General features: G+C 31.2%; 5 protein-coding genes across 7 annotated transcripts; 3 read left to right on the top strand and 2 right to left on the bottom strand.

Annotated features, from left to right (window-relative positions):
• Positions 1-19,832: 19,832 nt before the first annotated feature.
• On the top strand, positions 19,833-23,399 carry LOC114189162 (uncharacterized). Its single transcript, XM_028077868.2, has 6 exons — positions 19,833-20,005; positions 20,168-20,269; positions 20,539-20,787; positions 20,872-21,810; positions 22,160-22,913; positions 23,202-23,399. The coding sequence occupies exons 2-5, from the start codon at positions 20,177-20,179 to the stop codon at positions 22,676-22,678; spliced, it is 1,800 nt and encodes a 599-aa protein (XP_027933669.1). The 5' UTR covers positions 19,833-20,005; positions 20,168-20,176; the 3' UTR covers positions 22,679-22,913; positions 23,202-23,399.
• Positions 23,400-26,103: 2,704 nt separating this feature from the next.
• Positions 26,104-40,783, top strand: LOC114189134 (uncharacterized). 3 transcript variants are annotated; one of them, XR_014995696.1, is made up of 8 exons: positions 26,105-26,344; positions 27,109-27,216; positions 33,669-33,917; positions 35,498-36,781; positions 37,483-38,236; positions 38,495-38,556; positions 38,709-38,777; positions 40,572-40,783. XR_014995696.1 is itself a non-coding variant. In XM_085674480.1 (7 exons), exons 1-6 carry the CDS (start codon positions 26,240-26,242, stop codon positions 38,527-38,529), a joined length of 2,535 nt encoding a protein of 844 aa, XP_085530606.1. In that variant the 5' UTR covers positions 26,104-26,239; the 3' UTR covers positions 38,530-38,556; positions 38,709-40,783. The 3 variants fall into 3 exon arrangements, 1 of the variants encoding a protein (XP_085530606.1); XR_014995697.1 differs by having other exon boundaries at positions 26,107-26,344; positions 27,101-27,216; XM_085674480.1 differs by having other exon boundaries at positions 26,104-26,344; positions 38,709-40,783.
• A 530-nt stretch (positions 40,784-41,313) lies between these two features.
• MYB97 (myb domain protein 97) lies at positions 41,314-44,055 on the top strand. The gene is made up of 3 exons (XM_085675301.1): positions 41,314-42,701; positions 42,857-43,676; positions 43,774-44,055. Exons 1-3 carry the CDS (start codon positions 42,324-42,326, stop codon positions 44,046-44,048), a joined length of 1,473 nt encoding a protein of 490 aa, XP_085531427.1. The 5' UTR covers positions 41,314-42,323; the 3' UTR covers positions 44,049-44,055.
• Positions 44,056-53,011: 8,956 nt separating this feature from the next.
• Positions 53,012-54,530, bottom strand: LOC114188714 (protein S40-6-like). Its single transcript, XM_028077335.2, has 3 exons — positions 54,242-54,530; positions 54,085-54,129; positions 53,012-53,872 (listed from the first exon to the last, which is right to left on the bottom strand). The coding sequence occupies exon 3, from the start codon at positions 53,860-53,862 to the stop codon at positions 53,242-53,244; it is 621 nt and encodes a 206-aa protein (XP_027933136.1). The 5' UTR covers positions 53,863-53,872; positions 54,085-54,129; positions 54,242-54,530; the 3' UTR covers positions 53,012-53,241.
• Positions 54,531-59,817: 5,287 nt separating this feature from the next.
• On the bottom strand, positions 59,818-61,949 carry LOC114188966 (ATP synthase gamma chain, chloroplastic-like). The gene has a single exon (XM_028077651.2). The coding sequence runs from the start codon at positions 61,765-61,767 to the stop codon at positions 60,718-60,720; it is 1,050 nt and encodes a 349-aa protein (XP_027933452.1). The 5' UTR covers positions 61,768-61,949; the 3' UTR covers positions 59,818-60,717.
• Positions 61,950-72,089: the final 10,140 nt, after the last annotated feature.

The raw sequence follows: 72,089 nt of genomic DNA, 5'->3' as shown, positions 1-72,089 counted from the left end.
ATAGGCCATACGGTACAATTCTAAATAGGACTAATTACATCTTTTTTACTTCTTGATCTACAAATGTTAGTTCTTGTTAACGAAAAAAGTTTTTAAATCATTTGCAGCCTTAAAGGAAAATAAAAAAACCTTGATACATCTTTGGGCCACACTCACCAGCTTGCGAAGTAGAATCATGCAGCACCTAAATTCATAATGACAAAACTGTTAGGAATCCAAGTGTGAGTCTAACCGATGATCGTCCGCTTGTAACGAGTGGCTTTCGGCCACTTATCCTTAGACCGCCTGACCGATGATCTGGCCGGAGATGTCGATAGGCCATACGGTACAATTCTAAATAGGACTAATTACATCTTTTTTACTTCTTGATCCACAAATGTTAGTTCTTGTTAACGAAAAAAGTTTTTAAATCATTTGCAGCCTTAAAGGAAAATAAAAAAACCTTGCTACATCTTTGGGCCACACTCACCAGCTTGCTTAGTAGAATCATCCAGCACCTAAATTCATAATGACAAAACTGTTAGGAATCCAAGTGTGAATCTAAGTCCCACATTGATCAGAGATGAGTAAGTAGAACACTATATAAGAATCAAGACCCATAAACCCATTGCCTTAAGGTTTTGGGTTGAGAGTGGTGTCAATGTCTTATGTGGTTAGGCTCAGATCTCATTGGTGTTGTTCTCCCCAGTGAAACCCCCTCTGTAAAACCTGACAAGTGATATTAGAGTCAATGGTTAACAAAAACATATGAATGCAATGCGAATAAAAAAAAGATGGAAAAATGAAGAACAGGATGTAGAGTCTTCCACTCTCCTTACTAAACCAACAAAACCAACCTTTCCCTTCTAAATTAAATTGTTAACAACATGATCAAACCCACAACCTTTTTCTCTCTTCCCTTCTATTTAACCACTAAACCTCTTAACCTCTTAACTGTAGTTACAACTTTCAGAAACTAAACAAAAAACTTACACTTTAAGCCGTGATTTTGAGAAAAAAAGAAAGGTGATGATGTTTTTGGCTTAATTTGTGATTTAATCCGCTACTTTGGTTCATTTTCGTGTTTTTATTATTTTTTGATTTAATTTAATTCTTCAATTTTTAAAATATATTTAATTTGATCCTCTTATAATATTTTATTTAATTTAGTCATTTATTTTCTAAAAAATCTAATGTCTTTTAATTTGAGATCGAAATAGTAATTAAGCTCAATTAAAACTCATATATACATGTTAAAATAATTTTTTATAATTTATATATCAAATCACTTCGCTTAACTATTCAACTTATTTAATTTTTTACAACTCACCAAAATACTCAAGTTTTTTATATTTAGGTAGAGTGATTTGATGTATAAATTCTAAAAAATTATTTTAAGATTTACATACAAGTTGTAATTAAGCTTAATTACTAACTTTGTCTCAAATTGCAAAAGATAAAATTGGATCGTTTAAAAAAAAAAGGACTCAATTGAATCAAAAATAATAAGGAACTAAATTGAACCTTTTTAAGAAATTAAAAATCTAAATTGAACAAAAAAATAATAAAAAGATCAAAATGAACCAAAACAAAAATTATAAGACTAAATCAATAAGGAAAACCAATTTTTTTTATCATATGTTATGTAAAAAATATTCTAATGTATTTTTATTTTTATTATTATTATATTTTGATTTAAATATATTTTAAGCGCTAATAGGTAATCGAATTTTGTTATTTTATTTTGTTTCAAAATACATTTAAATTGCTTTATCTAATGGTTCAAAGTCTTATCTAACCTGGTTTTAAATCAGAAAACATATTAAAAAAATATTAGGAAAAGAAAAGCCATTGTTTTTTAAGGGAAAAACAGTTATTTGTGATTAAAAACGTATTTAAGCCTTAATTTATATAAAAAATATTTTAAATGATCGTGAATGAATTACTTAGATGAAAAAAGATATATTAGGTACATGAAATTTCAACTATAGGAATAATTTTGAAAAAAAAAAGTTATACAACATGTTAATAAATTAATATCACTAACTGAATTATTTTTCTTTTAATTCTTATGAAATAGTTAAATAGATCTGATATGTCAGCCCCCTTACTACTTAACTTAGAAATGGAAAAGATGGAAAATAACTTTTATAACAATATTCTCTTCATTAATAAAATCTATTTAAGTTTCAACTTTTCTCATATGAATTTACATATTTTTCATAGAATAATGTTATTTGTGCAATACATTCTTAACAATTCTTACACATATATCTCGTATAAATTACTTATCTTATATTTTTCTCTTAACCAAGTAGTTGGACTCCCATTACTTTCATGGAGTATGAAGAAAATCTGGTTGTGATGATTAACATTTGTATTCTTCTAAAATCATATACATTCTCTACTAATAGGTGGATATATTATCTACATACATGAATATTTTTGTTATAATTTCTTTTATCTGACATAAGTTTGATGTGTGGAAGAAAAAAAAAAACCTTGCTTTCTTCGATCAGTGAGACAAAAAATGAACAAGGATAAAAATAATGAGAAGGAAGAAATTAACATGCACATTATTCTCACAAGAAAACTTTATTTTTCAAGAAATTTCATGAAGTAGCTATCAACAGACTTTCTCAGCCATGTCCTACACAGACATGAAAATTCTAAAGAAAGGAGAGAAGTGGAACAAAAAATTCTTTCTCCAATCTCCTTCAAGATTTTACCATAGTACCATTGATAACATGCACAAAAACAAACATCATAGTTGCATAAAACCTTCTTCGCTATTGCTTGGTCTTGGATCTCTTGGTTTGATACTTCTTCCTGTCTCTGAGCATGCAAACATCACCATGGCATATGAACTCTTTGGAATGTGAGGAATCTGATGAGAAACGGCAACAGCAGAAGAAAGACAAAGCCATGAACTGATATGGAAGAAGCTTGAATTGAAGCCACAAGAAAGAGAAGAAGAAGAGGTAAGTGGCTTAGTTATTTTTGATTCTTGGTGGTATTAATATATAAGATGAGATGAACACACATTTTTTGAGGTAGCTAGTGGGAGACAAGTAGCATATGAAAAGCATTATAATAAGGGTCAAAGATTGCACAATCTGTCGGTGTCAGCAATGAGAACACGTCGTGTTTTGTTGACAACTTGTCACGGACAGACAAGAGTGGTAGAAGCTTCGGCACTACATCGTTCCCTTCCCTTTATTTTCTGAAAATTTGAGTTTCAAAATGACAACACCTTCTTAAATGTCATTTTCTCAAGCAAGATCATAAGATTTTTATGGAATGTTGCGGGTTAAATTGTTTTGTGGTGGAAGTTAAGTAGTACAAGTCCCAATAGAATTTTTATTAGGACATTGTTGAGGGAGATATTGTTACATGTGGTATCAATAGTCCTGTAACGGAGACTAAGTGAGCTGGATCACAATCGAATCGTGACGGTCGGGCTGTTACATTACTAAATACAAATAGTTACGTTCTGACTATTAACTATAATTTTTAATTTAATAGTAAGCGCTCGATCATGAAAAAAAATTATTTATTTACTTATGAGACCTACGTATACATGAAGATGGACAAGATGTATTTATGATTTTTAAAATTTATTATCAAATATTTAAAAAAAAAATCATTTTGTCCTCCTTATTTTATATATTTGTTCTTCCTAATTTTATCCTTCCTATTTTTATTTTTACTTTAAAAGATCGTTGGACTGAAATTCAAATAATTTCTAACATCGCTGACGGACACTTACACTTGTATGGTTGGTTTCATCTCTCATTAACCTATTCATTGTACTCCAAATAATTTTTCAGAAAAGAGGAACTATTTTAAAGTTGAATATCTGATTTAGAAAATGTTGTTATCAAAAAAATGGTTGATTTTGGGCTTTGAAATAGTTGAATTGATATTGATTGTATTTTTATTATTATTGATTTAAGGCTTGAAATTGAGGTTTGCGTGTTCATGTCGAGAAATATTAGTTATAAAATGCAATTTATGTTTTGTCTGTGATATCGTTACTTTCACTACTAAAAAAACTCATATTTTCTGACAATTTTGTTTTAAAAATTTTTCTGTAGGAAATACCTACAAATTTTGTTGTGAAAAAAACTTTTGCAAAAAATTGTAACAAATTTTCTTGCAAAATAGTATTAAACACTTTTCGCAACAAATTTTGTAGAAAATACTTGCAAATTTTATAATTTTGTAGGAAATGATTACCTACGAAAGAATTACCTGCCAATTAAAATTCTTAGAAAAAATGGCAAAAAAATATCTTTTCTTGTAATTTTTTTTAACAAATTTACAAGAAAAATCTTATGTAATATGAGAATTTCTAGTAGTGTTTTTAAACTTGTTAGAACAAATAACTTGGTTAGTCTGGAATTGATCTTGGTTTTCGAAAAATGATGTAGAATTTCTAGTTTTACATAGTTGACGCAATGAATTTCTAGTATTAAGAGAGAATTAAAGTTAATTCTAAACTTCTTTTGTTCAACGAATTTTCATTCATTTAAGAAATTTGACAAATTTAAAATAACAAACTAAGTCATTAAGAAATTTGAAAAGTTTAAAATAGAAAACTGATCTTAGGAGAAGAGATTGAAAAGATTTACAAAATTTTTCTCTAAAAAATTGATAGAGTATTGGATAAAGAAAATTAAATAAAAGTTTATACCACTTTATCCACACCTTTTATCTTTGATTGGATATAGTGTTTTAAGATAATAATTCATTTTTTTTTCATAGAATTTGAATTGCATTACGATAAAATATGTTGTTTAAGTACATAGTTTTTGAAAGAAATTGAATTTTGAAAATTTCATTAGAATAATTGGATTACTGAAGTTCAAATTCAACCAAAATGTAAGAATTTGAGACATTCCTATTTTTTAAATTTATATTTTGGTCTTTGTTGATTGGATCGTTTCGGACAATTTGGTTTGACCAAAGTCCAGGTAGAGTCAGTACAACAAGAAGATTCTTATATAATAACCAATTTTAGTTACCAAAAATTGTAAAATTGGTTAGTTACTACATTGACCAATTTACAAAATAAAATATTATTGGTTACTGTCAACACCCAATTTCGTCCGGGTAAAAAATAAAAATTTTAATTTAAAAAATAAAAAAAATACAAAAGAAGGTGAACCTTGACTTGAGTATAAATAAATATTTTTATTTTACTTTTAATTTTATTTTATTATTTGTATTTCTTATATATATATATATATATATATATATATATATATATATATACACGTACATATTTATTTTTTTATTTATCTATTTTATTTACTTTTATTTATTTATTATTATTATTATTATTATTATTATTATCTCGTTTTACTTTACATTTATTTTATCTTATTTTGAATTTTTATCCTATTTTATTTCTTTTTTATTATTATTTTTGTTTTTTTTTATTTTTTTTATTTATTTTTTTTTAAAGGAAAAAATAATAATAATATAAAAAAAAATGAAATGATGAAAGTTGACTTATTATTGAACTGTCCGGTCATTCCTTCATGATGGTCAACTCTTGACCTTTAGGTCTTAACGTGAGAGAGGAAATTTTGGGTATTGGCTGCAGCAGCAGCCATGACAGGCATAGCAATGCAGCTATGGCTATGGCTAGATGGCAGCAGGAAGTGACTTTTCTTTAAAGAAAGAGAGCAACGGAAAAAAGGGAGAGAGTCGTTTGAAAGGAAGAACTTCCTAGCACATGAAAAGGGGGAGAAGAGAGTTTCATTATACTTGAAAAAACAAGGAGGCAAGCGGCTCGAGCAAGGAAAGATTTGGGGCCACAACACAAGTTAAGGAACTCCGAGGTAAACCTGCGCCCATACTTGATTGAGCATGATGTAAGCCGGCGTGTTGGGTATGATATGTTTCGTTCTAGTTCTAATCCTTGAATGCCATGAACAAAGATGATATTGTTGTGTTTGCTGCATTTTATTTGTTGGATTTGAGTCACACGATTTTGCTACTCCCCATTCTTTTCCTCGTCACGATCCTCATTCGTCTATGCTCACCAATCTTCTCACACACGTTCGTGCATACCAATATGTCCATTCTCTTGTATGACAATCAAGACTACGAGACCAAACCCAACACGCACGTAAAATCTCATCCATTCATGTCCTCACTTCAACTTCAACCTCAAACACATTCCCCATTCTTCCAATCTGCACAAAACAACCAAAGGCAGAGAACCTCTATTCACTCATCCTCACCATCTTCCATATCCAACCAAATAGCCAAAGTTGTAAACATTCCTAGGACCTGTTTTCACCATTATCTCGTCCACATTCTCACGCACGAATGAGCCCAAATCTGTCTCGGCTTTCATCTCCAGATTCTAACAACAATCTTTTCTTCCTCAATTTTCACATTCACCTGCATAGAAAACAAAAAAAAAAAAAAAAAACAAAGAACAGACCCCCAATTCCAGTGCCAGACAGCCACATCCAATCGGAACAGAGAGATAAAAAAACGAATTGAAGCAGTCGCCGGCGGCTTCGTCGCCGGCGATTCAGGGTTTCTCGCAGAGGACTCGTGTGCAAACTGGTGCTAGGGTTGAGCCGCGTTGACGCGAGGAGAAGGGAACTGAACTAGAATCCCCAGCGGTGTTCCTAGTTCCCAACAGCGGCGCTGCGACGGCGGTCTGGGTCGCGGTGAGCTAAGCATTGTCGGCAGTGGCTTTGGGCGCCGGAGCAGCGGCCGTTCGAGTCGTGCTTGGGAGGAGGGAGAGTGAAGGTCGCGTATCCTGGGCTCTCGTCGAGGTCTGTGGTGGCGTCGCTGTCGTCGTCTTTGGGTGGTTGCAGCGGGGAGACGATATCTCGGGTTGGATGCGTGCGCGAAAGAGTCGTTGAGCCGCCGAGAACGAGGGCGACGTCTCCGGCGTCAATAGGCGCCGCGGTGGCGTGGTGATGCAACGATGAAGGTGGTCGTTGATGGTGGTCGGCGTCGTCTCCGGCGTCCCTGGCCCGCCGGAGTGGGTGCGGCACTGTTGAAGTTTGGTGATGTTTGTGGTTCCAGGCGTGAGAGAAGAAGAGAGTCTCGTTTTTCGATTTTGAGAAGGAGGGAGATTAGGGTTGAATGATCATCTTCCGTGCTGCCACTTTGCGTTTGATTTGGGGGCTGTTTCCATTTCATTTGATTTGCTTGTGCAACACCTTCTTTTACTGAGTCCACACCCCCAGCGCGCGTTATTACCTTTTTGGCCCCCTCCGTTTCCTCCTTGTTTCCTGCACCTTCAACTATTTCTTCGCACCCCCCCATTATCACATGTACTCCTGTATTTTATCTCATACACCTCTATGCTTCTTATCTCTTTTCTTCTCGCACCCCCAATTTCTGATAGCTTTACACCCACTATGTTTACTTGCATGTTCCATTGCATCTTTGGACATGTTTTATATTTCACTTGTCACACCCCTTTTTTTTACTGTACACTCCTGATTAACTTCATGCACCTCCCATGTTATTCATGCACCATCTTTTTTAAAATAATTTCATCATTTTATTTATTTATCTTCTTTTATTTATTAAAAAAAAAACAAATATATTTGAAAATTATTAAAAATTACAAAAAAATAGGAAAAATCTAAAAAACCAAAAATAGTTTTCTTTCTCTTTATTGTGTCTGTCCGGTCGCTCGCACCGCATGACACTCATTTTCAAATACCAAAAAAAAAGTTTTATTTTCCCTTTTTTAGTGTTTGTCCGACCGTTCGCGTCGTGTGACACAAATCTTCAACTAATCCAAAAATATCAAAAAAAAAAAAAATACAAAATTTTCAAAATACACAAATATCAACATTTTCAAATAACGTCTTTTTAAAGAACTACGTAACCCTGATTTCTCATTTTCATGAGAATACGTAGGACCAAGGTCAATCCTTGTCGGGCTCAAAAAATTAAAAAAATATTTTTGTTTCTTTTTAGCATTTTACTCTCATTATTTTTGGGGAAAATTAACATTTTGAAAATCACATCAACTTGGCATATTTGATTAAAGGTACCGCCCTCGGGCGGGCGTTGTAGGGTGGTGATATCTTTCCTACGCGTAATCGACTCCCGGATCCAAAATCTTGTTTTTCGCAGACTTGTCTTATCTTTATGGTTTTCCATAGTTTTCCGGAATAACTATGGTGGCGACTCCCAAATCTCTTTTTTTAAAACCCGTTTTCTTTTTTTGGTTCGTCGTCCCGTCGCGATTACGGTTGCGACAGTTACTAAATAATTACTATTATGAATAAAAAAATTATATTTGGTTGCTCAATTGGTCACTAATTAATTAGCGGCTAATTTAAAAACTAATTTCTTTGGTAGCCAAAACCTTGATAGCTAATATTTAGTAACCAATTTATAAACTAATTCTCTTAATAGCGAACATCTTGGTAGGCAAATTTTAGAAAGCAATTTAGAGACTAATTAAATTTTTTTATTCATAATAGTGACTATTTTAGAAACCAATAATTTTTTTTTATAAATTAGTATTTAAATTGGTCATTATAGTGAATAAAAATTTTGGGTCACAAAAATTGGTTGTTAATGTGAGATTTTCTTGTAGTGACTCAATTTGACGAGACCTAACTTAGTTTGACATGGTCCACACTAGATGTATCAATTCAACATAGTCCAACTCGACTTGGCTAAATCTGACTTTATTTGTCTTGGTCTCACTTGAGCCCAATCCCACTTAGACCCAGCCCAAGTGAAACCCAGGTCGACTTAGCTCGACATGACTCACTCAAGCTAACATGACTTGATCGAGCTCAAGTTGACTCAACTCGATTAGACTTGCACATATTCAACTCGATCAAACCTGAGTTAACTTAGCTCCATTAGGGACAAACTAACTTAGTTCAACCTGGTCTTGACCGGATTAGGATTGACTTGGGCCTAGCCCAACTCGGCTAAACGTGGGTGTTAACACTTTGGCAACCGTACCAAATCGTGCAAGTAATAACTAGTAAGACCGGAATATCGTTTCCCAAAAGAGTCGTGCAATACCAAATAGTTGTGCAATTAATAACTAATCTAGACTAAAGAATAATTCCATAACTGGAGGTTTTTGTGCTAGAAAATAAATTCAACATAGATGAGAAAAGATGAACTTGGGAAATCCAAAGCATTTAGCGAGCGGAAAAGACTAGAAATGAAATGGATTGATATTGTTGGGGTTAGATTTCACCGACTTCACTCTCATGTGTTTAAAACACTCAAACTCTTTATTAATATACTAATGTCAACCCATAAGTTTACTTAAACCCTACTCCCTTAGTTGAATGAGCCTATGTTTCCTCATTAAGAGTTAATCCATTGAATCCCAAATAAGTGAACCCGCTTTATGAACTAGGGTTTAAGACAACTAATAGGTCAAGCTTCATTCCTAAAATCAAGTTCCATTAGGTATCTTGTTCCAAATCTAGGTTTCAAAAGACATTTTCCCATACTCAATAAACCAAGTATCATGCAATGAGTGGCCAAATCAAAGCAAGCATTAAGTAAAGAAACAAAGATCCTAGCATTTAATGGAAGAAACATGTATATATTCAAAACATTCGAAGAAACAAGAGAGTTTAGTGGCTATATCTGCCTCCAAAAAAATGGGTTTATCTCTCTATTGTCATGGAGAGCACAAGCTTACAAAATGAAATGCGGAAGAAGATGAAGATACAAGGAGGAAGAAAAGATTGCTCTGACAAGCCCTAATAGACCTCCAAGCTCTCCAAAGAGTGTTTTTCGTGCTCAAAACATTTCAAGATATATAACTTTCCCTTGAGAAATCAAAAAAGATATAAAACCAACTTGCCACATCAACAAAAGTGGTTCCCGATGCAAGTTGTCCACCATCAGGGACGAGCATCTAAAGAAGAGAAAAGATGGCTTTGTTCATCTGGCCCCTAACGCCCTTTAGGTGGCGCACGATGCACCCTTCAGGAATGAAGCTGGCGCCCGACATTGGTATTGGCGGCCCGACACTGGCTTTTTGCAGAATTGGAAAAGCTCTCTGACTTTGTATCGCCTAACCTTTGTGTGGCGCCCAACGAGCTCTGTCTCCTCTATTATTTGACATTTTTTTTATCTTTTTCTTGTTACTCAGGATTGCTAACTTGTCTAGGTTTTGGAACAAAGGTTAAATTAGACACAAAAAAGCGAGATTAATGGTATAATTAGATTAGTGCAACCCAAAATATATTTCTCTAGGAAAGTAGGATAAAATTGAAGATTAAGAACGTTAAAAGCTATGGAAGAGTTAATTTTGTTAATAAAATATAACTCAAACAATGACAAGAAATAACATTATCAATGGGTTAGTCCTGACTTAGACAATGTAAACTCATCTCGACTATGTTGACTTGCCTTAAGTCTGTTTAACCCAACTAATCAACTCATCTCGTCCTTGGCCTGAGCCACTCGCCCCGATCTAGCATTTAATAATTTGAACTTGATTAACATAAATTCAAAAAAATTGCAAATATAAAATAAAAGAATCTTACAAAACTTTGATAAAAAAAATGAATCAATATTAATTACAAAATATTATTAATACTGATATTTTAAAATTTTAACGATTTTGTTATATTTAAATAGTTTTTGTTTTGAATTTGGTTAATTTATCAAAAAAAAAAAAAAATTCACTAAATTTAAATTACTTTATTCAAATAAAACATTTAAAAAATAAAACAATTTGAAATGAGATCTATTCAAATTCATGAATCCCATATAAATTACGAAATTTTGATCCAAACAAGATTATTTTATATGTATTTCTAAGAAACTTTTAAAATAATGTACTATGATTTCTGGGCTAGCACACAAATTATTACCGGTTATTCCTTCTCGGTCTCTCTCCAAGATTGAAAACTTGATCAATATTAGGGGTGGACATGAATTGAATTTTTAATGATCCAATCCACATCCATTTTAGATCCAAATAATTGAATTAGATTTTCAACCCAAATTCATTTTTTTAGCAAAACTAGTTTGAATTTTTTTAAAATTCAGATCCAAATATTTGGATCAAGATTTAAATCCAGTCCAAATATTTGGATCAAGTTCAAAATCCAGAATCCATTCTTTATAAAAGAAATTTAAATTGAATTTTCTAAAACTTGTGTTCTTAAGGCCAACATGACTCAGCCCGTAAGGTTGTCGGGCACGACTCGTCTGAGTCGTCAAGCCGACCCATCCTAGTCCATTTGAGTCTTCGGGCCCGTAGGCCCGTTCGGGTCATCGGGCCTCCCGGCCCGTTCAATTCTTCGGGCCCGTCTGACCCATTCTATTCTTCAGGACTGCTTGGCCTATTCAATTTTTCGGGTCCGCTTAGCCAGTTCGGTTCTTTGGGCCGATTTGGCCCGTTCGGGTCTTCGGGCGTGCCTGACCTGTTCGGGTCATCGGGTCCGCTTGACCCGTTCGGGTCATCGGACCCCCTTGACTTGTTCGGGTCTTCGGTCTGAGTTTGAATTTAGCCTAGTCCATCTCAACCTTTAGCCTAACCCAACTAAAAATTTAAACTGAAAATTTGGATTGGATTTTTTGGATTATCCATATTTGAAAATCTTGATTTATAGAATGGATATCTAATCCATAAAATATATAAAATGTAGATTAAATTGAAATCCAGATCCATTTAATGGATTTTAGATGGATTGGATTTTTAATAAAATAAATTTTAAATGGATTAGATCAAAACAAAAATGGATTAAATCAAGAAAATTAGATTTTTTGTCCGCCCCTAATCAATATTCTTAACTACTAGTATTACTATTTCTCTAGTAAGTAACTTCAAAGTGGAAAATACATATATTGTAACATTTCAACAAATCACATATTACAATAAAGGCAAAAACATTTTCTTATTATTCAATTTGTGGTTAGAAATATGAATATTACTTGTATAATATTTAAAAATGATATGATAACATAATTATTTATTCTTTACACAAATGTGAACTTTATATATATATATTCAATCCATGTGCAGAAGATTGTACTGTACTACTTTGTAAACAAAGAAACATACAATAATATTTGACAAAATATGTTTATTGATTGTATACAAATATAAATTGCTAATTAATTCTTTACAGAAAGATTTGAATGTCTTCAAATCACTTTGTTTCAATATATTTAACGCTTTGAATGCTAAGTGTAATGTTTAAGTGGATTTGAGAAAATTTTAAACTTGTACACATAATTAATTTATGTATAAAAGACATAAGAGAAGGTTTATAAACATTATATAAGAATATATGTTCATATTTATTATCATCAAACTTTTTTACATGATAGTCCAACAATTGACAAGTCTAGACCGTCTAGGTCTTAACAAGATTCGTCCAAAGAATCTCAATCTAAGAGTAATTAGAATTCCGTTAAGAGTAAACTCTATGTTAATTAGATATAATACAACTACTTGCTCTTATAAATTCTATGTTCAATATTAGGGGTGGATAAAAAATCTAATTTTCTTGATCTAATCCACTTTTGCTTTGATCTGATCCATTTAAAATCCGTTTTATTAAAAATCCAATCCATTTAAAATCCACTTAATGGATCTGGATTTCAATTTAGTCTACATTTTATATATTTTATGGATTAGATATCCATTCTATAAATCAAGATTTTCAAACATGGATAATCCAAAAAATCCAATCCAAATTTTCAGTTTAAATTTTTAATTGGGTTAGGCTAAAGGTTGAGATGGACTAGGCTAAATTTAGACTCAGACCGAAGACCCGAACAAGTCAGGGGGGCCCGATGACCTGACCCGAACTGGCCAAATCGGCCCAAAGAACCGAACTGGCCAAGCGGACCCGAAGAATCGAACGGGCCAGGCAGTCCCGAAGAATAGAATGGGTCAGACGGGCCCGAAGAACCGAACGAGCTGGGAGGCCCGACACTACAAAAAAAATAGATATTACCGATGGCCGAGATCCGTCGATAACAACATATATCCGTCGGTAAACGAATTTTTCCGACGGATTTCTGACGGGCCAAAATCCGTCGGTAAAAGGGTCGTAGCTAACACTTACTGACGGATACTGTCCGTCGGTAATTACTGACTGCAAGATCCGTCTGTAATTACCTACGACGGGATCCGTCGGTAATTACCGACCGAAGGATCCATCGGTAATTACTGACGACGTAATCCGTCGGTATATACATGAGTTTGACGCAACATTTTCGATGGATTGTCGACGGAATAATCTGTCGGTAATTTCAAAATAGTTTTCCAGTGCAATTTGTATTCGCACAGTCCACAAAATTTATCAAACCTGCAATCTCACAAATACAATCAGACCTGCCCAGCTTATAATTATTCGTAGCTAATCCAGACATATATCTTATACATACATCACACGTATACGCATAAATATTTTAAGAGTTTGCATATAAAAGTGAAATAAAGATAAACATATTTCAATCACAATCTCATAGGTTATGTTTAACTAATGTAAAAGCAGACATAAGTAACAAACTCAGTATAGAAAAAAGTCCTAATAATCTACATAATCATCTGAATGATTTTCTTTTGCAGGCTCTTCTTGTTGCTCAATCTGTGGCTGGATTGGAGTGGGCTGGGCTGGTGTGGATTGGACTGGTGTGGGTTGGACTGATGTGGGTTGGACTGGAGTGGGATGTTGTTGGGGCGGTGTTGGGTTGGACTGCTGTTGTTGAAGACGGGTCTGATCATCAACAGGTAGAAAGGCCATGACTAGATTTTGGAAGTTCTGAAACTGACTTCTCAAATTTTCATAAGCTTGATCACGTTCTTCTAGTCGTTGCGTGAGTCGATTCACGGCCTCCTCAGCATTGCTGGAAGAAGATGCTTGTTGTTTGTGGATACCTCTTCCAGTAGTGTAACCTTTGCCAAGTTCTCTAGTGCCATAAAGTCTTCCTTTATTTTTTCCGCCGACAACGTCAACCCAACACTGTGTCCTAATGACTTCTTCCTCATCATTATGCTCTGACGCCTCAGCACATGACCCTTGCTCATATCTGACTTGTGAGAGTCTAGTTGAAAATTCTTCCTGTTAAAGAAAACAATGACAAATTAGTTAAATAAGGTACAACATTTAAGTTTAAAGGAAATAATAATTAGTAAAAGGATTTCCATCTCAGAGGTGTGTGCAACAGTACTTAAACTATGAAGGCAATTTTCTTGTGCAGTCAAATCAACAGAGGGCATTTCTTCACCATGAAATGTCCAAATCTTGTAATTTGGCATGAATCCTTTTTGGTATAGATGAACTTTAACCACCTCGTCTTTCAAAATTTTAGTGCATTGGCACTTTAAGCATGGACATCTAATCCCTCCATCAAGAGCATAATATTTATATTGTCGAGCCGTCCAAACAAAGTCTTCAACTCCTATGATAAAATCTTCCTTCAAACCTCTTCTTCCAGGATAACAACGGTCATACATCCAACCACGGTGGATGGGAACTTCGGCCATGTCCTGGGACAAGCCAAAGGAGGAAAATGTTATGTTACACTATGCTAGTGCAACAAAGTACAATTATCAAACATGGGACTTAAGTAATAAACCTATTATCACTTAAGCCCATGCATGTAGAAGGCAAAGATAGAGGGTGCACGAATAATTTCTTCATTCTAACACACCTCTAGTTAACTTGATTTCAATTTTTGCACCAATTTTATAGTATTATTTTAGTCCAATAGCAATTCACATATACAATTGGATGAGAAATTCGGCCATATCCTAGGACAAACCAAAGGAGGAAAATGTTATGTTACACACTGCATAAGTGCAACAAAGGACAATTATCAAACATTGGACTTAAGTAATAAACCTATTATTACTTAAGCCCATGCATGTAGAAGGCATTTGATTTCAAGGTAGTATACTTGATTTCAAGGTAGCAATTATATAAAGCAATTAGTATTTTCTATAATCATACTTCAATCATATATATTCAAACAACAACAAAAAGTTACAATGAAAGCTACATACCAAAAACACCAGAGAAGGGTTGAGGTTGAGTCAAAGAAGAAGGAACTACAAAAGAAGATAGTCAATGTACCTACAAAAGAAGAAGCCATTTAGAAAGTTGACTAAACTTTGACTTTTTTATTTGAACCAATAAATGCAAGTGTAAATTGATGGAGAATGTTTAGGATGCTTCAATACACAGTTCTAATTAACAGAAGAAAGGTGGAGAAAAGATCACAACTCAGAATTAACAAGGTAATTCGAGTTTGGCTAGTCAAAACTCAAAAAATGAACTAGAAATTGGCCAAAATGAGCTAAGGCTACCAAATTAGTAAGGGAATTCTTAAGCAATGATGCAAACACAATCTAATTTGTATAAGAATGATGAAAACTTAGGCCAATGTAAGGAATAAAATGGAACATGAAAATTCATATGTGGAGGCTAACTTTATGCATAAGTAGTCTACCACTCACAACTTAGTTAATGTTTTTCTCATTGAATTAGAGTGACTAACTTTGTGGCTTAGTTTGATGCAGAAACAGTGATCCCATGGCAGAAAATGCAGCTGAAACAGTGGCCAAAATAAGCACTAAATTGGATGAAAAGTTGGTAAGTTGACCATGGGTTGACTTTTTGCATTTTTGCTCTAATATGATAACTATGAAAATTGGTAAAAATAGCACCAAGAACCTACTCAACAAACTTAAAATGACAAAAGGAACCTAAGAAATAACTCAAAACTGAAATCCTACCTAAAACTCAAATTTTCACAACCTAAAACCACTAAAAAGACACTAAAACTAGGCTAAAAACTATGGTTATGCTAAATCATGGGTAGAAGTGGATACAAACTACCTAGACAAGTTTAAAATGACTTAAGAAAACTTAATCCTAACACACAAACTACCTCCGAAGAGATTTACACAAAATCACTACCTAAAACCAAGATTAGTCTACTAAATTAAGTATTTTCTATGTGCATGTACTACCCTAACCTATGCAACTTTAATCTAACTATCCACACAAGTTTCTAATGCCAAAATATGACTACAAACAACAAACACGACTAAAATCAACAACAACTCGAAATCTAGGTCCTTAACGCCTAAAACTACCACTAAACTATGCTAAAACTACAAAAAATTAGAAATTAAGTACACTAGTGCATATACCTATTATAAAACTAATTGGACAAGTTCTAATTAACAGAAGAAAGGTGGAGAAAAGATCACAACTCAGAATTAACAATGTAATTCGAGTTTGGCTAGTCAAAACCCTAATGGCCAATGGACAGGACCAAAAACAAAACCAAAAAAATATGATACGAATGAAGATGCTAGCTAGCTAAATCAGATCATTAATTCCAATCACAAACATATCAAAATTCACTACCTTTCACGTTCAAGTCTTCCATTCACCAAAACAATGCAGTCCAAAATACATGCATCTATATACATTGGTTAGTTAAAATGAAGTCTATCTAAACAATTATATAAGATTGGTGATGATAATTATCATAAAATGAAGCTTCAAATCAGCAGCACATGCTCTATCATTCAATTCGGATGCACTACAGTAGGAAGAAAAATGAAAGGAAAATGGGTGTTACCTCTACGACAACCCAGCAGCACCAAAGCCAGTGGTTCCCCCCACGGTCAGAGCACCTCGACGGCCGGAATGCCTCCACGGCTGGAGCAGCACCAAACAGAGCACCTTCACTCACGCGGAAGCCCAATTCGAATTCCTTTCACCACAAAAATGGAAGCAACTATCAGAAAAAAAATAATTGGTAAGGATGAATTAAAAGCTTGGATTATTGCTCGAGCAACAAAAACCTTACCCTGCTTCTCTATCAACGTCAGAGCGGATCCCCAAAGTCGAACTCAAGCCACCGAAAGCGTTACTGGAAGGAGGCCGTCACGGCGGCAATTGGGAGTGGCTTGGCAGCGGCAGTGGTAGCAGCAATGGGCGGCAACAGTAGCGGCGACTTCAATGATGCGTTTGGAGAAGAAGAACCAAGTTTTGCAGTGGGGGGAAGGCAGCGACATCGGAAGAAGGCCGTTATGGCGAAGATTGGAAGTGGCACGGCGGCGGTTAAGAGTGACAGTAACGACGGCAACACGAGCGGCGCGTTCTCAATGATGCGCTTTGGAGGAGACGAGTTTTACGAAATGGGGGAAAGGGTTTCTGATTTTTTTTAAGTTTAATCCACGAACTTACCGACAGACTAATCCGTCGGTATTTTTCCCGCTTAACATCCGTCGCTAAATCCGTCAGAAAATTAATTTTACAGACGGATAAATATCCGTTGGTATTTGTCCGTCAGTAATTAACATATTTCTTGTAGTGCGATGACCCGAACGGGCCTGTGGGCCCGAAGACTCAGATGGACTAGGATGGGTCGGCTTGACGACTCAGACGAGTCGTGCCCGACGACCTTACGGACTGAGTCATGTTGGCCTTAAGAACACAAGTTTTAGAAAATTCAATTTAAATTTCTTTTATAAAGAATGGATTCTGGATTTTGAACTTGATCCAAATATTTGGACTGGATTTAAATCTTGATCCAAATATTTGGATCTGGATTTTAAAAAAATCCAAACTAGTTTTGCTAAAAAAATGAATTTGGGTTGAAAATCTAATTCAATTATTTGGATCTAAAATGGATGTGGATTGGATCATTAAAAATTCAATCCATGCCCACCCCTATTAAATATAATAGGACCCACTCTATTTATATTATATATATAAATGAGATCTAAGCTCAATCACATAAGGCATTTGACACTAGGAATGACAACGGGACGGGGCGAGAACGAGTTTCGCTGTCCCATACCCATCCCCGTAGAAAAAATTCATCCTCATCCCCATACTTAAATCCAACAAGTATCAAACTTTTGTCTCATCCCCATTCCCACCGGATAACGGGTATAATCTCGTACCCGTACTCATACCCGTTTTCTTATTACTTAAATATTAATTTTAATTAATTTTTATAAAATAATAAAAAATTACGATAAAGGATACATAATATTATCAAATCTTCAATAGGAGTATAATTGTTTCTTCGATATCGAATACTTTGAAATAAATTATAATTATTTATATTTTAGATTACAATACTAAATAAAATTTGATGAGAATAAAAACATTTATTAAATTTTCAAACATTAATGAAACCTAGTTGATAAAATTTAAAAATACTTTTAAAAAAATATAAAAAGAAAACAAATATTCAAATTAAATATATTTTAAATATTTGTTTACTTCAATTTTTTAATTTCTAATGAATCTATTGTTTATAAACTAATGAAAGTTATAATACATCACTTCATCAAAATGACGCAAAGAACAAATAATAACATAATAATAACATTTTTGACATAGATCTTGTATCTTTTGAACTTTAATATATCTTGGACGGTGATAAAAATATTCATGGCAATTACATTCAATTTTTATATTGTAGTAAATAAAAGTTATTTATACAACTATAGTAAAAAATTACAGTATGATTGATAATGAATTAGAAAATAAAAAATAATTAGATAAAATATATTGAAATAGTATTCTACGTGATGAAAATAAACAAAAAATAAAAATATTAAAAAATTAAAAAATACCTTAGAGATCTAAACAAACTTTTCAAATATCAACATATATATTCAATGGTTGAGAAATAATGAAAATTGTTTTAGCAAAACAAAAGAGTTCTTCAAATGAAATAAAAATGAATAATAATAAATATATAATATATTTTTCTATATTACCTAGTAAATGAAAGATTTATGCTATTAAACAATTAAATTGAGAGTATTAAACATTCTCACATTAAAGGAAAATATATAATAAATAAAAATATGAAAAAAATAATAGAAATATTCAAATGTGAGACATACAATTTTTTTAATTGACATACATCATTTTAACATAATTCCATAAAGTTTATGATAAGATGAAAAATATCCAATATATGCAGATGATTTTCATGACAAACCAAATAATTAGAAGAAATTTTATATATATATATGGTTACTTAATTAATTGTGAATGTTTTAATAATTTAAATGGGGACGGAGATATGACAGAGACGAGTATTATGGCGGGGATATGTATATTCCCATACCCATATCCATCCCCATACTTAATTGAAAAAGTCAGGGATTCCCCATACCCATACCCATACCCAATCAATGTGGGGATTCCCTGTCAAAACGGGGACGGGTTCGGGCAATACCCAGGGGCGAGTTTATTTGTCATCTCTAATTGACACCACTCTCAACCCAAAACCTTAAGGTTGTGGCTTTGATACCACTTGTTAGGACTATCGAGGGAGAGGTTCAGAGGGGAGATACAACATCAATGAGACCTGAGCTAATGTGGGACTTAGACTCACACTTGAATTTTTAACAGTTATAATAATTGAAATATATAGATGACATATAGTGTAAATAATTGTCTTTAATTTTGTATGGACTTAATCTTCGTACGATATCCGGTCTTAGGATTTCTTTGTCTATAATTAGTCATCTTAATCCTTCATTAGTTATCCTAAGTTATGTTTCTTAGACTAATGTTACTGGCATAAAAATTTGAGGTTATCTTGTCCTAATATGTTAGTTGATGTGTCCTCTTCTTCCATCAATTTTAACCGGTTCTTCTCTTTACAAACCAAATGATAATTTCTAAAGAATTTTGAATATTTTTCTTACAAATAAGCATACAGAAATTTGATTAATAAGGAAAACCTCGAAATATAAAGTATAGGTTTAAAGCAAAGAATTAATACGTCAACCAAAACAAAAAGCAAAGATTTGGTTGTTGATGGTGAGGAAAGAATTTAGAAAACTTGCAGAACCTATTTTGGAGGAAAACGAAGTGAAAAAGCAAAAGCTTTGATTATTGTAATTGGAGATGTATATATAAAAGCTTTCATTTTGTTGTGCAAACTATAGAGGTAAAGGTTGTTGAGTGGCATTATCTTTCTTCCACAATTCCAATATCAGCATAATATATACAACCTAAGTCTCAACCAGGTAATATTTCATATTTCATGAATATTTTTTTCCCTCTCACTGATGTGCTATTAGGATTACGATTTGTTTGGAATTATTTAAAAGGATTTTTAGAAGAGGAAAAAAAAAAGCATTTTACTTTAAGTTATAAAAAAAAATTGATGCATAAAAGTAGTATTTCAGGTTGGTGACATGCATTCGCGTAAAATAGTCTGGAATGAAGACGAGAGTGAATTGCTACAACAAAAGTTTGGGTTCAAGGAGTCGGCAGCATTCGATATACTAGTGAGAATATATGTATATAGTTTTTATGGATTTAACTTTCAATCAAAATAATGAATTTAAAAAAAATAATAACTCAATTAAAAGTTACTTATGCATTAGAAAAAGAAGAACTTCTCAACAATTTGCAATAAAATCTACATTTTTCCTGAACCAATGCTTTAAAAGTATCAATATTATTCTTTTATTCTTTATTTTAGTAATGCTTTGAAAATAATTATTATTTACATGTTTTTATTCCTTATTTGTTTACATATACTTGAATGGTGCAGTGGTTACATTCAGAACTTATTGGAGTTAAAGAATCCACGATTGTAATAGAATATCCAGAAGCAAACCAAATACAGTTTGAAAGCTTACCAAGTTTAAAGAAATTTTGTTGTGGAGATATCGTTGAGTGGCCATCTTTAAAAAAGGTGATCGTGAACCATTGTCCCAACATAAGAAAGTTTGGTTTGGGAAAAACAAAATCTGTGATATTGGAAAATCAAGAGTCTCTAGCAAATATTTTTGAATCATGGGTTAGTTCTCTCTGTTGTTATATCAGTTAATATAGCTTCTGTTACATGCAAAATAATAACAAGAGAAGAAATGATGTTTTACAGGATGATTTTTATTCAACGATTGTTGAATATGAGATTGATGACAGTGAGGAATTACGCAAGAGAATGCATAATCTTCGACCTTCACATTTCACCAACATTGTAGTGTTTCGAGCAAAAAACTGTGATCGTATATTGGTTGACTTTATATCTATTTTGATGAATAGGTCAAAAAAGCTTGAAGTTATTGAAATTCAGCACTGCAATTTATCACATTATTATCTATTTGACTTTTCTAATCCTACTTTTCTGGATGAAAAAGTCAAGTATTTGACACAAATAAAGGAATTAAAGTTAATCCAAGTATATGAGGTGAAGGCATTATTCTATCAGGACTTTCAATGGCATATGGAGTTCAAAAATCTGCAAATTATACACCTAGAAACTTGTCCCTCTATATTGTTTCTCTTCACGACATCGCATGAGATGAAGAATTTGAGAAAACTCTTTGTGAGTAATTGTGGTGCATTGAAAACGGTGATCATTGGGAAGGAAATACCTAACTCTATAGATTATTTTCCCCAGTTAGATGAATTGATTTTGATTAACCTACCTAATTTAACTCATATCATTCACAAAGAATATGCTAGGTTATGTCAAAATCTGCATATGATGCAAGTGAGGTTATGTAAATCTCTTAATTGGTTACCAATATCAATAACTTTAACAAAAATGAAAATTGTGGATTGTGATGTCTTATGTAAGACCATCATCGTCAAAAATGAAGAAGAGAGAGGAAAAACAATTTTTTCTCAGCTGAAGGATGTTACTCTTCAAAATCTGAGAGATTTGTGTGTTGCATTTCCTTCTACATCAGAATTTCCATCCTTGGAAACATTGAGAATAACAAATTGTCCTTCCTTGATCACATTTGTTGAAGAGCCAAATGAGTTGAAAGAACACCAAGAACAAGTTACTTCAACCTATTTCTTCCCAAATTCGGTACGTTTTAATTTGAAGTTACACATGTATAATATTCCTTATAAGTGCCTCCATGCAAATTAAGTCTTTTCTAATTCTTTTATATGTATATATTCCTTAATCATTAACAAAATTAAATTTGTTTGATAAGATTGTTATTTTTTTCTTGTTGTACACAAAAATGTCATATGTTAATATTTTTTATACTAAACGGATTGTTTATGCTATATTTTATTTAGTTTTTTTTTTTTATTGAAAATGGAATGAAAGTACGAAATTTGTTAACATTTACATTGTTACTTCTTAGTTGTATTCAACTTTGGTTTGTTGCTTCGTATATTTTTAAATTTGTCTTTTTTTTTTTCTGTAGTTGTCATTGGAAAAATTGAAGGTGCTTTATATAATAGATCAAGATGTTAATGAGATTTGGCACAGTAGTTCTCCTTCTGAATCATTTTTTCAATTGGAAAATTTGACTTTAAGCAATAGTAATAAATTATCAAGTGTCATCTCTTCTCATATGATCACAAGATTCAACAACATGAAAGAACTGCATTTAGACAAATGTGAATCATTGATCACAATATTCAACCTTGAATATGACAAACCAGATCATCCTACGGAAGAAATGTTTCCTCAACTCATGACAATAGCATTGAGTAACCTAAATAATTTGAAATTTGTATGGAACAAGGAACCTCATGTTCCATTCTTCTCAAATTTGGTGTCACTTTTCATTGTCCGTTGTGGTAGCATTGAAAGTATATTTTCACTTTCTTCCTCCAAATATCTTGAGAAACTCAAATTACTGAGGTTGTGTAGTTGCAAAGAACTAATGGAAGTGATATTGAGTGATGAAAATAAAAATGTATCTACCATTTTTCCCTAATTGAAATGTTTAGTACTCAAGGATCTTCCGAAGTTGGTGAATTTCAGTCATTATTGTGGATCTCTTGATTGGCCTAACTTACAAACTTTGAGAGTGAGCAATGTTCCAAATATGAAAAACTTTTCAAGAGGCAACATCAACACACCATTGTTGAGATCAATAGATATCTCATTTGTTAAGAAGCTTTGGTTTGAAAATGTAAATGATACCATATCATTTATACACAACAATCCAGGTATACAATTTTAAATTCATAAAAGTTATATAATTATAATATAGTAATATACAACATGTTTATATATCTATATATCTTTCCATCTATATGTATATATATCCTTTATTTTCTAAAAGATGTTTCTTGTAAAACACTTATTTTCATATTTTAATTTATTTCTCTTCATTACATCACATATTGTATCAAATTTTTTTCTTTTATTTATTTGTCTTCTATTCCTAAAATTTTTCTTTCTTTTAAAAATAGCTTCTTGACATATTAATGTGTTTATTTGCATATGTTGATTAGGAATTAACTGAGATGCATCGAATCAAAAAAGGAGCAATAACTTTTACAAAAAGTTAACAATGGAAGAAAATAATGATTACTACCTTTTTTAAGGTAATGTTGATTCTCCAACTTTACACTTATATAGATTATGTTTTTTAAAATAAAGTATATTATGTATTCAACATTCATATGAAACTATACATAAACATGATTTAATTTGAGGATTTTAGTGTACTCTTCGTGGTATAGAAAGATGTTTCTTGAACTTGTATATACATTGCTAGTGCTTATAACCATAATTAAACATAAACAAAATGTGTGTTGAATAGTGTTTTAAGGTTACAAAGTAACTTACGAGACAAACTAAATAAGATGGACTATATATAAGTAGCATGACTTATAAAAGTATTTTATTAAAGTTTTCTTTATGTTGAAAGTGATATCTTGATTTCTAGTATGAATTTGTTCACAAACATATTAGTGCTGCATCTCCCTGTTTCTATCAATAATTTGGTTATTTTTATTTTTATTTTATTTTTATGTTTCGGTGATAGAAATGAAACTACAAGAAGAGAGAACAAGAAGAGATTGAAAAGAATAATTTGATGTTATGTAATTACCTTTTTAGATGTAATTCATACTTATGTATATATAATTTCAAAAAGTGTAAAATAGTGAAGTTGTTTGTAACATGACACATTAATCAATAAAAAAACATCTTGTTGTCTTTTCATATTAAATCTTATTATTTATGAAAACATAAAATATTATCTCATTAAAATTATGTTAATATATTAGTATATTTATTTATTATAAATTAATAACTTATATTTATAAGTTATTAAAAATGTAATTGTCTAGCCATTATTGTTTTAAAATTTTCATCATTTTAGCTATTTTTGTACAATATGCTAACTTTCTCATACCGTTTCCATCCATTCTCTTAGAACTATTAACCTTTTTTCACAATCAAATTAAATATATGTGTTGAATAATGCATATTAAAATATCTTTTCATAAGAGGGTGTCTAACTTCAACTTATCTTTACTTTTTTTTTAATCATGCTATCAATTGTGTCATAATTGTCAAAGTGATAATGAACAATTTTGTATTAATATTCCAATTTAACAAACAATCATCTAATATTTTGTAAAATCTATCATTTGTGTGAGTGTTTGAACATAAATGAACTCTCACATTAAACGACATATATTCTTTCTAGAAGTGCATGAACAAATTATTGAAAAACATAAATTAAAAAAAAAAGGTTATACCTCAAATCAAAATGAAATTTTGCAAGGCTCAATTGTCATTACTGAAGTAAGCTGTGATAAACATATACCATATCTTTTGATTGTTTGTCGTCCACATATATCATGTTAGTGTTACTTTTCCTACATTTGTATTTATCAACTTCATAATGTTTTGGTTTTCGATTTCATAAATACCGAAGATAATTTTGCTTATCGTATTCCCAAAAGAGGTTGAAGTAGTGATTGAATTGTTGAACATAAAACTATATGCACATTGAAGTATATAATCAAATACAAATTCATTTTCTTAAAATAACACAGCTTCCTTTAATATTCTAATAATATATAAAATTTAAAAACGTTTTAGAGGATGCTACATATATAACCCTTTACTCACCATAAGAAAAACTTAGAGAAAACAAATCTCTTATTCATTGTGATTTACTTGCTCTCATTAACGTATTTGAAGTTGCCAAAGGACTCTTTCTTACTCTTTTTTGCTACTTTGATCACTTGATATAAGCTATTTTTATCATTACTTTCCACCTTTCTAAGTATTCAACTACATATTAATAATCTACAATCATTTTTTTTTTGTCTGTAAAAATATTAAATAAAGAAGCACTAAGGTACTTTGTTTGATCCTTTTACATATCATATATACCTATGTCACAATACATAAATTACCAATACTGTGCTTGAGACCTCATGTTACCCAGAAACTACTGATTGTTATCTTGATATTTGCTCACTATATGTAGACAACAAAATCCAACCTAAAACAGAGAAATTTCAACAATATTAATACACCTTTTACACGAACTATGATGTCCATGTTATACTAAAGATAGGATTTTTTGTGCCGTTGGTCTTTCCTTGTACTACTCCTACCAAAATAAATATATTTGTTGGTGCATTTGCACATTTATTAAGTTATTTCTTATTTCACCAATGACACATTTTTTATCTTTGTCTTAGAACAATATTCATTTTAAAGTATTAAAACCTATGACAAAAGTCCTTTTGTGATTGCCACTATGATTTTTAAGATCATTTTCTTCATCCTACCATTCTTGAACTGCACATAGCTAACGTAAACAAAAATCCAACATTGATATAGCAAAACTCTACCTTACTCATTATCTAAATTTTGCAAGTTTCTTGCTTAAAAGAGTAATACCATTTAAATTTTCTTAATTGCATCATTTTTATTTTAAACTCTCTTTGTCCTTTCGTTTGTTACCATATTATCTATAATCGCGAAACAATTATCTATAACAAAACATATTAACTAAATAAAAACTAAACTCCAAAGTCTAATCTAAACCAAAAATTTAATAATGTATTTGAAAAATAATATATTTTTATGTTTAAAAAAAGTCTACGATATCGGTGTGATCAAATGTTATAGAGAGATAGATAGAAAAATATATACAGATAAAGAGATTGGATTGTTATATTAACTAATGTTTATATATTGTTCTGCACAAATACAATTTTGAATATATTTCAAGTAAATTTTACTTAAAAATAAACTTATAGAAATTTGATTAATAAGGGAAGCCTTAAAATATGGTGTAGGTTTTAAGGAAAGAATCACTACGTAAGTTAACCGAATCAAAAGTAAAGAATTAGTAAAAATTGATGCTGCAGAAAGAATAATGCTTTAACCAAAACAAAAGTAAAGAATAGGTAAAAGTTGATGCTGAGGAAAGAACTAAGAAAACTTGCAGAATCTATTTTGGAGGAAAACAAAATGAAAAAAAAAAGAAAGAAAAAACCTTTCATTATTGTAGTTGGATATGTATAAAACCTTCATTTTTCTTGTGCAAACTTGTTCAGTGGCATTATCTTTCTTCCACAATTGCAATATCAGCATAATACAACCTAAGCACAATCTCAACCAGGTAATATTTCATGTTTCATATTTCATATTTCAAGCATCTTTTTTTCCCTCTTATTACCACTCCTTCAAAATAATTCAACTGAATCAATTCAAATTCATACAGAATACAATTATAAGAAAATTAAAGTGTTTGACATAAATATGGTACTTTATGATGTTGAAAAATGTAATTTAAAAAACGATATTTTATTAATAATAATTCAAACAATTTAGAAAAAAAATCAATTTAATTTAGTTCATTCAAATCATATGATGTAAATAATCCCTGGTCATTTAGATTATTACAAAATTCAATTCAATTCTTTCAAATAACTTTTTAAGTTTAATTAAGATTTACAATAAATTAGTTCAATTAATCCATTTTATATCCACCCGAAATGTCATTATCTAGTTTATACAACAATAAACTTTTTACCCATTCTGCTTAATCAATTAAACTGGTGGCACAGAAAATAATTTGATTTTTTTTATTATACTATATGAAAAATGAAAACATGTAATATTATTATAAATTAAATCTTTAATACTTACAAATTAAATTCAAATTATTAATTATAATACAATAATTTGACCTGTAAAATAATAATTTAAAATTATTAATTTGGTTAGTTATAATTTTTATTTAGCTTCTTTATTTCATTCATCATTTGCTAGTCGTATTAGGATTAGAATTCGCTCGGATTATTTAAAATGACTTTTTAAGAGAAAAATAGAGTATTTTTTTAAGTTTAAAAAAGTAATTTATGCATAAAAGTAGTATTTCAGGTTGGTGACATGAGTTCCGCTAATACAAAGAGAATGTCTTACTCGGGTGCCGATGAAAATATGAAATTGCTACGACAAACGTTTGGGTCCAAAGCAATGGACATACTGGTGAGAACTTGCAATTACTAAAAATTTAATGATTTACATTACTTTTTTAAATACAATTTTTCAAATTCTTCATCGTTAATGTTAATTTTAGTATTTCGATATTTAATTATTTGAAATAATATTTTCATAGTGGATTACCAATTTTGGACCATAAAACTGTAAAATTAATGTGAAAAAATAAATAAGGACTAATATTTAGTCATTGTTACTATCATCAAAAATCTTTTAATGTGATTTTTCGTTTTTATTAATGTGATTTTTCGTTTCAAATCTTCACTCTCTAAACTTTGATGATGGTATAATATAATGTAGTAGAGAACATATTTGATAATATAAAGCACATAGTACTTGTCAAATTTATAGAGTTCTCTTTCTATCACATAGTAGTAACCATAATAAACTGTTTCCAATTATATGGAATTACACTATTAAAGTTTATGCATAACTATAAAATTATGATTTACAAATGAACCACATCTATAATAATAATTGACCATGTGAATATCTTATATTATCCCACATATCACATATTTGGGAAATAATGACCACGAGTGTATCATTTAATTTAGAGGGTTGTACTTCATTTGATTATTTTGAATTAAATCACCCTCACTAATCAAGTCATTTACAAGAAACTTTAGATTCCTTGATTCTACAATTGTAGTGTTATGAAATGGACAATAAACACTATACCTTTGGACCTTTTCAGCATATCCAATGGAATACTAACTAATAGGACTAATAGTCTTAGGTTTTAGTTTCTTCTCTTGTGGATTATAACATGTCACTTCAAATGGGCATTCCCAAAGGTGTATATGTCGTAAATTGGGTTTCCAATCTTTGAATAACTCAAAAGGTGTTAATACAGTCTTTGTTAGAACTCGATTTACTATATACACTACCGTCTTAAGTGTTTTAATCCACAATAATTTAGGAAGCTTTGCATGACTCCTCATGCTTCTCACCATATCCTTTAAAGTTTGATTTCTTCTCTTTGCCATGCCATTCTGATTCGGAGAACCAAACATAGTGTATTGGGCAACAATCCCATGTTCTTGGAGAAATTTCGTAAATGGACTAGATTCTTGTCTACACATAGTGTATCTACCATAGTACTCTCCACCTCCTATCTGATCTCACAATCTTAATTTGCTTTCTGCATTGTAACTCTACTTTAACCTTAAAAACATTAAAGGCATCTAAAGCTTCATCCTTATAACAAAGTAAGTAAAGATACATGTATCGTGAATCATCTATAAATGTGATGAAGTATCTCAGATTACTCACATCCATATTCGGAAGACAAATATTTGTACGAATAATTTCTAGTATGTTTGAACTGTTTTTAGCACCTTTTTTGGACTTTTTAGTTTGCTTACCCTTAATGCAATCTACAAAAGTTTCAAAATCAGCAAAATCTAAAGTATTAAGTACTTCATCATTAACTAATCACTTAATTCTCTCAATGGAGATATATGTCTCAATCTCTAGTGCCATAAGGTAGAGGAATGCTCATTCACAACACATCACTTTAACCTAGTAGAACACATGCATTGAACTATAAGCAATGTAATTTGTAATTTAATAGAGTAAAGACCATGACATAGTTATAAAAAAACTAACAACTTTCGATTTATTCAACAAAGTAAAACCATATTCTATAAAATTAAAAGAAACACCCAAAGGTGTAAATCACAAAATGAAAATTAAGTTTTTATCAAAACTAGGAACACAAAAGACCTTTTCTAAACAAAAAATAAAATCACTACTTAAAACTTTATTGCATGTCCCAATGACCCCGACATATGAACTCATCTTGGTTCCTAAATATATGCAAGGTTCACTTCCCATTGGTCTCCTTAGGTTTTACATACCTTATATGGTATTACAAACATAGATTGTAGTTCCAGAATGAATCCATCATATGTGTTATGATTAATACTAGTCATATTAGATTCATAACAAACAAAAATAAAATAATTACCTTTCTTCACTATCCAATTCTTAAACTTTGTGCAATCCTTCTTCGTGTGTCCCTTCTTTTACAAAAGAAACACTTGGACTCTTTCTTTATAACTGGTTTAACATATATCTTTCCTTTCTGATTAATTTGATTCTTCTTGTTATTGAGAGAAGTAATCACATTTGACCTTCCTCCATTAACAACCTTTCCTCTTCATGGTCACTAATTCATTAATAGATCACTTATCCTTATGTGTGTTATAAGTCATTCATATTGATGAGGCAAAGTATACAAAATATAATGTACTAGAAGGGAATCAGATGGTAACCTCTAAGGCCTTTCATTTGACCCACAATGTCCCTAGTGCGCATGATGTGATCACACCCCCCCTTAATCCCATACCGGTGAGCTTTAAGGATGATAAATACATGATGATACTGTTGATAAGAGATTTATCAAATATGATTTATTCATCAATAACCTTTAGCAAATCTCTCACATTGTCATGTTGATAAACATAATCCCAAATACCAACAAAAAAGTTGGTATTTATTAATGTCAGAAAGAGACAATTTAACCTCTCCGACTCTTCATAAAGATCAACAACATCTAGAGTGTTGGTATTAGTAATAATGATGATTCTAGTTTTCTAATAGCATAATCAATGTTCATCCAAACCAAATGGAGAAAAACTTTCTCCTTTCAAAACTTATAATTATCCCTTTTTAGTTTGGGAATACCACAATGGATATAAAAAATATTCACAGATTTTGAGAAACTATATTATTTTTAAAATACATGCTCATTATCATAATTCGATACTATAACAAAATAATGTTTTGTCAATGCAAACATGTCTTAATCAATGAATCTAGTGATGACATAAAACAAACTTGTATGTGGGCCAAAGTCATACTCAATTAGACTCACATAACCAAATGATAAAACTATTATGTTTTACCGATGTAAACATATCTTAATGAATGAATCTAGTGACATAAAATTTGCCCATGGGCTAAAGTCTTACCCAATTAGACTCACATCACCAAATTATAAAACTACTATTATACTATTACATTTTACCGATGCAAACACGCGTCTTAATGAATGATCTAGTGACATAAAACTTACTTATGGACTAAAGTCTTATTCAATTAGACTCACGTCACAAAATGATAAAACCATTATACTATTATGTTTTACCGATACAAACACATGTCTTAGTGAATGAATCTAGAAACATAAAACTTATTTGTGGGCTAAAGTCTTACTCAATTATACTCACATCACCAAGTAATAAATCTATTATACTATTATGTCTTACCGCACACATCTTAATGAATCTAGTGACGCAAAACTTGCTTGTGAGCTAAAGTCATATTCAGACTCACATAACCAAAAGATAAAACTATTAGACTATATTTTTTTTCTTAATACCTTTAGAGAATTTGAGAATTATAATCCAATATTTCATTCTAATTAATCTTATAGATGAGAAAAAAAAATTATGGATAAAAATTCATCACATCACATATAATTAATTACAATTAATGTTTATTACGTAATAATAAATATCAATGCATCAAAGATGTTGTTGTCACCCTCTAATTCATTAAAATATATACTGATTCAAAAAAAAAATTTGAATAACATTATTTATAATGCAATAAAAAAATAATATTCACTATATAAATTAAATATTCAACATATAGTAGGTAAAAAACTTATGGCACGTATACCACATATATTATGTACAAAACTTCATAAAATATATATATATATATATATATATATATATATATATATATATATATATATATATATATATATATATATATATAATAACAATGATTAAATATATGAAATTTGAGTATATTATTTTGGTCCCTTCAAGATTTTTTATCCAGATCCGCCAATATATATATATATATATATATATATATATATATATATATATATATATATATATATAAAATTTAGTATTGAAATCTCTTTCTAAGTTTTCCTTAAAAAAAGTGATAGTTTTGAAGTTGTATTTGATATGAAACACATTTTAAATAAGTTTTTTTTTAATTTCATCTCTTTCCATGAATATTCTCATATTTGAGAAAGTTTTCTTATAATAAATTTCAAAGAATTAATATGAAACTTTCATAATTCAGAAAAATTTTAATGAAACTTTTCACTTATAAATTTTTTGAATATTAAGGAACGATTTTCTAATTCAACAATTGAATTCATCTTCAAGAGTATCTTTCCTTTTATCGCATTGAAAAAAATCAATCTATTATTTTATTCTTCATCAATATACCTATTTTAAAAATAATTAAAACTAAAAAATAATTTATGCAAATCTAATAAAAAATGGACAATGTAATTACTAAAAAATATTATGATAATCAAGTCACATATAAGAAATGGTTATTAAAAAACATATAGTACATAATTTTTCTTTTTTATATTTATGAAAAAAAAAATACAAAAAACTCATAAGATGAAAAAAAAACTAAATATTAAACTAATATTTTTCTATCAAGAAAATAAAGAGAGTTACTTTTTTTATCTTAAAAGATAACAGATGATAACTGAAAGCGAAGAGAATGAATTTATGTCCAACTTTCTATTTCTTTATTTAAAGAAAAAAAACAAAAGAAGATATTTAAGAGTGTAAATGTATATAATACCGAGAAACTTCAAATGAGAAACAAAAAAAAAATATTTCAATAAATTTTATTATTCTTTATTTTATTTAATTTTTTATTTTATTACTTATTAACATTAAAAATTATATTTTATAAAAATAATAATAATTAATCTAAAAAAAATTTAAAAAATTTGCGGGGGCCATGGCCCACTACGAACCTTAGGATCCATATATATATATATATATATATATATATATTACATATACAATTTTATAATACGTACAAAAACATATATTATGTACACAACCATGTACTACATGCAAAACCATATATTATGTCAATCCTTAGTGAATTAATATAGTAATTCAATTAAAATGATTACTTTACCATCACACCATAAAAATATTTGACTTAACGTTAAAATATAGATATAAAACAAAGTTATGTACTCTTCATTATTTTATTTTGAAAAAAATAAAAGATTCGTTTTCAATTCATATCCAACTTAAAAATATTCAGCACACCCATTGTCCAAAAGTGTCAATTGTCATAAGTAAGTGACAACATTTCGCATTACATGAGTACACAGGACACATCTCAGACTTTTTAGAACGATACGGACAAAGCCTCGAAGGGCAACAATGTTGATGCTCCAAGACTTTTTATACCCATAATCGCAAAGTCCATTAGTGGATTAGCGTCACCTCATCAATAGTGACACCTCCAACGTCGATAATAGTAGGTCCGACATCAAACACAACAGAAAAACACAATAAAAAATCCAAAGGATAACCACGACAAATTCAAAACAAGACAAAGGTATTTAATCTTGCTCTAATACCAAATGTAAAACTAATGCAGAAAAAGGAATAAATACTAACCTCCAACCATTGTCACTATCACGAGAATCCTTTAATGTGCTTTTTCGTTTCAAACTCTCACTCTCTAAACCTTGATGATATAGTATATTGTAGGAAAGAGCAAATTTGATGACCTAAAACATATAGTACATGTGAAATTTATAGTTATTTTTCTCTAGCCATCATAGAGTAGTAGCCATATTAAATTATTGTCAATTATATGAGATTACAGTATCAAAATCTACGCAACAATTATAGAATTGATTGACAAATGGACCACATCTATAGAAATAATTGACCATGTGAATATCTCGTATTAACCCTCATATTATATATTTGAAAATTTTCCAACAGAAACTCTTATCAAAAGTTTTGTCATTGACCTTACTTCTAAGTAATGTGTAACTATTGAGCGTATCGATTCGTCTCTAGAACCACTTTTTCATTCTTCCTATACTTGAGGGTTAAGAGAATAATGTTCATTTTTGGAACCACTTTTCATTCCCTAAGAAAGTGCGTCTTTGGAACCTTGTTTTCATCTCCACGAATGGAATCAATATTCTGCACTCAAGTCCATTTAAATAAAACCTTAGGGTCATCCTTATATTTGAGGGATTATTCATTTTGGATCCTAAAACTCTTATCACACCTTTGTCTTTAAAAGACGTCATTAAAGAGGGAAGGTGTATCTAAATTGCTCGTGATTTATGAGGGATTAATATATATTTTGATATACCTAGTAGTTTTAGATTAATATATTTAATTGTTGTAGCATGAACTTTCAAAATAATGATATTTTTAAATAATTGAATTAAAATTACTTATAAAAATGCATTTGAAAAAACAAAACTTCTCAACAATTTGTAATAAAATCTACTTATTATCAATGTGTTTTTTATTCTTTATTTGATTTAATGCGTTGAAAATAATTATTATTTTCATGTTTTTATTCCTTATTTGTTTACATATACTTGAATGGTGCAGTGGTTGTATTCAGAACTTCTTCAAGTTAAAGAATCCACGATTGTAATAGAATATCCAGAAGCAAACCAAATACACTTTGAAAGCTTACCAAGTTTAAAGAAATTTTCTTGTGGAGATATCGTTGAGTGGCCATCTTTAAAAAATGTGATCGTGAATCATTGTCCCAACATAAGAAAGTGTGGTTTGGGAAAAACAAAATCTGTGATATTGGAAAATCAAGAGTCTCTAGCAAATATTTTTGAATCATGGGTTAGTTCTCTCTACATTTTCTCGTATAATAGATGAACGATTTAAGTTCAATTACTATATTTTATAAATAATATAATATTTACATTATGTAAGTTAAAAATATCGTAACATAACGTTAATAATGGCTTTTCAAATACACTAAAATTATTTTCCAACAAATATATTACGATAGTCTTGACCGCTGTTACATTGTATTATATAGGTTTAATTAGTCGGATGATATCCACTTTGATAGGGTGTATCAACCTGATATCCACTTTTTAAAAAATGTCAATTGCATCCCAATTTATGAAAAAAATGTTTCAATTAGGTCCCTTTTCGACAGAAATTATTAACATCGCATGTCACGTGTTAGTATGTGATTTTTTTAATTTTTTTTTAATTTTTATTTTTACCTTTTCCAAAAAAGAAAATTATCACGTGTTAAGTCCCTGGTGTGACAACATGACAATGCAATACCACATGTCAATGTCACTGTAAAATATTATTGTGTTTATTTCAATTTAGTTTCTATGTATGTCTTCTTGATTCAATTTAGTCCTTATGTGTCTCTGATTCATTTTTGTCCAAATTTTTTTAATCCATTTTTCATAAGATTAAAACTAGTTAAGTATAAATATTTTTACAAAATTAAGTATCGATATTTACATTGTTTTTCTCTAATTTCAGACCAAATTTATTATTTGTATCGATATTTATTAAAAATGAATTTTTAACATATTACATTATTATATATTATTAACTCATGTTTTGTTAATTATTACTTCTTCTTTTTTTCAAATAGAACAATATTATCTCTCACTAGTTTTAAACCAAATTTTTTATTTGCATGAATGTTATACTAATACTTTTTTTTTTTTGAAAATGACTTAATAAAATGATTTTTACCACTAAATTTTAATATAAATATCACTACTTAATTTTTGTAAAAAAATATTTATACTTAATTGGTTTTAATCTTATAAAAAATGGATGAAAAAATATTTTATTTATTAAAAATAATTGGGTCAAAATTAAATCAAAGACGCATAAGTAAGGACTAAATTGAATCAATGAGACATATATGGAAACTAAATGGAAATCAAGATGATGACATTTTATGGTTACACTGTCACGTGATACTCACAATGTCATGTGTCATACCAAGGACTTGACACATGACAATTGTTTTTTACCAAAAAAATTCAAAAAATTAAAAAAAAAATCACAGACTGACACGTGTCATGTCGTTAACGACGTTAGTAATTTTTGTCTGAAAGGAACTTAATTGAAACACTTTTTCAAAAGTTGGAATGTAACTCCAAAATGGATACTAAATTGACATACCTTTACCAAAGTCAAAGTAGATACATTCCGAATAATTAAACCTATTATAACCGTTGTTGTGGTGATTTTTGAAAACCATTGTATTATACTTGGTAGTAATAAGATTTATGTGCTTTCGAAACCGTCACACTCTTAAATTTGGTGGTTCATGCCTTTGTAATATACAAAAATAACTGTCATAATTTATACAATTTAAATTGTTTTACAATGGAGTTACACCAAATGGTAGTAAGAGAATAAATGATGATTTGCAGGATGATTTTTTCTCAACGACGGTTGAATATGATATTGGTGACACCGAGAAATTACGAGAAAGAATACATAACCTTCGACCTTCATATTTCACCAACCTTCTAGTGTTCCGAGCAACTAACTGTGATGAAACATTGACTAAATTTATATCTATTCTGATGAAGAGGTCAAAAAAACTTGAAGTAATTGAAATTCAACAGTGCAAAATATCAGAATGTCTATTTGAAATCTTGGATCCTATTTATGGAGATGAAGAGGTAAAGTATTTGACACAACTAAAGGAATTAAAGTTAATCCAAGTATATCAGTTGCATATGTTATACCGTTGGGCTTTTGGGAGACATTTTGACTTCAAAAGTATGCAAATTATACACCTCAAAAGTTGTCCCTTTATATGGGTTCTCTTCACTCCCAACAAGGCCATGGAACTTTGCCAATTAAAGGAATTAAAGTTAGAGGCATGTGAGGATTTAAAGCAAGTAGTTTACACCGATATTTACTATAAATCTCCTTTCTTCCCAAGATTAAGTAAAGTGGAACTAAAGTCTCTCTCACAATTGGAAAGGATTTTAAAAATGTATGGCAATCTTTTAAGTTTGAAAACTTTGATAATAGAAGAATGTCCTTGTTTGGTAGAGTTCACAAGCAACCAAGCAATTTTAGTAGATTTCTTAGAGCCAATGAGTGACACTTTATTTGAGTTGGATGAATTGAGGTTAAATGGTTGTCACATGTTGCTTTATGTTGCCTCCTTTATGACACCACTTGAGATGAAAAATTTGAAGAAACTCTTTGTGAGTAATTGTTATGCATTGAAAATTGTAATCAATGTGGAGGAAATACCTAACTCTATAGAGCTCCTTCCCCAATTAGATGAATTGATTTTGATTAACCTACCTAATTTAACTCACATCATTAACAAAGAATATGTGAGGTTATATCAAAGTTTGCATACGATGCAAGTGGAGTTATGCAAGTCTCTTAATTGGTTACCAATATCAATAACTTTAACAAAAATGAAAATTGTGGATTGTGATGTCTTATGTAAGACCATCATCGTCAAAAAAGAAGAAGAGAGAGGAAAAACAATTTTTTCTCAGCTGAAGGATGTTACTCTTCAAAATCTGAGAGATTTGTGTGTTGCATTTCCTTCTACATCAGAATTTCCATCCTTGGAAACATTGAGAATTACAAATTGTCCTTCTTTGATTACATTTGTTGAAGAGACCAATGAGTTAAAAGAACATCAAAATCAAGATGCTTCAAGCTATTTCTTTCCAAATTCGGTACGTTTCAATTTGAAATTACATGTCTATAATATTCATTATAAGTGTCCATGCAAATTAAATCTTCTAATTCTAATATTTTTCTGGTATGTTAATTATATATATATATATATATATATATATATATATATATATATATATATATTAGGATAAATAGTCAGCTTAATAAAATAAATATTGCTATATTTTATTTTTTAGTACAATAAAAAATTTAATTTTGTTAGTTTGGTTTGGTCTTTGATATTAATAGTTGAGGTGCATATATTTGATCTATTAATTGTCATGTGTTTTTATTAAACGAAACATTAACATTGATATGTAATCAAAACTGTGGATTTAAAATAATGTGGGTAGAGTTAAGATAATAGCAAGACTAATTATTAAGGTTAACTTTGTTCTTTAATAAATACACGTGATATTTAATAAAGATGATTAATTACCTCAATCATTAAGGGAGTTTAAACAAAACTAACAAAATAATTTATTTAAAAAATATTTGTTTTGTGCTAAAAATTAGATATGTTAATATTTTTTATACTCAACTGATTATTTATCCTATAATTTATTTACTTTTTTATTGAAAATGTAATGAAAGTACAAAATTTATTAATTTAGTAAATTGCCATGCTTTTTAGTTTTATCCTACTTTGATTTGTTGTTCCCTATATTTCAAATTTGAAATTGTCATCTATTCCCTACAGTTGTCATTGGAAAAATTGAAGGTGCTTTATGTAATACATCAAGATATTAAGGAGCTTTGGCACTATAGTTCTCCTTCTGAATCATTTTGTCAATTGGAAAATTTGACTTTAAGCAACAATAATAAATTATTAAGTGTCATCTCTTCTCATATGATCACAAGATTCAACAACATGAAAGAACTTCATTTAGACAAATGTGAATCATTGACCACAATATTCAACTTTGAAGATGACAAACTAGATCATCCTATGGAAGAAATGCTTCCTCAACTGAGGATAATATCATTAAGTAACCTAAATAGTTTGAAATTTGTATGGAACAAGGAACCTCATGTTCCATTCTTCTCAAATTTGGTGTCACTTTTCATTGTCCATTGTGGTAGCATTCGAAGTTTATTTTCACTTTCTTCCTCCAAATATCTTGAGAAACTCAAATTACTGAAGTTGTATAGTTGCAAAGAACTAAAGGAAGTGATCTCGAGTGATGATGAAAATGTATCATCTATCGCTTTTCCACAGATGAAATGTCTAGTACTCAAGGATCTTCCAAAGTTTGTGAATTTCAGTCATTATCGTGGAACTCTTGATTGGCCTAACTTACAAACTTTAAGGGTTAGCAACGTTCCAAGTATGAAGATATTTTCAAGAGGCAACATCAACATACCATTGTTAAGATCAATAGATATAACATTTGTCAAGAAGCTTTGGTTTGGAAATCTAAATAAGACCATATCATTTATATACAATAATCCAGGTATGAAATTTTAAATTCAAAAAATTAAATAATTATAATATAATAATATACATGTTTATATACGTGAGAACCTAAAAAATCTGATTTTAAAAGTGATAGTGTTTTAAATAATGAGATCTTATTATTATTTTCATAATAAAAGCTTACATATAAATAGAAAATTTCATAAAATGATCTCGTCTCTAAAAAACACTTTCCAGGAGCTCTTTCCCTTCTCACTACAGTTTCTTACTGTAAGTTCATCTGTTTGATTATCAGAGATTGCTAGGGAGACCACTATGGCTACTATCTAATTTTGTCCAATCAGTTTCCTTCATTAAGTAAGTTGATTTTCTACTCTTTTCTCATACAATTGTTCTTATATATGCATGTGATCAGTACTGGTCACATGTGAATCCTTAGTTTTCCTTGTGAATCTATGTTGATTAGTGGTTCTGTTGATTTGCCTTAATCATATATGTTTTGTTCCTAGGTTGAGTTACATGCTCGGTAGCTGAAAAGGGGGTTTTCGCTGTTTTAGAGTTTGAGGTTGATTGACCAGGTAAGGGAAGCTAATTAGACTCTGTTATATAGAATGAATGTTTAATTGGTGTTAATTTCATATATTTGACTGTGAATTTAACTGTGGCATGAATTGCGTAGAAATTGATGCTAATTCTAAAGAGTATTGTTAGATTGAATCTATGAAATTGATAATGTGTCTAAATTTCCTTCATGATTGTGATTATTGTAGATGAGACTCGTGGTATGAATTGGGTATCTGTGAAACTCTCAAGTAGTTTGCATCTAGGTTGTCAAATGCACAATTTTGTAGGTTTGGACTTCACACAAATTATGCAAACTCGTTAGGCAAGTTGGGGTTCGTTGGGTGAACTATAAATCAAAGGTTCATCGGTTTATGAGTTCGTTGGGCGAGCATGAGCTCGCTAAACGAATTATGGATCAAGGCTCATTGATTTGCTTGTGTTGTTGGACGAGCCCTACTCGCTGGACGCATTATGGGAGAATTAATCCCTTAGAGTCCCAGTGGGTGAGCAATTTTGTCACAGGTCGAGAGTACACGTCTCACCCAACGAGAAGATATGCCCATTAAGCGAGTGGATCATGTTGGGTTATATATATTTTATGTCATATGGGTTATGGTTATAGATATTGAGAGATTGTGATTCCATATGTTTATATGACATTAGTCTTACACATATAAGGCATTTGACACCACTTTAACCCCAAAACCTTAAGGCAATGGTGTTATGGGTCTTCATTATTATATAGTGTTTAACTTTGTCTATTATATCAAATGTGAGACTTTTCGACTCACACTTGGCCTATTCCCAACAATTTCCCCTCAAGGGTGAGTCCTATGTGATCAATCACTCTGAACTATCGGCTCTGATACCACTGTTGGGTTATATATATATTTTATGTTATATGGGTTATGGTTATAGACATTGATCAGAGATTGTGGTTACATATGGTTATATGACATTAGTCTTACACATATAAGGCATTTGACACCACTTTAACCCCAAAACCTTAAGGTAATGGTGTCATGGGTCTTTATTCTTATATAATGTTTAACTTTGTCTATTATATCCAATGTGGGACTTTTTGACTCACACTTGAACTATTCCCAACAGATCAGAACTAGGATCAAAGGTTTACTCTTTCATTCTTGAGAGTCCAATTTTATACAAATATGGTTGTCACTAGTATTGGAAATAACTATATATATATATATATACACACACACATATACATATATGTACACACACACACACACATATATATATATATATATATGTGTGTGTGTATCTATAAGTGTGCATGTATGTATGTATCTGTAAGTGGGGAATGTGAAGTGGTTTTCTATGAATTTCAAGGAGGAATTCTATGTGGTGATAGTTAGTGTATGCATTGACATAAAGATTCATTATTGGTTGGTATCCTTTCTCTAATAACTACTCACATTCGAGTATAGCAGAGTAGGTTATGTGGTGAAGAAAAGAAGAAGATCCTAGCCACTAGATTTGATCAAGTCCTAGGCACGAACGGAATTTACCTTGTGAGTGGTTGGGTGATAACCTCTTGAGGCAAAATTTTGCAGAGTTTGGGAACCTTTGCAGGTGCAGGCCACTAGGGGATTCGATGTTATATGCATGTATCCAGATAATCGAGTTAGTGTCCAATGTTTATCTAATACAAATAGATATATATGTTGTTTATGTGGCATGATGTATATGGCATATTTTACCAAAGTACTTTGGCTATATTAGCTTACGCTATGTTGTTGTATCTTGTTACTTCTTTTGTAATGATCACTTAATTGTGTGAGCAGAGGAGATGCAGGTGGGAATACTTCTCTTTTATTAAGCAGAGAGATAGATCGGTAAAGTGTGACAACAATAATAAGAGTGTTGTTTGTTTTAGAGATAGTAAACTCTAATATCTATTTGGAGATCTTTTGTATATATTGATATTTATTATGGTTATTCTGGGATAACTGTACTAATATTTTTATATTCGCCTTTATTATCTGTTTATACATAATATTGTGTTTATATATATATATATATATATATATATATATATATATATATATATATATATATATATAATATAATTTAATTTAATTATGATATAAAAAAATTCATTTATCTGTTACTACATTTTTGTTATTATATTTTATATTAACAAATTTAAAAAATCTTTAAATACATGTTATCACATGAAAAACGATCATTTGATCACTTTTCTTTTCTCACAAAAATTCATCCATACTTTCTTAACCGCTTGAGAATTCCTTGCGCTGATTGTGGTGATTCGGAGCTTGATCACAGGTTAGGCCAGGTAAGTGAAGTTTTACTTTTAGATATATTAAATAATACATATAAACTATTACATTTTTCTCTTATAAATATTTGTTACAACAATATATAATTACACATTTTGTTATCAATTTTACAAAAATAGTTATTTTTTAAAATTAAAATAATTATCAGACGAGTTCTATTTTTTAAGTCATAACTTTTTAAATTTAACCGTTTTCATATTTTTTAAACTAAAATAATTATTTATAGTAAAAATATAAATTATAAAATAAATAAAAATCATCTATAAGAAAATTCTAAAAATTATTTATATTTATTTTAATAATTAAATTAAAATTTATTCTTTTTTATTGTCATAAAAGAAAAATAACATCTCCGGCGTATAATAAACGTGGGTGGGTTTTTCACAGTATATAAAATTAATTTCAGTTTCTTGTTATGATTTTGCCTGGGACATAAATCAATAAAACAATATTTTTAACATCATATTTAAGTTATACTTCTTTAATTAATTCAAACAACGAATCAATATTTGTATAATAATCTAGGTATAAACACGTCCAACACATATATATACTTCCCATGCATGACGTGTTTCAAAAGACTTCTATAATCAACATGTTCCAACTCGGTTTCATGCAATCTAGGATGTAACAAATTATAGTCACAACTCATGCCACATATTTTTCCATGCAAATTCATGTTCATTCTCTTAGTGTGATGGATTTTCTATTTTTGAGCACCAAGTGTTTCCCTTAATGCTTGTCCCTTCTGTTCAATCTCCACATAGCAGCAAACTGAGTTGTTACAAGCTTAGATGACAGCAAGGGCTACCAAGAACCATTGGCTCTGAGAGTTTCTAGGAACCTAAATTTTAGCATTCCCTCTTAATTTCGGTCCCTTCAAAATCCACTGGAACCAAGCACCCTCATTCACTTTACGCCAAAACAACAATCTCGGCCACCAACCAAAACGACAACCTCTGCCACCCTTCGCCGCCGCCGCCGCCACAAACCAGTTCCTAGCTCCTACCCTCTCTTTTTGTAGAGTGGTTTATTTGGAGCTTAGGAATTAATTAACCTGTATACACACTCACTTTAATATACAGTTTATCGCATAACATGCATGCATAGAGCACGTGGAGATAGATTAAGCATTTGGCTTATGGACAGAGAATTGCAGAGGCTAAACAGATAGCAAGAGGGGGAAGTTGAAGTAACTTGTTTGATTTTCCAAGTTTTGGAAGGTGAAGGAGCTTGATGGAGGATATGGCAAACAGCAACGATGTTGCCAATGGTGAAAATGGGTTGTTGGCGGTCTTTGGTGGCAATGAATTTGGTGGCGGCGGTGGTGGTGAAAGTGGTGGCAAAGTGGAGGAGGTGGCTCTGAAGAAAGGTCCTTGGACAGCTGCAGAAGATGCTGTTCTCATAGATTATGTGACAAAACATGGTGAAGGGAATTGGAATGCAGTGCAGAGGAACACAGGGTTGAATAGGTGTGGCAAGAGTTGTAGGCTTAGATGGGCCAACCATTTGAGGCCCAATTTGAAAAAAGGTGCTTTCTCTTCTGAGGAAGAAAAACTCATCGTTGAACTCCATTCACAATTTGGCAACAAATGGGCCAGAATGGCTGCTCTGGTATGCATTTTCTTTATCTTCTTTATTTTAGTTTTTCATAAAAAACTATGGTTATCATGATTATGACATGCATTTGGACACAGTGATCCTTGCACTAATATAGTAAAGAAAACCAGATTTTGAACTCTGTTTCTTTGGTTGCTGCTGCCACTTAGATGCCTGGGAGAACAGACAATGAGATCAAGAACTATTGGAACACAAGGATCAAACGTCGACAAAGACAAGGTCTCCCTCTCTATTCAGACGAGAATGATCACCATTGTTCCACAGCACCAAATCCTTCTCCAAACCCTAATAACACTCTCACAAACTTTGAGTTCTTCAAACAAAACTATCATCATCAAGAACAACAACAACACCAACAACAACAACCTCTATCTCCAACTGCACCTCAACATTCCCCTCTCCAACAGAGACATCCCTTCACCAATTCTTCACCTTTCAGTTTCTTAGACCAGTCACCCCTTCCACTCTCCTCCTCTTCACCCTCCTCTCTCCCCTTCACCTTCCAAAGACCAGAACCACTCCTATGCAACCCTCTTCGCTTCAAACGCTACCGTGCCTCTTCAAGCTACAACCCTCTCCCTGACCTTCCTCTCACAACCCAGTTCCCTCATCTTGATGGATTCAGATTCCCGGTTTCTTCAGGCTTCTCTCCGTTTCTTCAACCCTCTTTGTTCGAATCTGACCGACCCATTTCTTCTTCCTCCTCCTTCCAACCCAAGTTCGATCTCCCTTCAACCCAGTTCTACAAACCACCCCAAGACCAAGACATTGATTTCAACGACCCTTCTTTCCAAACCAGCAGCGGCCTCCTGGGGGGTCTTCTCTTGGAGGCTCAGGCTCTGGCTTCGGGTCAGAACTCAAAGAAACGACCCCACTTGAGTTTAAACGAGGGAAACGATATCTTCGATGCATGCCAAAGCTTCGAGGACTTTCCATCTAGCTCTCTTTTCTGGCCTTCTTCTGCATCAGGTTCGTTTCATTTTTGTTATTATCAAACATTTGATGAACTGTGCTCAAAGTTTTGAAAATTTGATCACTGATTCCATTTGAATGTTTATGCATGCAGCAGGAAAAGCGAAGGAAGAGGCACCTGATTTGAGCAAGTTCACGAATGAGGAGTTGTCGTCGTTGCTTACATCTTCCAACACACAGGGCCATGAGTGGCTCAACAATGGCGTTCCTGAAGGATCGAATGTGCAACCCTGTGGTAGTGGCATGATAGATGACAATTTTGGAGTTGATTTGAAGCCCGTGGCTTCGTTGTTTCCTCTCACCAACACCACAAACCATAACGAAAACCAAGGTTGTTACCCTTGGGACAATTTGCCTGGTCTCTGCTAAGATAATTTTGGAAGCTATATATATATATATATGCATAATGTTAATCAACAAGTTTCGTGTATATCAAAATGGTATCCATTAATTAGATTAGTAGTTCATTCTCTGTATATTAATTGCAGCAGTTATTTTATTTAGGTTTATCGATGAAGTTCTATAATCATGGCATATAATTATTTCTTAGTTATATAAACGTCGGGGTTATAAAAAAAACTAACAAAATTAAATCAAACCTTAATGCTAATTAAATTAAATTAAGAAAATCAAAATAATATAAATTGGCTTTAGAATAATAACAAACTGGTTTAGTCATTTATATTTTAATATCTTCATATTTTTGTTATTATTATATACATACATGCATTTGTCTTATTTATATTTCTATATCTTCATTTTGTTATTATATATACATTTATTTTTTTAGCATTTTTGGTACTTTCATTATGAACAATAATATTATCACTCTTATTTTTTAATTTTTATTTTTTTTATATACCATTATTTTTTTTCTTTGAAAGAATTGACTCACACTAAGTCACATCAGAAATATTAATAAAAAATGAAAGTCAAAAATTAGAAGTCAGAGTATAATTTTCCTTTCATTATTCTAACATCATTTAAGAATCAAGATAAACAAGAATTAATAATCTCATTATTTATGAATTGAGATTATGAATGGTTTAAATATAAATTTTTCAGAGAAGATATCGTAATGTTAATAATAATATTTCATTAGACTTGAAATTAAAACTTTACCATTAAAATTTTATCATAACTCATCTAGTAGTATAAGAGGGTTTGGTAATTAGATTAATTTAGATTCTTTATTGAATTTTTTATTATTATTTCTCTATTATATCTTTGAAATACACTTATGAATATTAATTTTAGTGTTTTGAAAAAGATTTATATAATACCAACATCAATATATTATTAATGTTCAATAAAAGATTATATAAAAAAAATCAACAAAAAATCGTAATTAAATTAAGATATATGTTGTATGTTTGCGGTTGTCAAAACTTAATGCAATTCATTATAACTACCAGAAAAATGCTAATTATCCACAGAGAAAAATAGTGAAAACAGTTATGAGAAGATGAAGAACTTCATAAAAGAAAAATGATTAAAAAGGCACAACATGAGACAAGAAACTATGTATGGGAAAAACATTTTGTTTGAACGATTTTTGTGAAGGTATGAAAAGGACAGTTTTTGAATTGATGCTATCTCTTATTGACATTCCCTTTTACAGGGATATAACTATGTATATACACAACTCTAAAAGGTTGGAGCATCCAAAATGTCCCATGCACTATTAATATTGTTATATCCTATCACTTTGTTACGTTAAAGATTACATAATGTTTAGGTTTTCACAGTTTTTTGGGTTATAATAGTGATTTTATTATTATGATTTTTTTTATAATTTATTTTAGTACAATGATTTAATATATTTTAAATTTATTTTTTTGAAATATTAAGATTAATGAAATATTATCTCCTCACGAACAAATATCACTAGTTATATTAATGAAATATTAAGATTATCCTACCATAATGTCATTAAATACTATCTCCTCACGAACAAATATCACAGTAATTTCTTAATTTGAATTTGATTTGCTGTTACAGAATAGTAAGCATTAATCCTTGAAATTAAATAAATTTTGCTTCCCATTTTTATACGTTAAAAAGTGAAATATCTGCTTACTTCAAGGAGAAAGATTTTTAAGCTCACCAGCTAAAGTTTAGAACATCTTTAATATAAAAGTTAAGTTCAATAAAATTTTAAATATCTTATAAATTTAATGTTACGTTTGTACTAAAAAATTATTTAAAATATTTTTTATTTACATTTAAGTTTTTTTTTATTTTATTTTTTTTATCAATAAAATCGTGTGTTTCTTTAATTTTATGTTTATATCTCTTCTTCTCATCTAAGAATAAGTTGACGTGCAAGTTAAAAAAAAATGAAAAATCATTTTGATTCTATTTTTTTATTCATATTTTTTATTTTCTAACTTGACTTAACGTGAGTTATTGATTCTTTAGGAATAAAAGATAATGGTACATTAACCAATGATCCACATTAAATCACGTCATATAATAAAAGATGTGAGTCATAGTATCATTATAAAAAAAATTGAAGAAAAAATTATTTGATTTATGAGTTAGAGATACAAGATAAAAAAGTAATTATAAAGTTATTCATTACCAACAAAATTAAATTTTAAAATACTTAAATGAAAAAATCTTATTAAATTTTATCCCTTATAAATTTAAATATTTTAAGATGAATTATTAATACAAAAAATTATTTTTCAATTAAATCTTTTGTGTAATTTTTTTAAACTAAATATATAGTTATTATTACTCACCTATTTTCATTTATTAATACAAAAAATTATTTTTCAATTAAATCTTTTGTGTAATTTTTTTAAACTAAATATATAGTTATTATTACTCACCTATTTTCATATATTCACTAGCACAAAATGAGGATATTATGTCTAGTGATTAAGTCTGACCAATGAATATTATAGGTGAAAAATGCATGTGATATTTTTATAAATAAGTTGTCAAGATTTACGTATGACCCCTTATGGTCAAATGTCAATTTATGTTTGAAACCTTATGGTTAGACATAAATTTCAAAATTTTTGTTTGATCATAAGGGTTTACTTCTAACCAGAGGGCCTCAAATGGAAAACCTTTAATATAACTCTGGCGCCACTTTCATTTTCACTTTCTTCTTCACATCAACATGCGAACAACCCCATATGAGCCTCGCAACCTCTATCGATGAGTTTTCTTTGTTTTTTCTTCGTTTAATATGGAACTCTTGCTCATTCCTCTTACGTTTCTCTTTGTTTTGTACATATTGCAGACTATTTAAAGATCTTTATTATAGAACACGAACTTTAAAATATATTTTTTTTATTGCGAGATCGTCTAGCTTTTTTTGCAGTGCCTCGTCATCGACACTCGATGTCACTGCCATTCACCACTTCATCGTAACTAAAGGCACTGGTGGCACTGACCGCACTATCCCCTTACTCCTCTTCTCTTTGTTTCTTGTTCTAAAGTGTGGTATTGTGTTGTATTTCTCTCTGTTTTTGTTATACATGTAGAGATAAATTAGGAAAGAATAAGATGGTACAATGGAATGGAGGTGATATTTGGGAGAACTGCACTACACGATTTTTTTAGTTTAAACAACTTGAAAATGTTGCCTAAAGTAACAAAAATTTACCTTATCTCTCCCTCAAGAATTGTCTCATTGAGAATCAAACTTGTGACTTTGGCTTTGATACCAATTGTTGGACTGAGCATTTAACACTGAGCCAAAAGTTATAGCTAATAGATAGGATGGAACTCTTTGTACTTAAGATTGTAGCAACCTAAGTGTCATTGTTTGATTGTGATTTCGCCTACCTACCCTCCTCCACGAGACATTTGATGTACCTTATAACAATTTAAGTATTATTGGGTCACATGATGGTAATTTAAAAATATTTAAAACTAAATTACCACAATTTTAAAAATATGGTCTAAATTATCCACATTTTAACAATTGTTACCTATTACATCAACATCTTCTACCGTATTGCTTAAAATTAATAGGTAACATTTTTTTTATGTTATCTAAGTTTAAGGCAAATAAAACTCACTAAATAACCAACAATAAAAAAAACTTGTGCCTTATTCCTATTTTACACAATGGTTGTTCAGTTGTTGTCATGTCAATGTTGTCTAATCTATAGCTATGAAGAAGATTCATAGTGTATAGTATAACTAAGAAGGAAACAACATTATGAAGTGATGGGGAAAACAACAACACAAACAATATACCAGAGAATGCAGCGGATATAATTTCCCCTAACTTGCAAGAATCTATGAGGAGTAACAATCAAATAGCACAATAATAAATCACCAAAAGTACAAATAAAACCCCTCAAATCAAGGGTAAAAAGTCGTCCAGACCAAAGAAATAGCTCCACTATGATCAACAAGAGTACAAAAAAGTCTCAATCAATAACACAAATTAGTGCCAACACCCAACCAAATAACAAAGCAACAAAGCTTTCAAATAGAGAAGAACAAGAGAAGAAAAACCTATAAAATCACTACTGCAGTACGAAATTAATATCTCCAAACTCAGACCTCGTATTAACCATCCGACCGGTCAGAATGAAGAACAATGAGTTCCGAACCTGCTGTACAAATTTCAGCCCGATCCAACGGTGAACGAATCCGTAGCGCCGATTTTACGGGGGTAGCTATGTGAAAAACGTGAGCAAAATTTTCCTTTAACTCTCCTTCTATGTGTTAGGGTTTTTAGTGTGTTCTGACTCTATTGTTCTGCCTCTCTATTTATTTTATAGCCTCCTCTCCACTAGGTTAAGTGAGACATGAGCTTCTCAAGTTTTGGATCTTTTCTCCACATAGGAAGGGAGCTCAATACCCAACATGAAGAGACCAAAATTTTATTGTTTTGTCCACATTTTCTATGGACATTTAAAAAAGTGTTGCCTAAATAACCAACAATTTATAAAATGAGGCCCTTAGTAGTTTTAAGCCACACTAATATATTTGTGGCCTTCTTTATGTTTAGATAATAATTGTATACATCTGGGCTAGCTTAGTGTGGTCTAAAGTAAAAAATGACGTAGTGTTAGTGTCATCTAGTTTGTGAACCCTTTGTGTCAAAATAGTGAGGGAAACTAGATTTACCAAAAAACAATGGGTAATGTTGGAAAGGAAGATATGGAGGATGAGTATTAGGTCTCAAGGAGGGGTTATGCATATGAATGGTGAAGTGAAGGTGAAGAAAAGGAAGAAAATGGGGCTAGAGTCATATGGTTCTGTTATGTTTTTTGTTCTAATGAAAGAAGATGAGTCTATGGTGAAGGATAATGGAGAGATTAGAGTTGAAGGTCGAGAGCAACAGAGAAAATGGAGGCATCCTTGTGATATTGGGTTTGTTGTTATTGTGATGATTGGTGAGTGTGAATGAAGGTGCCACTAGAGGTTGGGAGGTTGATCTTAGAGTGTGTTATGTGTTGATTCTGTGCATGAGGATAAAGGTTGTGTGCCTCTTATTACTATCATAGTGTGATTGTGTGAATGATTGATGAAAAGAGGTTCTAGATATGAATGGAATGGTCCGCAATTGATTTGAAGATCTCCATTGTAGAACGCCAAAATTTATGTTTGGCCCTCCTATATTAAGCAGACATAAATTTATGTCTATTATTCCAAAAAACTTAAATTTATGTCTCCTGAATCTACATCCGGTCTAAATCAAACTTAGAAAAGCAAAAAAACAAAATTGTGTTAATGATTAAAATTGTGAGATCTTATTGTAAATAAAGTGATAGTATGGTTAAGATAAAATAATAATTTACTATTATTGCTAAAAATATGTTAATTAACAATGAATTATCTTTATCATTATATTAATAACAACCTTAATCATTATAGGTGATGATGTAAAAGTCATTGGGAAACATGATCATTTCAATATCCATGTGTTTTTTTGAAAGCAACAAAATACACTTGTTGTTAGGAATCCAAGTGAGTCTAAGTCTCACATTGACCAAAAATGAAAAAGTAAAACACTATATAAGAATAAAGACCCATAAAGGTTGGGCTCAGGTTTCATTGGTGTTATATCTCCCCAGTGATTAGAGCTGTCAAAATGGGTAACCTAGCCCGACCCGGCTCGACCCACTACGGGTTGATGATTTAGTGAGTCAACCCAACCCGGCTCACTTTTTAGCGAAATATATTTTTTTTATTTTTTTCGGTCAAAACTAAATTGTAATTCTAATTAAAATCTAAATAAACTTTAATACAATCCAAATACAAACCAAAACAAAAAAAAAAAAAAATTATTTGTGTTGGATAAAAAAATAACCTAACATGACCCAAATGTAAAGTTCAACTTAATAAAAAAAATAAAAAACAACACTTGTGTGACCCTTTTGTTTGCGGGTTGGTGAGCTAACCCGGTTCACCACGGGTTCAACCCGGATGAGTCGGGTCAAAAATCAACCCATGTTAAAATTTGTAAAAAAATTTCAACTCAACCCGACCTAAACCCGTGGTGAGCTGGGTTGGCTCGCGGATTCTAACCCATTTTAACAGTTCTACTAGTGATATCCCCTCCTTATAAACCTAACACATGTTAATAACAATATTATTTTTTATCACAAGTTCACAATTATAATAAATGAAGACAAATAAGATAAATGATGAAAATATAAGAACTATGTCATCTTATCGATAATTCAACTCAATTGAAAAATCCTTAAATTTACAAAAGACTTAAAATTTATTTAAATTATAAAAATATTTTCAATATTCAATAAAATTATTTTTTAATAAAAGCTATATCAACAATATTTAAATCAACAATATTTAAATGTATAAATTACTTAAAACTTAATTAAATAGAAAAGGTATATAGAATTTCGGTCACTTACTTAAACCTAACTTCATTCAAACACATTAAATTAAATTGTAGATAATGTCGCGTCTTACTCGTAGACCAAATTAGCAAAAACTAAGTTTTGGCTGCTGGAAGTAAATTCCAGAAAACTTATCATTTGATGGAAATTTGGACATTGATTGCTCATAGCAATTTCTTCATCGTCAACGATTTTTCGATATAATATAAATGACGCTATTATTAGTAATCATAAATTTAGTAGTCAATTAAAAATAGAACCACTTTTTATTTTATATTATAAAGACGCCGAAATAATCCTACGTTTATTTTTTAAATAATTTTAAATATTCTTTTAATTTTTTACCTACCATATAGCATATGCATATGTGATAAGATAAGTTTCGTCTCTTTTGAGGATAAAAAATTGCTCTTTTATAAAAATAATATTAGTGTGTATTTGTTACCAAAACATGCTTATATCATCAAAAATTATGCGTATCAAATTTTGAAAGACGTGTAATCAAGCAGATATGTACTATGTTATAACCTAAACAAAAAAATTGTACTCTTTCAAAACGACAACACGAAATAACAACATAAAATTTACAACATCTTTATACAATTTTTCTTCTTCTAATAGTTCGTAACATAATTGTGGATGATGTAATAACACTGTGATAACATGTGACAAAATCATTTAAAATATTGATATTATATTAAAAAGTAAAATATTTAAATTTACAAAATCATATTGTAAGATAGAAATTGTTCTTATTTATATTTTTTAATTTTTTTATGACTTTCGATAACTTTTAAAAATTAAAATTAAATTTACATATATTTTGAAGAGTTAAAATAAGAAAAATATATATTAAAATACAAAATATAAGTTAGTACAAATTTTATATTATAAATCGATTTTATATAGTTATATTAGAGTTAAAATTCACTTATACTATCTTGTATTAAAACGTCTATCATAACAAAAAATTTATTTGATAGATATATTGTCCGATTCTAAAAGAAAAAAAAAACTAAAAAATATATAACATTTTTAAGAAAAGATTGTCTATAACTCAATGTCAAAAGTATGTGGCTTTGAGATTAAAAACTCTTTAGACATTGAATTAATGGGCACTAATTTTGAAGATGGGAAAGTCAATAATGCATACACAATGCCTAGGTGTAAGAGATAGAACATCATTAAATTTGAGAAAGTGTAAAGAAAGCCAACTCTATACGTAGCTTCTTTGGGATTGATCTTTCTCTTTTTGGAGATCAACATTTGGAGTTGATAGAGACAACTCACTCTTTTCTATCCCTCCCTTATCACATATCATTGCATAATATTTTAAAACCTTTCTTCTTTTCATAAATAATTTAAAGATACCAAGTTGGTGCCGTGTCTCTCTCAATTTCCCACAATATGTATAATTCAATAATTGTAGAACTATAACCCATCAACTTAAATTATCTTCCAACTTTCTCATGCCTTCTTCGTCTAACTTGGATTTACTAGAGTTTAAACTTTACATCACACTTCAAATTTATTTATAATTCTTCGTAACTCATGTATCTTAACTCTTAACTCTCAAAAAGTCTCACATCAATTAGAGATAAGAAAAATTCATAATATATAAGTGGAATACAAACTTCATTTTATAAATCAGTTTAATAAATTGAATTAAACTTAAACTCCACTTGTAATAATATTTGGATTTGGACTTGGACCGAGAATTTGAACTCTTTGTCACTAACCACATTATTATGTTATTTCTAAATTCATTTTCTTAATATTTTATAAGAAAAGTAATTTCAATCATTTATATGAATTTGACTCATATCATTATTGTTGTGTTTTCTTTTGTTAATTGTTTTGGAAATACCCATTACTTTTTTATTTTTTTTATTTTTCAATCAATAGTTTATGTCATAAAGAGCTCAGTCACTACACACAAAAATTTGTTTAGTACAAATTAATATGTACAAAAATTATTTTTAGTATTTTTAACTGATGATAGAGACTCTGTTAAAAAGGTGTCATAGAGTATATTAACATTCTTCTTGTTCAATCATGTCCTGTAACACAAAAAGAAATAGTAATGGTAAACATTATGTAATGGGTGTCAAAGATTTGGACAAGATTATTCTTAGCACACTCTTTGAAAAGAGTGCACAAACAAGTGTTTGGATTTGATTTCATTTGGGAAAAGTTCAACACACCCCATTTTGAGAATGTGTGGTGGAATGAACAGAGAGATAAAGAAAAAAGAGATAAAAAGTTGTAGATGTGATAAATTATGTTATAGAAAACAGAGAAGATAAAAAGAAAGGTAGAGCAAAAGTGAGATACAAGAGAAGGAAAATATATATAAAAACTCTGATAAAAAAAAGAGAATTCATATAAGTAGGTGCAAATTTTAAAGTTAATGTTAAAGAAACAAACTCATTAGATTTTTTATTTGTTAAAGATTTAGTGAAAAACTTGGAAATGTAAATGACATTGGTCTTAAAAACACTTATGTTCTTGAAAATGATTAATGGCTGGCTTTATACCAGACACACCATAAGTTTGACATAAGCCAGTTTCAATTGCCACCAGAACCAAGTTGAATCATTGTTTTTTTCATGGTAAAAGCCTCAATGAATCTTCCATACACAACATCACACAATCTCAAGAACTAACCAACCACTGGCTACCCCTCTATACATAACAAATTTGGTTCAAGGAAACCTCTTTCACAATGATTCAAGGAAACCAGTTTTGGTGAGAACAGCATTCCTCACTTTGCTGAGATCCCTACCCTTGAGGGTCCTTCCAACACCTTCAAAAACTGAAAAAGAGGATATCTGACTCCTTGCAAGCCTTCTTGCAATAAACTCATGTGGAGGGAGCTTTGTGTCATACTCATCATCTTCTTCTTCCTCATCATCACTGTACCCTCCACCATAATTACCAATACCCTCACCATCATCATCACCTTCACCAGAATGGTAGAAATCACCATAGCCACCAAACTTTGAAACACTGTTGGGGGTGTTGTTTGGCTTGTTCCTATAAATCTGTGACCAGTCAGGAATGTTGAGAGGTGCTGATTGCTGAAGAACCTTGGCTTCATGAGAGGAACTGGCACTGCTATTGCCACTACTAGTCCTTGGAATCATCCTTGCAGCACTTGGAAGAGTCCTTGGAACAGCAAGAGGAGAAGACCCTTTTTCCTTTGGCTTGTGAACACCAGAAATATTGTTGTAATCAGGTCTTTCCTTGAAAACAGCCCAAACTTCCTCTTCTTCAAAGTCTCCATCTCTCAAGCATCTCCATATTCCACTCCTCTGCCTGTTATAGTTATTATCCTCCATCAATCACTTCCTACATGGTCCAAATCACTTCCATGATTGCTTAATAAAGTTTCAAAGAATGAAAGAAAGAAAAAAAGAAAGGAATTTGAAAGTTGAGAAGGGAAGAGAAGAGAAGAGAAGAGAAGAGAAGAGAACAGAGAGAGAGACTCATTGAAGCATTCATACAAATATCTTAAAAGCATGTTTTGATATGATATTCCATTAAGGTAAACAATAGTATACCTTTCTCAGAAGATCTAGAGAGCAGGCTTTACCTTTTGTTCTTCCCTGAAATATTGAAAACATATATATAGAGAAGTTGAAATTAGAGATGAGTCCCTTTTGATTCTGATATCAGAATTTTGAGGTAGACAAAAATTTGTAACATTTTGTTAATTACCTCTATTGATTGAAGGAGTGTATATAGATTTTATGTAGCAGAAGGGCACCCCACAAAAACTGAACAACAGCAACAAGACCCGAAGGGGCAAGAATAAGACAGAGCTTAGTTCTGGTTCTGCCCCTATGGATCCTCTAATTGATGAATCTATCCATGTATTTAACTCTTGAGAGCTGAGAGGACTAACTTTTGACAATGAAAGATAAAGAGGAGCAGTAAAACCCTTTTACTCACTTTATCTGAAATTGCATCTCATGGAATCTTTAATGCAAAATAGAGGAAAGGAACAAGAGATGTTGAATTTCATGTGACATAGTCCTCAATAGTAGTGGATGCTTAGTTGTTCTTAGTCATCTCAATAACAACAACATTAAAAAAAAAAAGTTTGTGTCTTTACCTTTTTCTTGTGGCAATCCCAGGACTCAGGTTTCCTTTTCCTTTCCATTTATATCTTTCACAAGCCCACTTTCCATGACCACACACAATTTGAGTAGTTTTTTTATGCAGCATATTGGTTTTTCATGCAGCACCAAAGGGTGAAAAACTGTGAATTCATTTGCAGTAAGAAACGGTAAAAGTGATGAACATTGAAATGATGGCAAATGTACATCCATTGCGCTGTGAATGGACGGCTAATAGATAAAGAATGGTTACTGTCAGAGACGCAGACAAAGTGTCAAAGTTTTCAACGAAAGAATACAAATGCTATGCATTTGTATTATAAACAAATAAGCATGTAAATAAATAGGCACACAATCATGTTTTGTTTTTTTCTGCACTTCGATTTGTTTATGTGGTGTAACAAGTGGAGGAAGATACCACCATCGATAATAATTATTATTATTATTATTATGATATGATATTAATAATAACCAAAGCAAGCATATTGTGATAGTACAGAAAGAGAGAAAGAAAATTGACACACGGAAAATTCTGTGATGTGGCAGAAACAAGGATCTGACAATATTAAAAACAAAAACACCAAGTCACCAACTTGTGTGGCACTGGTTCGAAGTGGCCTAGAATCCTCGAACATGTGGTCTTGGATTTTAACTTTGTGATTCATACGTAAGGAAAAACACACGAGGATCCTAAGTTCAAGGGACATGTGTCCTAAGATTTCTGTCTTCATGACTTCAGTTTACATTTCAAATTTTGATGTAATCGTTTTTTATTTAGTTCAACTTTTTTTTCAAGTTTCAAAAAATATTTTGAGAAACAAAGATAAAATATAAAATAAAATAAAAACGAGTTTTTGTATGTTATTTGACACCTAATGGTGTCCTTCCTGGAAGTTCCTTGTGAACAACAACGTGACCCACATGCATCAATTAGTTAACATTCAACGAATGTGATACGTGTAACGAAAGGAAAAAAAAAAGAGATTGTGGTATTTATAAAGAATTTATTTTATTTATCTTTCGGTGAAATATGTTATTTAGATACAGAGTTGTTTAAATAAAAAAAAATAGAAATTAACGAAATAATTTAAAATATAAAATTTTAAACTTAACTTAAAAATAAGAAATTAAAATTTTTCATATTTACGTATTTCAAAATCCTTTCATTTTTTGTTTGTTTTTGGTAGAAATATCGTATTACGGATAAAACCACAACAGTTAATAAATGTATATTGTAAATGGATATCTGCGAGTAATATATATGGGTACTTTCTATATCCATATATTAACGGGACAAGTACATCTATCATAATATTCATACTTGTAGATATCCATACTCGCTATACTCTAATTTAAATTAAATAAAAAAATATTATTAAAATATTAATAATTGATTTTGAATGTGTTATTTTTTATTAATTGGTTTTAAAAAAATTCTATTTCTTTGTAAATTGTTATTCAACATTATTTAAATGAATTATTTAGATTTGTTTGAAATTTATGAATTTATGTATTATATTTTATTTAAATTTATTATGAAAATATAATGTTAAATATTTATTTTTATTTTGTAGTAAATATTTGTATGTACCCGTAAATATTAAGAACGTATACAGAACAAATATTTATTCATAGATAAGATATGAAAAGATACTATTCTTATCATACAATGCGCCCCCATTGACATCACTAGATTCAGCAATCTAATTTCAAACATTATATTTCAATTGATGTTGATTGGGGATTCATTCATACTAAAGTCTATTGATATTAATTATTTTTCTTTCGTTATTTTCTCATTTATTGTTATTTATCCACCGACATGCATTTTGAGCATGGTTTTTTCATTTGTTGGTGTTAACTAAAGATATTTTAGTTGTAACGTAAATTAAGGATTACTTTTAAGCATATGTCAATTAGAAATATTTTACACCAACATAAATCAAAATTATATTTTTCTTATATAATTAGAGTTTTTCTAATCAACACTGACAGATTTTTTTTTTGTGGTCGATGTCAATCATAGTTCCTTAATTGAATTTTTTTTATAAATATAAATTATATCTTTTTAATTGATATTCATACTAGTTATTTTATGATAATATTCTTGAGGTTATTTTTTTTATGAATGTAAACTGATACTGTTTTTAACTATTATTAACTAAAGTTTTTTTAAGTCAACGTTAATGATACTATTGTTCGATGGATGCTAGTCGATTAAGAACATCATTCACTTACATTTTTTAATTTTATATTAAAATCATTTTTATGTTTGATAATAATTGAAATATATTTTACTTAAATAAAAAAAATGAAAACTCGACAAATTTAAAAAAAATATTTGAAAAAGTAAAATAATTCAAATTAAATATATTTTAATATTTTTAAAATTACGAAAGTCCTTGTACGTTAAGATTCAAAGTGAGAATAATTATGTCTAAAGAATCTGAAAAGTAAGAAATTTTCAAAAGGTTAATCAGAATCATCTTTTAGGATTGCATATATTTTCTATTATTCTAATAGATTTTCAGTATGCCTACAGTAAAAGAAAAAATTATATTTTTGACTCTTATTTTATATTTTCTGACGTTACTTAGTATGAATCATTAATTCTTGTAAAAAGTTATAAGAAAGACAGTGATACATTAATCAATAACCTACTTTATATTACGTTAAAGAATAAAGGATAAGAATGAGAGTCAAAGTATCATTTTCCAGACTAAAGACGCAAATGCAAAAATCTTTAATTAAACTAAAATCATATTACATGAATTCTCAAGCAATATTAACAGTTAAGAGATAATAATCTCTATTTAACATGCAATATTAACAGTTAAGTGATAATCAATCTCTATGCAACATGCAATGTTAGATCTAGATTAGTGAGAACTATGAACAAGTGGTGTAGGTCAGAACCAATTAATAATTTCAACAAAATTAGAACAGTGTGGCGACTGTAAAAGTGAATAACATGGGACCAAACAAGTAGTGTTATTGTTGTGGCACTTAATTATCTCACCTTAAAGCATTCTTAAAATAATCATGTTAAGGTTGATTTGGTTTGGTATTGGTGTAAACAAAGGTGGGAAACTTTTTCTTTTGTGATCTTATTGAACTTTATAGCAAGATTAGAAAACATGAGCCATATGGGTTTATTCTATTCTCACTTTTTGGTGCAAGTTGGTGTTAAGTTAATGAAAATCATGCATAGGGATTTGTGACTACAATACAATGCAATGTTGTTAACCATTATTGAAAGGATGTGCATATAATGGAATGGGACACAGACATCACAGCCTGATTTCTGGAGCCACCCTCTGAATTATAGCCTATCTACTTGAACTCAACAATTTTTCTTTGAGATTTGTCTATTGTGGAATAAGATACAGATATTTCAACCTTCAATTTCCTTCTTTAAAGCAAAATATTCTTGAAGAGATACCAATATCATTTTCATTCATATAATCTCTTTGAATACAATACTAGAAGAGTTTTTTTTCAGTATAAAAAAACTATATTTCTGATACTGAAACTCTAAAAAAACTTTTAAAAACTATAAACTGTCATTGTTTGCTGATGGAAGTGTCCAACACTATTTTAATCCAATGATCAGATTTTCATTTAGTGTTTGATGGAGTCCGAAACATAATTTTCTGCTAAGGAGAATAAAAGTGAGAAAGAAAATGTCCTTATCATGGATTGATAAGAAAATTGTGAGTCATGCATATGACAAGATAGAGGCCATAGTTTTTACTGATGAAACCATACATTAGACATTTTGAATAGATGATGAGAAAGATAGATTTGTTTAAGGCGAGTCAATTTTGGCGGAGGCTGATAGATATATATACATACATGTATATATATATATATATATATATAGTATTATAATCCATGTGCAGTGAACCAACCAGTGTTAGTATTGTTTTTCACCCTTTCTTTTTCCAACCATTAATGCTGCATGAATTATTATGAGTGGGTTTGGAAACATAAAGAAAAGTCAACATTATTCTAATGCAGCTAAAGAATGTTCATCGGTTGTGAAATCTGAATTGTGTTTCTCAGTTGTCCTCATTGAAGATCCAAGAAAGTTAACTAAGAAGTGTAAAATTATGCTTCTTGTTGTGGTCCTTGGAATAATCCATGTAGGAATATCTAATGTTAGTGAATATGGTGTTCTGATAACTTGTAACTTTTTTTATAAACCCTTTTTAACTTATTTCACTGTGTTCTTCCGAAGTTTCCTCAGAATATTGTTTCAACCTTTGGTTTGATAAAAACCTGCACAGTAAGAACTTTGATTGAGTAAATACTATGTACTCAATAAAGACTGCAACTTTCATTCATTACTGTTTCTTTCACACGAGTATAACTACCAGTTAATTTGGCCCACCAAATTCATTGTCATGCAAATAGGATTCTTTTTTATCATCATCTTCTAAAGGGGGCCATTTATTTTTAAAGATAAAATAACAACCTGTTGATAAGGAATTATCTGTCAATATTGCATACCTATACATAATAAATCATTCAAGTACTGAACTATATGCAGTTAATTTTCTCATCAGTATTTAATAAATAAGATTTAGTAGATAAACAAACCAAATTCTTATATTAGATTTTATAAGAACATGAATGAAACTTAATAATGAAGTTACATCCCCAACAAATTTATAATTTCAGACAGATTTCAGTAATTGTGTTAACAAGTACATTACTTTCATTTTTCTTATTTTTTTTCAGACATACATGTGCTATTACTTCCACAGCACGTGGCCTATAACCCCTCCAAATCTAAGGTGTACCTCAAAGGTCAAATTGTAGTAGAAGTGCAATCTACAGTTCCAGGTTACAAACCAAAACCCAGGAATGTGGGTCAAGTATAGGTTGATATAGACATTCAGACATTACTGAAGCACGCGTGAAGATCTTGTCATCTCAAGGTACCCTATATTCCTATTCATCAATTATAGGCCTCAGAGACTTTACTTCATGGAAAATATTTAGCTTTTCCTGTCAGCACCATTCTGATGCATGAATCAATTTCATATACGTACTTTAATTCCATCAATAATTCAAACAGGGAAAGTAGCTTTATACCGAGTTTCTTTTGATATGCATGGCAACAAATATTAGAAAGTTGAGGGGGGTAAGGTTATGCTCTGATCACTCAAGTTTTCTTCAAACCAGAAATAAGCAGAGTTTGAGATTTCTTTGATTTGATCCTGTGAGTTTTCTTTAAATCAAAGTTTTAACTCTTGATTTACAAAACCAAGAAGCAAGCAACTACAATGATAAGATGTTAAAGGAAAGCAATGCGCTTTTTTGGACACGGGTCAAAACTCTCCACATGATTTCTCGATCAACTTTTAAGACTCTATTAGTGAAGTTGGAAACTCTTCAACTCCGTACTGTGCAAACCCTCACTTTAGCATGCAAATTGAAAGCATTATTCACTTTAATCCTAACTTTACAAAACTCATTTCAATGCCTAGTTTCGCGGATGTTTCAGCTTGCAAGTATCGTTCCCACTCCTTTTTCTCTACCACTTTCATTGGCACAAGACTAAAGTGAATAACACTTTCCAACATTTTACAAATTTCAAGACTTAGTTTCATAAAGTTAGGAACTATACTCAATAGCATTTTAGTTTGGGTCCTCTCCAACTGGATTCCATCCAACTGAGATCTAAGCTGTTAAGTTTGTCATTACTCAACAATCACTGAGGAGAGAAAGAGTGATGTCTGATCAACATCTCAAACAGAGAGAAATCTTGAAGAATGCTCATATCATATCTCATGCTTCTCATATGGTGCCTCTCCTGAAAGACTTATCTCCATCTGAAATCTCTACTATAAATCCAATTCTCTTCTCCCTGATTGTTATACAATGAAAAATTCAACTACTCAAATTGAGGCTGATCCAAATGCATCTAGAAAGGATCCAAAGCTAGTGCTCAACACCACACAATGATAAGGGAAACAAAAACCAAGTCTCACTCATCAGTCAATAGTGTTAGTACCTCAGCTCCAACAACTGATCCCCCATGGAAGGAAAATGAAAACCAAGTCACATTCATATGTCAATTGATGTTAGAGCCTCGGCTCCAGCCACAATCTCCAGCAACTCCCCTGTGATCTTCGCCTGCCGCTCCCTGTTGTATTCAACCGAAAGTCTTTTACTCAATTCAACCGCGTTATCGGTGGCAGAAGCCATGGCCCCCATCCTAGCAGCAAGTTCACTAGCCAGAGACTCTTGCAACCCCCTCAAAATCTGACTATTCAAATAAAGAGGCAACATGGCATCAAGAATGAGAACAGGATCCTGCTCAAACTCCATAAGAGGGGAAAACACCTCACCCTCTTTCCCCAACCTCACAACATCCCTCTCCACAGCCAATTTCCCCTCCTTAGAACTCAACCTAAAAACATCATCTTTCACATCATAAACCTCCCCCAAAGGCAGCAAAGTCTGAACCACAGGTTCAAACCTAACCAGTGAAACAAACCTAGTGTACACAAGCTCAACTTTATCCACCTCCTCACTAACAAACAATGAGAAAACATCATCAGCTATGACCTGAGCCTCCTTTGCGGTGGGAAAACCTCCAATTTCGATAAAGCTGTCGACTTTAACAAAAGGATATTTCTTTTCGCAGTTGTGAGTGAAAAACGAGTTACCCTTTTTGCCGACGCTTATGACAACGCACCCCAGGTTGAGTTTCTTCAGCTCCTCGATTCGCGTGACGGCTTTTTTTATTACGCACTTGTTGAAACCGCCGCAGAGACCACGGTCGCCGGTGAAAACAACGAGGGCCACTGTCTTGACGGGTCTGGCATCGGTGAGCGGGGTGGAAACGTCGTCGTATTTGAGGCGCTGGGTGATGTCGTTCAGCATTGCTGCGAGGTTTGAGGAGAAGGGGCGACCGTTGACGACGGCCTCCTGAGCGCGGCGGACCCTAGCGGCGGCGACGAGCTTCATAGCTTCGGTGATCTTTTGAGTGGTCTGGACGGTGTGGATTCGTTGGCGGAGCTCGCGGATGCCGCAGCGAACCGGAGAGAGGGTGGGGCGAACCGGAGAGAAGTTGGATTTTGAGAGGGAAAACATGGAAGAGGAAAATTGCATTTTTATGTTTGTTTCAGAGGGGTGGTTGTGTTGTTGGGTGGTTTTGTTTAGTCATTTGTTATCTCAGTTCAAGAATGTCAGTGTGGCTGTGGTAGTGCATATTTGATTTCAGTATGTTTTAGAGCATAGAGAAGTGAAAAGTGAGCCACCTCCTTCCTCCAACCCCTAGTTGCTTCTGGACTTCATTAAATATTTTTATGCATTATTGAAATAAAAAAAATTACTTTTGTTTTATAATGCACAGAAGATCCTTTGAATTGTGTGTTTTGAAAAAAAAAAAAATAGGAAACATTATTGTTTCCAGAAATTTTAATGATTGTTTCAGGTATATCACACATAAGAGTTTTAACAACGGTTTATAAGATCGAAAACGTTATTTTAACACCATATATTTATCTGTTAATTGAATACATAAATGTTTTTGTGAATTTTTAGTGAAAGGTCGCATGTGTGGTGGGTCATTTGAAAGGGTTCTTAACGCTTATAAATGCAAATTTGTGAAGAAGAATCGGGGGAAAGGTTTCCATCATCTAACACTTGTATCAAAGTTGAAATCTTTGTTGGACAGGAAGTTCTCAAAAGAGCCTAGGGTTTCTGTTGTTGAAGAAACTTAGAAATTGAAGTTTTCTCCAACCTTGTGCGCATTGTCGTTATTTCATTCCAAGGTTGCTATTGTTTTAGATCTGATTATAAATTTTGTGTATTTGTTGTTGAAATCCTGTTTGGAGTGGTGGGTGTTGTTTACGAACAATCGGGGGTGATGTTCTTGGTTTGATTTGTGAAACTTAAATCGTTTCGTTTCAATAATTGGTTATGGGTACTAAACACCATAACGATGGACCTTTGAGTGAGGATGTGAAGGTATGCTTGGTTTTTTGTTTGAAATTCCTTTGTCGATGGACATTTTGTATGATTTAACAATATTTTGGTTTACACAGATGTCTTTCCAGCATTCTTGCAAAGTGAAATATGTTGGAACTTTGAATGATAAATTAAGTGTGAAACAAAAAGAGTCAATTGCAGGCACACCGCTTTGGTGGTTGATGTCCTTAAACCATTCGGTGAAGATAAGTCAGAATTTTTTATCTATCTTATGTTATAAATGGGTTGAAAGGTGGGGTTGTTTTGTTGTTGGTAGGGAAGTAGTTGAATTTAATTTGTTAGATGTTTGTTTAGGGTTGGATCTTCGAGTATTGGGAAAAAAAATTGATCTAAGTGACGATGATGTAGATAGTCAATGTAGGAAGTTATTATGTGGTGGAATAGTTGATGTTAAAATGATATTTAGCTATGTACGTGGCAAACAAGTGTACAAAGCAACATCTAACTTGTGATGATTAATTCATAGTCTTCAAGAACTTTTTGTCGTTCGGTGTTGTCTATATCCAGTACCCATTGACAGATGTACTACTTCCTGATATGTTGAAGTTGTTCCTACACAATAAATTATGATGAACTCAAACATTTACCAAAAACATTCAAAAATTATTGTTAAACATCAATAACAGGTAACTACATCTAACAATATGGAACTTACATTGGTATAAGCAAGCATGCTATTCCCATCATTTTTTTTGGAATCGTCCCAAATGTCCATCATCTTTAAAACTATCACACCACAATCATATCTACGAAACCATTAAAAACCAATGATTAGACAATAAATATTAATTTAATTATATGTTTATGAAAGTTATTACTTAAACAACTTACAAGTTTGGCTCAATTGAAGTTTTTTCGTTTTGCACTTTAAACTTTGGCTTTGAGTCATCCTTATAATTCATCAACATCCCAAATAACATTTCCATATTATGTGTCTATCAAGTTCAACAAAAACAATTCGTCACATACACATGCAAATTTGTTTTGTAATAAATGCATGGTTAACCTTAAATACTTATAACAACATTGTTTATCTTTTTGCGGTCCTTTCTTGAATGGCCAAATGAATCTAACACAAAAAACTGTTTTGAATCACACTTCACAACATAGCACCACCAATGATTGTCATGAACAATTGGGACAAACAACTATATTAAAAATAATATCAAAATCCGCAACTATGAACGCAAACAAAATTAATACTATTAAAACACATCTAAGTCAATGAATCCCACAAAATTTGTAGTCAAGATGTCTTGTAACATAAATAGTCTTAGACGATAGTAGCTCTGATAATCATTCAATGTTTATTAACGTTTGTTAACCTTCATCTTGCGAGAGTCGTGAAGGACATGGGTCTACAATAATAACACAATATAGTATTAACTTTTGTCGAAATTGGTAAAAAATTAATGTACAAAATTTACTGCATATAAATGATTGAAAGCAATCATCTTAACATGCCCAAACAGACGTCATTCAAAATACATCATGGTGCTTGCAGCAAAAAGAACAACCTACACATAGAGTCAATGGTTACTTAAATGTCACAGCAGCATAAGCTAGAATACACGATTTTAGCCTATCTATTATTACCAAGTTATCAACCTTCTTCCCTAGACCAAAACCATAACACTCAGAGGTTCCCAATATTTGACCATTTATTTGAGAAACAAAATACAAATTAAAAAAATTACATAGTATTAAAAATATACTAATATTAATATGGACATAATATTTTCATGCAAGAATGAAATGCGCTTCTTCAAGTACACCACATTCTGCGCCTGCCTCTTCACCATCATCTCCCTCTGCTGCATTAGATGTAGACATAATATTTTCATGCAAGAATGAAATGAGCTTCTTCATCTTGCGTATGCTTTTTCTATGCCTTTTCAACCTTTTTAACAAATCTTTCTTAGAAACTGACGTGTCATCTTCATCTGCATGTTTACACTCATAATCCTCACTAAGAGTCAATGATGCCCAAATCAATTCATTGCCAAAATCCTCTATTGTCAAACGGTAATCCCAAATGATCTTAATCACACAACACATTAAAGAGTAATGTTAATAAGTCATAACCATAACCAAAAATTAATTTCTTTGACCAGTTCATATTCATTACTTGGTTGTCTAGAAAAATCATCTCAATGCTTCTTGACTTCAAGTTAACATCCGGTTAACTTAGTATTCTTGGAAAAACAACCTCTCTATGTGGGCCACATAAACCGAGTCGTTCAACCGCACATAACTACAACAAAACACAACGTTCATTAAATGATTATACATACAAGGAAATTACATATCAACATATATAATTCAAATGCTTACTTGCAGCACTGCAGCTGAACCGCTTAGGCACATCTTACGTTGACCTAGTGCAAAAAATGCACGACCAATGCTCTTAACCAAATAACTATGAACTGCTTTCGTCCAATTGTATTTCGATAAATTGTCTATATTGTCTAAAATACTACAAGGAATATTACACACGTTTTTGGAATTCCTTGGAAAATAAAGTACGGCAAAACAAACAAAAATATACAAATGACATACATTTTTCACATCGTCAACCTGTAAGCCCCATTTTCAGTTTTGTGTGTTTGGGCCTGGCCTCTTCGTAGGCCCAAGACCAGCCCTTCTAGGGGACCCAATACCCTTGCTAGCCCCTAAACTTTGCTGTCTGTCTCATTTTCAGAAAACAACCTTCTATTCCTCATATGTTCTCCAACTAGAGCTCTGCTAGGGCACACGATCTTCTCTCGTCTCCAAGCTAGCAAAACCCATCTTGTACCTCCTGGTAAGTCGAGCTCTAGAGTTTTCGTCCATTTCTTCACCCCTTTTTACTGTTGAGCACGTTGGTCAAGTTAGGGTTAAGATTCCTAACCTCGTTTTGTATGGATCTTCATGTTTCAGCTCTACTCTAGCTCCTGGAGTTGCGATATCCCCCTTAGTTAGGGTCTGGTTGCTTTTGGTACTCAAAACAGAGGTAAAGGGAGCTAGGTTTTCAAGTTCTAAATTTATTTGTGTATGCTTGCAAGTTATTCTGGGTTTTGGTTACTTGAATGGTATATTAATCATGTGTGAATGATTGGCTTACATTCTAGAAGTTGCTCTATGTCTTTTTCTGCCTTGCATGCGTGGAATAGTGGGGGAGAACTGATATTCTCGCCCAAGCGAGCTCATCTCGCCTAGGCAAGAATAGTTCTGCCTCGAGCACTCGCCCAGGTGAGGGGCTGCGTTTTGAGCGACAGGCCAGCTCGCTCAGGCGAGACAGCCTTGCCTAAGCGAGGGATCGTGAAACTTTCCAAGACCCACTGTTGTAGGCTCGCCTAAGCGAGAGCCTGTCGCCTGAGCGAGACAACTTCTCTCGTCTGGGCGACGACTCCTAGCTTGAGCAAGGCTACTGCAGCGGGTGGCTTCAATTATGTTTTTCTCTTTGTTTGATGGGTGAATTGTGTGATTTATTTACTTACCTTTTTTTTCAAAACCTAAAGCATGTGAATATATATGGTTGCTTGAATCTTATGAACTAAAAGTTGGTATGTTGGCATGAGTAACACATGGATTTGGATGAGAACTTGCATGAGAATTGGATGTATGAAATAAAGGTGGTGGTTGTGTTATAAGAGACATGAATTTGGTGTGTGATAGGCGTAATTCCATGAATCTCGTGGAGAGACCCCATGGTGGTGTGTAGTGTATATGTTAAGATATGGATTCAAGTTAGGACCGCATCCCAAAACTCTAATGGGTCAGTGAGTCTCAGGTAGAGCAAACTGACCCAAGTGGTGAGAGTGGCGGGAGGCCCTAGTCTCTGGCAGGATAATGGCCTTAGACGTTTAAAGGCTAACCTTGTGTGTGGTAGGGTGAAACCCATTGACAATGGCTCTGCAGAGCAGTAGAGGCCACCACAAGTGCAAGTGTCCAGTGAATCCGATCTTAGCATATGTATCCGGATAATTGAGTCATAGGGTCCTGCTTGTTTGCTATAACATGATTCTCTGTGCCTACGGTGTTGGATGTTTGGACTGTTTAAGTACTTGTCTGTTATACCATGATAAAATTCTTAATACGCTAGCTTACCCTTGCATTTCTGTTTATGTTCTTGTTATGTTTTTCTCTTTTGCGATGATCACCCTTGGTTGGAGCAGATGGAGGAAATTCTGGGAGTAGGCCTGGTGGTGGCAGTGGCGCAGCTTAGGGGATCTGTTTGTGTGCCTCTCAGGAGCATTCTATGGCCCTAGTGCCTTTGTAATTCCTAGCTCTAGGAGCTTTTCTTTTGCTTAACTCTGAACCTTGTTGATTCTGTTTTGGCTATGGTATGGTTGTATGCCTAAGAACCCCTTTCAAGTACTCTTATGGATGACTGTAAAAGTGCACTCCTTGACTATGGTTTTTCATCAGTTGCTTTGTTCTCTATTATTATGAATATGGGATGTTTTATTTAATAGATCAATCTATTTAAATGGGATGTCACACAACCTCACTGCCTACCAAAGATTTCATCTTGTCAATAATATTATCAATTGTTATCAATTTACCACTCAAAAGTGAACACATACTACCACAAACATTTCTATCAAATTCAACGTCTATTCCACCTACACCCAATCCTAAACACCTACAAATGTCAGATATGGTTAAATGAACCGATCGTTGCATGATAAGAAATGAATTGTTAACAGAAAACCAATGCTTCACCAACTCTAACATAAGAGGGTTGCAAATTAGTAGCGTATTATCCATGTGAAAACACCATTTGATTGGTGTATCTCCAATCCTTGCATGGTGGTTGTCCAAGATCAACTCGTTCATTTCGACAATGTACTTTGTATAACAAAATGTACGCAACCGAGCCTAGCATACACCAAAAACAAAAATAAGTTATAACACTACGACTTTCCATTACTAAGGACATCAAAAGCACAACAAACTACAATAGCAAATTCGACCAACTTTTTCATTAATTGCATTGTTAACAGCCATGACTTGTAACACTCCAATTCACTACATCCTAAAATCACTCGCCAATGGAAAACAATTTCAATTCAATCACACAAAATTTCAAGAACAAATAACCACATCAATTATAAAAAATGCACATATTCAATTAAGACAACACACGCAAACATAAAATGTGACGCCCCGACTACTATACTAAATGATTATTATTTGATAAAAAGATATGGAATTAATTTTTCTTTTACCATAAGATTTTCTTTGAGAGAACATTAATAGTAACATAACTTCATATTCATATATATAGTTTACATATCTGTAATTCTTCATGAAATATTACATAAACATATATTTGTTAAATATTAAGAGTCCTACATCAGAATAAAAGATTTATCTAAATTTTTAATATCTTCTAAAGGTATTAATAGAAATTATCCATGAGTCAATCTTCAGAAGATCCATCAATAATATCCTGAACAACTCTCACTGAGCAGGTTCCTCTTCTGTTCATGCAACAAGTACATATGAAAGAAAAATATGAAAGGAGTGAGGTCTTTGTAAGCCTTAAATATCAATCTTAATAAACTCAACAAACAATACAGACACCGGGGGCCTAGATTTGGACCTACAACCACAAAACTTGATTTTGTTTTACCAGACATATGGATCCATATTCCACTTCTGATGATCCAATCTGAACATCAAAAGTTACTTTGGGAAGTGATTAGGTAGTTGAGTATTTTTCATAAAACATTGGTACAATCATAATTATTTCTTTCTCGAGAATATTAGTCATTCATCAGCTTACTAAAGAGATATATACTCACTACCTAACCTTGGCGATGCCGAGCAGGTATTGGATAGTCCCAAGTTTGGCCTATGAATATCCTAGTCCAGTGCGCTATTCTGAACTATCCAGATATTCACCTACTTGGTAAAACTTCCTTAGACCCCACCAAGGTCCCTGCCTTTCATCCCGCGGTGTACCAAACTGTGAGTTCCCAAATACAAACACTTTGACACTGGTTTAATCTCAACTTATTGAAACCAGACTTAACTTTTACTTAACTGACATACTCTTGGATATTTTCAAAGGTCATAAAATGTGATGACTATTAATTCATGTCATTGTATAAACTATACACAAAGAATATAAAACAACGATAAAATGTACATGCAATTTTCTTCTATCCAAGCTCACTGAATAAAATAATATTTATTTTCACTTCACATCTAATTTTTTTTATAAAATAATGATAAAATAAAATCAAAGCAAGAACTTTAAATAAATAATTAGATAAGGATTATAACATTATAAATAAATATAATAACAAAAATATAAATTAAACGGGACCAGTGCGTAACTGGAGATATATTAATTGAAATAAATAAATAGAATTAGTGCATAACTGGACATAAATAAAATAAAATAAATAAATAGGACTAGTGCGTAACTAGAGGTAAATAAAATAAAATAAATAAATAGGACCAGTGCGTAACTGGAGATAAATAAAATAAAATAAATAAATAGGACCAGTGCGTAATTGGAGATAAATAAAATGAAATAAACAAGACTAATGCGTAACTGGAGATAAATAAAATAAAATAATTAAATAAGACCAGTGCGTAACTGGAGATAAATAAAATAAAATAAATAAATAAGACCAGTGCGTAATTGGAGATAAATAAAATGAAATAAACAGGACTAGTGCGTAACTGGAGATAAATAAAATAAAATAATTAAATAGGACCAGTGCGTAACTGGAGATAAATAAAATAAAATAAATAAATAGGACCAGTGCGTAACTGAAGATAAATAAAATAAAATAAAATAAATAAATAGAACTCATGCGTAACTGGAAATAAATAAAATAAAATAAATAAATAGGACCAGTGCCTAACTGGAGATAAATAAAATAAAATAAATAAATAGGACTAGTGCGTAACTGGAGATAAATAAAATGAAATAAATAAATAGGACCAATGCGTAACTGAAGATAAATAAAATAAAATAAAATAAATAAATAGGACTCATGCGTAACTGGAAATAAATAAAATAAAATAAATAAATAGGACTAGTGCGTAACTAGAGATAAATAAAATAAAATAAATAAATAATATTAGTGTGTAACTGAAGATAAATGAAATAAAATAAATAGGACCAATGCGTAACTGAAGATAAATAAAATAAAATAAAATAATAGGACTAGTGCGTAATTAGAGATAAATAAAATGAAATAAATAAATAGGACTAGTGCGTAACTGAAGATAAATAAAATAAAATAAAATAAATAAATAGGACCAGTGCGTAACTGAAAATAAATAAAATAAAATAAATAGGACTAGTGCGTAATTAGAGATAAATAAGATTAAATAAAATAAATAAACAGGATCAGTACATATTTGAAAATTAAATCAAATAAATAAATAAACAAGATCCGTGTATAATGAGAGATTAAATAAAATAAATATAAGAGGATAATAAATGAAAATAAATGGAATAATATATGAGTCAAAATAAATAAAAGATTAATATAAAACACCCTTACCTTATTATTGAAGGGCACACTAATAATATTTGTAGAGGACTAGGATCTCTTTTAGAATATTTTTTTTTAATACACACACCTATTTAATAATATTTTAATTAATATATTTTTACCTAATATTTTTTTTAAATGTATATATACATATTTTATTAGTTTTGTTTTCTTCTTCTTATTATTTTCAATAAGTAAAAACTACATCATAATAAAATACAAAATATTAGTAAAAATATAAGATTTTCTAATTGTTTTATTTAAAATAAATAATTAAATAAAACATCTCTAAAATAACCCTGTCCATAACCAAATCATTAACCGCAAACCCAAGAACTGTCAAAAAACAATACATTTGGAGAAAAACCAAACGCACCAACACACAAACTAAACAAAATTATATCACTTACAATGTACCAAAATAAGTTTCCCACGAAGTGAAACGTACACTCAATGCCACGATTTCCTCCCAAGGTTCCAAAAAATATCAAACTATAACACCATCCACAAATCAGTCAGCCACAACACCACATTTCAAGATAAACAACATGCCCAAAAACTTCGCATCAATCGACTATGGTTTCCCTTATAAAGCCCACACTGTTACAAAACCTCCAAAATGGGTCAACAATGGAAGCCCACACTCCACACTGTCAAACCACAAACAATGGTGGACAAAAATGTCACTCACCAAACGAATGTCGTCCACTTCAACAAGCACTTCCCGAAAATAATATTACTCTTCCAACTTTATTTCCGTGTGTATGCGAAAGGCATCACCTTTACGAAATCCACTTCACCATTCACCTCTGGAATGACGCAAAGTAGAATAAAATGACTACGGTTAACTCACTCTAAAACCACAATGTCTTCGAGAAAAAGAATGATCGGGAAAACATTCACATGGCTTTTGTACCAAAGCCCACAGTTTTACCAACAAAGTCACAAAAATAAGCAATGGAAGGAGACACCATCACCCTTTACCACCACAAAATGCCGTTAGGAACACCATACCCACCGACGGTCTTCACTCCACTCAAACGACGTTCTTTTCTTGCTCTGAAAGCCTTGGGTTTTACTCACTTTTCAATTTTGTGTTTTTCGATCTCAAAACCTTGGGTTTTACTCACTTTTCAGTTTACTGTAAAAATCCACTTCTAACTTTTCCTCCAACCACCACACGTGACAGACTTATACAAAAATAAATAAATAAAAAGAAAAACAGATTTGTTAACCCTTTGACATGTAAGCCGATGTCAAAAGTGAGCTAAATATATGGTGTCAAAATTCAGAAAACGAACATGTTGTTAACGTCACCTGGCAGAATCATCATTGCTACCAAGCAATTTATGTCAAAACCCAAAAAATGGGTTCAGAACACCTACATCGCCTGGCCGGCCTTCAAAGTCATCCACTTTTTTAGAAAAATTCTAGATACACGAAAAATCCATAAAATTGGCAGAAACAAAAAAACACACATGCATCCCATACATTACACAATTACATAATTAAAGGTTAGAGCACGAAATGCATATTTCCTAACTTGGAAATTTATTTTCCAACACAACCAAGTACTCTCAACCATTTGAGTTAATATTGTTCCTTATCATAACTCTCCGCATTAATTAATTTAAATATCCATTTACTCACATTTATATTAAATAAATATTTATATATATATATATATATATATTTTTTTTTTGGACCTTACAATCCTCACTAAGTTATGGATACACCAAACCACTCCGCTCACCACTTATTATTTTAAATATTAATTAAATAATCTTTTGAAAAAAAAAAAACTATAGCGAAGGAAACGTGCTTAAGGATTCAATGCTAAAAAAAAGTATATTCTAAAGGTTTAAGTGATTGAAGCTAAAAAAAGTATATTCTAAAGGTTTAAATGATTGATCAAAGTTAGATAATCTCACGTGA

The sequence above is a fragment of the Vigna unguiculata genome, chromosome 6, assembly GCF_037176805.1.
Source record: "Vigna unguiculata cultivar grain cowpea cultivar isolate G323 ecotype 2 chromosome 6, ASM3717680v1, whole genome shotgun sequence".
NCBI lineage: Eukaryota > Viridiplantae > Streptophyta > Magnoliopsida > Fabales > Fabaceae > Vigna > Vigna unguiculata.
The sequence above is the reverse complement of the archived record's forward strand: the minus strand, read 5'-3'. Positions and strand labels throughout refer to the sequence as shown.

Excerpts from the sequence above, each read along its gene's own strand:
- LOC114189162 (XM_028077868.2), top strand. The coding sequence starts at position 20,177 with ATGCATTCGCGTAAAATAGTCTGGAATGAAGACGAGAGTGAATTGCTA. Across the intron at positions 20,270-20,538 it reads CGGCAGCATTCGATATACTA|TGGTTACATTCAGAACTTAT; the intron begins GTGAGAATATAT and ends TGAATGGTGCAG. Across the intron at positions 21,811-22,159 it reads CCTATTTCTTCCCAAATTCG|TTGTCATTGGAAAAATTGAA; the intron begins GTACGTTTTAAT and ends TTTTTTCTGTAG.
- LOC114189134 (XM_085674480.1), top strand. The coding sequence starts at position 26,240 with ATGTATAAAACCTTCATTTTTCTTGTGCAAACTTGTTCAGTGGCATTA. Across the intron at positions 27,217-33,668 it reads CCAAAGCAATGGACATACTG|TGGTTGTATTCAGAACTTCT; the intron begins GTGAGAACTTGC and ends TGAATGGTGCAG. Across the intron at positions 33,918-35,497 it reads CAAATATTTTTGAATCATGG|GATGATTTTTTCTCAACGAC; the intron begins GTTAGTTCTCTC and ends GATGATTTGCAG.
- MYB97 (XM_085675301.1), top strand. The coding sequence starts at position 42,324 with ATGGAGGATATGGCAAACAGCAACGATGTTGCCAATGGTGAAAATGGG. Across the intron at positions 42,702-42,856 it reads GGGCCAGAATGGCTGCTCTG|ATGCCTGGGAGAACAGACAA; the intron begins GTATGCATTTTC and ends GCTGCCACTTAG. Across the intron at positions 43,677-43,773 it reads CTGGCCTTCTTCTGCATCAG|CAGGAAAAGCGAAGGAAGAG; the intron begins GTTCGTTTCATT and ends TTATGCATGCAG.
- LOC114188714 (XM_028077335.2), bottom strand. The coding sequence starts at position 53,862 with ATGGAGGATAATAACTATAACAGGCAGAGGAGTGGAATATGGAGATGC.
- LOC114188966 (XM_028077651.2), bottom strand. The coding sequence starts at position 61,767 with ATGCAATTTTCCTCTTCCATGTTTTCCCTCTCAAAATCCAACTTCTCT.